Here is a 72,089-nt window from a genome sequence, read left to right on the forward strand (position 1 = left end):
AAATCAATGTCCCGCCCCACTTCCCATAATTTCTAAGCATACATTTTAACCCCCTACCTCCCCAGAACAAAATGGGTGACACCCCCAACCCACACGCCCTTGAAATCACCATCACCCCTAGACATAAATTATGAATGGTCCCTTACCAGGAATCTGAGACTCTGTCATGGAAACCTAAGGTATCGGTATTGATTCTGCTGACATTGAAGACAAAATGAGAATGTTCCGTCATATTAGTTTAACCGACCAAATAAGCTTCATCAGCATCCATTGTACTTTCCAGAGTTGTCAATGATTTCCACAAGAACGCCCTCTGTGAGCACCACAAGTCACGATTTGTACAGTTGATTTAAACGTAGTTTTATTTAATAAATGAATAGGGATTGGTGAACAATTTGTTATAGCTTATATCAACCCCGCTTCCACACAACATGTAACATAAATTGCAAGTGAGAACACGATATACATTATCATACAAGTTAACACTGCGTGTAGTTAACAACTGCATGTTACACAGAATTGCACAAATATGCTGAAAATAAATTGGTGTGATATGTATTTGTAATTTTATCTGAATCTATCAGGTGAACACATGTATGAGTAATTGGTCAGCTACAATTTAGTGCACCTGATGAGTTTAAGGAATAAGGAACATATGGAGACTTGTAAGTTGCCAACACAAGGACGGAGTTCCAGCAGTCAATTTCAGATAATGTATTAAGTCATAATGAAAGGAATCTATTACAGTTTACTGAAACTGTACACACTACACAATGGCAGTTGCCGGATTTCCAAATTATTAATATTTGTAAAGAAATTCCTGTGTATGGCTTTTTGATAAATTCGGACCCAGCTATCCTTGTGAAAGAAAACACTGGGCAATATATCGCTATGTGGTAGTAATAACTAGTAGTGCGATATCTTGGTGAATCGAGGCACAATTTCACGTTGTCACAACGTTGTCACAACGTTATGCTTTCGTCCTTACAACGTTATTCTGTGGACTCCATTTACGTTGTCACAATGTTATGCTTTCGTCCGTACAACGTTATTCTGTGGACTCCCATTTACGTTGTCACAACGTTATGCTTTCATTGTCACAACGTTATTCTGTGGACTCCATTTACGTTGTCACAAAGTTATGCTTAAAAAAGTTTTGTCCGTACAACGTTATTCTGTGGACTCCCATTTACGTTGTCACAATGTTATGCTTTCGTCCGTACAACGTTATTCTGTGGACTCCCATTTACGTTGTAACAACGTTATGCTTTCATTGTCACAACGTTATTCTGTGGACTCCATTTACGTTGTCACAACGTTATACTTTCGTCAGTACAACGTTATTCTGTGGACTCCATTTACGTTGTCACAACGTTATACTTTCGTCAGTACAACCTTATTCTGTGGACTCCCATTTACGTTGTCACAACGTTATGCTTTCGTCGGTACAACGTTATTCTGTGGACTCCATTTACGTTGTCACAACGTTATGCTTTTTACGCTGTAACAACGTTGTCACAACGTTATTCTGTGGACTCCATTTACGTTGTCACAACGTTATGTTTTCATTGTTACAACGTTATTCTGTGGACTCCATTTACGTTGTCACAACGTTATGCTTTCGTCCGTACAACGTTATTCTGTGGACTCCATTTACGTTGTCACAACGTTATGTTTTCGTTGTTACAACGTTATTCTGTGGACTCCATTTACGTTGTCACAACGTTATGCTTTCGTCCGTACAACGTTATTCTGTGGACTCCATTTACGTTGTCACAACGTTATGCTTTCGTTGTCACAACGTTATTCTGTGGACTCCATTTACGTTGTCACAACGTTATGCTTTCATTGTCACAACGTTATTCTGTGGACTCCATTTACGTTGTCACAACGTTATGCTTTCGTCCGTACAACGTTATTCTGTGGACTCCATTTACGTTGTCACAACGTTATGCTTTTGTTGTCACAACGTTATTCTGTGGACTCCATTTACGTTGTCACAACGTTATGTTTTCGTTGTTACAACGTTATTCTGTGGACTCCATTTACGTTGTCACAACGTTATGCTTTCGTCCGTACAACGTTATTCTGTGGACTCCCATTTACGTTGTCACAACGTTATGCTTTCGTTGTCACAACGTTATTCTGTGGACTCCCATTTACGTTGTAACAACGTTATGCTTTCGTTGTCACAACGTTATTCTGTGGACTCCATTTACGTTGTCACAACGTTATGCTTTCGTCCTTACAACGTTATTCTGTGGACTCCATTTACGTTGTCACAACGTTATGCTTTCGTCCGTACAACGTTATTCTGTGGACTCCCATTTACGTTGTCACAACGTTATGTTTTCGTTGTTACAACGTTATTCTGTGGACTCCCATTAACGTTGTCACAACGTTATGCTTTCGTTGTTACAACGTTATTCTGTGGACTCCCATTTACGTTGTCACAACGTTATGCTTTCGTTGTTACAACGTTATTCTGTGGACTCCCATTTACGTTGTCACAACGTTGTGACACGCCGTTGCACAGTGGCGTGATATTAAAGTTGTCACTAATAATGGAAATTACGTTTTTGTGACATCAGTATATTCATTGGATGGTAAGCATGTAATATAACAGGTAAATAATGCACTACTAAGTATTGAAGTTAAAACAACTTAAACATATATATATCAAATTATCTTTATCATTGCATTGTTAACGCGTCTTGACAATTGATTATTGTATTGTAGTCATGGGCAGATGGCCTGCACTATTTCCGTAATAAAGAATTAAAGAATAAATAATGCACTGCGGTCTTGTTTTCTGCAGAAATTACGATGTCACTTTTGTTCTTACGATTTTCGGGAAAGACACAGTTTACGTTGCATCAACGTTAACGTTTCAGAAAATATGAAACATTTTGTTGTAACATGTTGTATGACCATAGTTTAGCTTATATTCCGCTCGTAATAACCTTGTCATGACTGGTTGTCTGCACATGTATCAACCTCTTGCTTACTTCGCAAAACAGAACTTTTCAAGCACAATTCGTATAATTTGTTTACGGGATTATGCTTATTTGAGGCATGTTCAAAGCGCATTGGAAACCATTCTCATCTTGTTTGTACTTTGTTTCTTTGGTGCACGTAGTTTGATACTGTTTTGACCTTTCATATTAACGATCTGGAATTGATGAAGCTTATAAAGTTGCTTATTGTCCCTATGGTTAAACATTTGCATGAAAATGAATCTCTATAAAGAGGATATAGGTTTCATGGCTCATGTTATGAACTTTGTGAAGAGATCATTATTGATGTAAAACATACTAACATCATGTACGTGCGGTAATTTACGTGACAATAGTAATGACTCCAAGGCCAACCATTGTTGAAGACAGTGGAATCTGTTAAATCCGGACACTGTGTAAACCGGTTTTCTCCATAATCCGCACTACTCTTTACTGGGTCCCGGCAAATTTGCTTTTTATCATTAAAGCTTGCTTTATAATCCGGACTCTCTCAATTACGGAGTACGGACTAAAATATCATATTCAACTCTTAATACGAATCCTGTGTGGAATATGTGGAGGAACTGAATTCCGGCAACACGTGTCGATCGTAAGTGACGACGAAATAGATATTTGGTGGGTTATATCCATCCATCCATCCATCCATCCATCATCTACAGTCCAATAACACCGTTCTGTTGAACTTGTAGGGTAACTAACTAATGAGGATAGGTGCAATAGATAGGGGATGCAATGGAAAGGGGAAATGCTACGGGTACGGATCCTATTCGAAATGATTTGAAACTTAAATCGTTTTAGCGAATTATAGACTCTTTGACTGTGTGTTAAACAAAATATTATGGTAAATAGGCATAACTTAATAGTTCATAGCTTCTAGAATTCGGGCCAATATTCAATTACACAAGTCCTCTGAAACCGGTGTTAGGACTGCATCATACTTGGCTCCTTGTCCCTCTCCAACGATACATGGCCAGTCTCCAAATGTACAGTAAATTGTCATACTACTTACATTTTGCGACCCCTACCACAATCTTTACCATTTTTAGCAACCAGTACCTAAATTGATGAATTAAAGTTTGCAAACACAAGCACATTATTTGGAATTGTATTACTAAGCATGGGGTAGGTACTGAAATACATGTATGTATAAAAATACACGGAAAAATTGCTGGAGTTCTGTCTAATCTGATGACTAAAGGAAGGCTGAGGGGTATCAGGTTTAAAATGAGAGCAGTTATTTTCTCAAGCATTGCATGATCGTAATCGCGGACCCATGGTGCCTCCAGGTTACATTCACCGGGTACAGACAACAACTGTTTCCAGAAACTTTCATTGGCATCCATGGGAGGTGCTTTATCATGCTCACCATCACCCTTTGTTGCTTTCATTATTTCTAAAGGGTTTATTTGTTTTTTTTTTAAATATGCTCTTCTTTTCCCATATTTTCAGTCCAAACCTTTAATTTTGCCTTCAGGGATTGGCAATTTGGAGAAGTACCTTTTCTTTCCTTGTATTATATTGTAATTTTCTCCAAATTGATTGATGTCTTTTAGACATTGGGTTCCCAGACCATCATATTTTACGGCACAGCTCTATCACGGACATGTTTCTCCTAGTTTCATTAAGTTTTACAATGAACCTGTCTTTTGATATTATCATCACATGTTTTTTCTTTGAAAACAGTGTGAGAATAGAAACAACAATTAACTTCATTCCACAGCATGTGGAACAAAATATTAACAGGATTTTCAGAGATATTCGCAACTGGTGGAGAAATTTCGGGGCCGATTGGCTCTATGCCAGAAGAGTTTGTTTCGGAAAGACGAAAGAGGTTCGTGAACGCGGACGTCCAATTCGAAGTTTTTGGTTTCCTGCCACTTGGGCATTCTGCTCTTGCAAAGGTTCCCGACGGGCTCCAGTTGTGGCTTCAACTGGCTCACGGCGCATGTGGATTTTAAGGCGTTGGTCTCGGAGATCTTACTCCGTCAGGTCGCTTTTGCACACTTAAGTAGTGCGTTTTGGAGATGGTTGGACCAAGATATTTACTCAAGTCTTTAATAAGTTGCTGGTCCACTCAACCTGAGATGTACTCGCAAGGGCAAGTGCTGACTTCAGAATCTATTCCAATCAGAAGGGGAATATTCCAGGGGGACTCCTTTAGTCCTTTTCTTTTTTGTTTGTCTTTACATCCTTTGAATTTTCTGCTCAATAAAGAGGAGGGTTACCATCCCGGACCTCCTCATCACAGATCCCCAACACCGCTTTCTAACCCCCTTTACATGGGTGACATCGAACTAGTTGCCTAAAGGAGACGCCAATTTGAAAGAGCAGGTTCTCCTTGTCGAGTCCTTTCTAAATGATATTGGCATGACATTTGGACTCGACAAATGTAATACTCTTCATTTGAAACGTGGCAAGGTAATTAATGATGAATAATTATTGAGGTATTGAGCACTTTGTGGAAGATCAGGCCTACACCTACCTTGGAATGCAAGTTCGAGACATGTATAAATCTCGCTTAATGAAAATCTCAGAGCTAAATGCTCGAAAGAAGGCCAAAGTCATTTACTATTCTTTTGGAGTAGTTGATTGGACAAAACAAGATATCCAGTGTCTTGACCGCCTGACCAGAAGGATCATGGCTGATAACAGAGCCCACAACCCTCGTTCCTCTCGTTCACATATGCCAATCAATTCGGGACGTCGGTGTTTGATTAATGTGGAGACTCTTCATGATAGAATTCTATTGTGTACATGTACTTTTGCACATATTTATATTTATCGGATGTTCCTCTAGTGACGCATGTAAAGGCTCATGATGAAAGCAAGGAATGCCACAGCTTTTTTAAGCGTGCCAAGGTTGTTGGACATAATCTCAAATTTGAGGCTGATGGCGATGTACTGCTGGACAATACAGTGATGGGAGTAAACCAGGTGAAGTCCTTCACCAAATCCGTCCAGAGTCGGATATTTGTGGAGAAGCTTTTATGATAAACCATTGCAGTGTGTGGAACAGAATATCAATTCAACGACTCCTTTGCCTAGGTGAAGTCGACTGGTCTTAAATGTGAAACTGAGGGCTTTCGTTTAGCTGCCCAGGACCAGTCACTTCCCACTCGCTAATGGCTAAAATGTGAAATTAATGATATGGGTAAAATTGGAATTGACTTGGATTTTTTCCGCAGTATAATTCACACTTTAATCCTTGTCACAAGATTATCATTTCACATGTTCACTTTTGTCACGTGCACAGTCACAATGACCCAATGTGCTAAACTTCTTTAGTTTAGAGAAAGATCGGCGAAAATCTTCAATTGTAAACAAAACAAAGCAAGTAGGGGTCGTCTCAAAAGTTAAACCAGGAGGAAAACAAAATCTCGACAACCTTGAAAAGGAAGTCATACCTCGAATGGTTTTCAAGCTCTATGACCAGAAAATACCAGCAACACATCGTTGATTCAGGCAGAATAGGCAACTCCTTCAACATTTCTAAAACAACACTTGTCATTGCTCTTCACGAAATGGGGTTCAGATACAAAGGTCGGGGGGATGACAGGGGCGCATTCAGGGGAAAATATTCTATACTCACTATGAGATCTTGTTATCTCCGCAGTATTGGGGAGTATTGCTCTCTGGGGTTCCAGGTCGTCCACCTGGATGAGACATTAGTAAATAAGAAAAACATTCCACTGACTACATGTTGTTGTCCACGGGCGTCTCCAGCAGAGCGCCCACAGTCCCATCTGGTAAGGGGAGAAGACTCATGGTACTCCATGCCAGTACGCGTGAACTGGGGGCCATTGATGGATGTGTGCTTGTGTTTGAAGCCAAGTCTACGACTGGTGATTATCACCAGGAAATGAATGGTGAGGTGTTTCCTGGACTGGATGGAACATCAACTCCCACCTTGTCTGGATAAACCGAGCCTCATTGTAATGAACAACGCCAGCTTAGCCCTACATCAAGGTCATGTTGTCCTGAGAACGCCGGTCCTCCGTTGTGAACTCAACCCCATTGAGTTGATCTGGGCCAATTGCAAGGGGTTTGTGGCTAGGCATAACACGTCTTTCAAACTCTCTGACGTGAAGGAGCTGGCTCATGCTTCGTACGGGAGGATAACTCCAGAGGTTTGGCTGAAAGCTGAGGATTACGTCATTGCCATTGAGAGAGAGTACCGACGTCGTGACGGCACTGATATTGGTCATGTTCAACCAATCGTCATCTCTCTGGCCGACTCCGAATCAGAATCCAGTGGCTCCGACATTGATGAAACCTGATTCAGCCTCATTTAGTGATGAATCGTACTTGAATCATCATGCTATATTCACTTGCTCCACACCTTCAAATAATTGAAACATATTATAAGACAACGAAGCCTCCCGTGATGTGTTTTACGTTCAAATGGTATCACCAAAGTATATAAGATACTTTAAATTTCTATGACAATCTATCGATTCACATTTTACTTCATATGTTTCCTAAATTGCGTTGTGACATCTTTATTCGCATTGAGGTTATTGTCCAGACGGACGGACGGGCGGACATCACTTCTCACTCCTGAAGCCACCCTCCACTTTGTGGCGGAAATAATCAGACACATATACGGGAATGTATGCCAAATACACATGAAAATACTCAATATTACATTGAAATAGTTGGGCGATGGGATAGCCTAGTGGTTAAAGCATTCGCCCGTCACGCCGAAAATCCGGGTTCGATTCCCCACATGGGTACAATGTGTGAAGCCCCTATCTGGTGTCCCCGCCGTGATATTGCTGAAATATTGCTAAAAGCGGCGTAAATCAACAGTCACATTGAAATAGCAGAATATTTACAAGTACGTTTTTCGTAAGATCATAATAATATTAAGTCCGTTAGATGTCTCAATATAAACGAGTTACATTTCTTTCAGTTAGAAATTAATATATTTTTGTTTTCAACGGTTTTTCTTTTACTAATAGATTTAATACAAGCTATTTTGTTGATATAAACTTCAATTATTGATGTCAGCCATGCAATTAATTATACATGTTTTCTGATCTAAATTATTTCAAATGTAAATTTCAAATACATGTTATCGCCAAGAAATGAAAATTGAAGACCACTGAAACCCAAACCAACAATTAAAGGAACGATTTGAGACGAGCCTTAAATGACAATGCACGTGCAAGTGAATCTTCCAATCTCAACAGTGCGGCATGCAGTTGTTGTCATTCATCTCTGATTGTGACGTCAGTTATAATCTGTTTATTAAAATCAGCTAAACATGCAAATTTAATACTTATTTACCTGTAAAACAACCTTTTCGAAGATGGTGGGATAAAGATAATAAAAGAAATCATATTTGTTTGAATTGCGCATTTCCATTAAGAGATAAAAAAAATGAAAGCCAAAAACCATTTTATTTCTATTTCCGTGAGTACTTTAGAAGCTGCAGTTGTGTGTAGTGAAATCTATTTGGGTCAGTTCAAGCTTCTACAGGAAATTCATGCAGTTCTCTCTCACTCACACACACACACACACACACACACACACACACACACACACACACACACACACACACACACACACACACACACACACATCTCTTGCAGTCTCTCTCTCACACACACACACACACACATAAATAAATAATGAAACAGTTGGGGATCTGAATATTTTATTGATCTTATTCGATGAGTTTCAACAGATATGTTTTCCTGTGTCATCTGTGGATTTCCTGGTCGGTCCCTTGTGAAAGCTGGGAACACCTTCAGATTTCATGGGTATTTCCTTCTACAGACAGATGCGTTATCCGAATCTAGCATCGTCCCGGTAATTGCTCCAGGGCAGTGGCCATCAGGCGACCCAAGAGAATGGAGTCGTCTGTTGAGCAATCGGGCGTCTCCGCCACACGTTCTCTGACGCAAGTAGATAAACTAATAAAGAGACAAGTTTGTTAGCAAATTTCCAGATGATATGATCTCTCGGTAACTGAACATATACCAAGGGTGCTATAACCATCGGTCTATGAAGAATTAACCAAGCTAAAGACTCTATCATAGCACCCTATCAGCTTGTATTTACAACTTAACCCTTCCTGTTCGTTGGCTTCATCACATGTGCTATTTGCTGTAACAGTTTTTCTTAGTCCCCACTTGGCCTCACCCAGTTATGTGCCACTTATTATTCAATAGCATTGTGTTGTTCATGTTAATCTGCTGTATATAAATACATCCATTAGTCACTTTTACCGTGATAACGGTGTAAGAATCTACACCGAAACATCGCTCTGTGCAAAAAACAAGAAGTTGTCATCCATAAAGTTGTATGTTTCATTACTTCTAGAAATGATTGTAACTATGAGTGCTATGAAACTCTATTATATACTCAAGTCTAGAAAAGACTAATTACGTATACACAAAGAACTTTATTAAGCACCCCCTGTATTTTTGCAATAATAGGTTTTCAACACGTACATAAAACGTCTCGTGGTGACCACGATTTTTTCTGGCCCGTATGATCCTTTGACTCATTAAAAAAAGACAAAATGATTGGAATCCATGTTGAATTTATGATAACGATTGCTCACTTTTTAAAAAACACTGATTTTCATACAAAACCCAGTTGAGTTGAGTTGAGTTGGGTTTTACGTCACATCGTCATTATTCCAGCCATATAGTGACGAGATCAAGTCAGAATTCATACACGTTTTAAATAAGTCCAAAAAAGAGTTGGCCACAGTCGGTTTACTCATGACTATTTGCTCAAAACGAATGGCGATGGAACTCTTGCGATGAAGTGTTCACCAGCAAGCATATACTGCTTGACTGTGGGGACTTTTCCACTGGAAGGGATTCACATTATGAAGCGATAAATCTGAAAGATCTGTTTTACCGCGACACCGGACATCTCATTGTTAGCCACCTGAGGGAAGTCGGCCTGTACCATAAATTGTAACTATATTGCAATGTGAATGACGGATTGCTTGTTTTTGAATTTAGTGCTACGACACTTTCTGTTTCTAAATAATAATGTAACGAATATATATGTTTTAAAAAGCAAAGTACAAGTATGGCCCTGGAATGTTTAATGTTGTATCTATTGGTGAATGTGAACATTCAAAATGTCATTTTGCGTGTCTTACACGATTCAAGGTTAATAACAAGTGAATGAGTGAGTTTAGTTTTATGCCGCTTTTAGCAATATTCCAGCAATATCACGGCGGGGGGACACCACAAACGGGCTTCACACATTGTACCCATGTGGGGAATCGAACTCGGGTCTTTAGCGTGGCGAGCGAACGCTTTAACCGCTAGGCTACCCCACCGCCCCAATAACGAGAGTAACCTCCATGTGACTTTATGAACCCCAGCACTCTCCTCCGCATACGCCATGTTAGCCTCCTAATCATCTGATGGTCCAGTCTACGCAACTCCTCGTGTACAGCAGCTTCCAATTGGGTCAGGTTTGTACAAGAGGATCCCTTTGTTGCACACAACGACCAAACATGTCCCAGATATGCTCCAAAGGGTTAAGATCGGGGCTCATTCAATCGTGAGATATGTCAGGGGGTGCTTAACTAAGTTCTTTGTGTATTATATTGATTAGGTGGCTGTCTAATAAACTCATTGTTTATTTACTCAGGTCTTTGTGTGTGGATTGGTAGCGGTACCCCTTGTCAAGCGAGCTTATTCCCTAATATACTCGGGTTTCAATAATACTATGAGATATTATAAGCTACTTGCCACATATCATCCGGATAATTCCGGCACATTGATAACGACGACTGAAGCATCGAGTTGTTTAAGCACTTTTCTCCCGCTACAAATGCTGAAACAGATATGAAGGAAGATTGGTCGAACACATTTACAGACGAAATGTTAATCATCAACATAATCAATATAATAACCACAATAATAACCGATGAGAATATATGTGGACGATATCATCTGTAGAAATCCCTTCATAATCAAACTCAAAGCAACCGTCCCTAGATCACATTCGGTTTTTAAAATTCTTCATATTTTTGCGATTGCAACAACGATGTGATTGTAATTATAACCAATCACTATCCCAGTAGTAAATATTGCTAGCGACTTGTCACTTCCCATTACTCCAAAGAGAGAAGAGTTAACATAACTGTTGCGAACACAATTTCACATGGCACTCATTTAAAGTGATTTCCACAACCACTGCTACATTATCTCCCCTGACACCCACTTAAAATAGAGCTACATAACCATTGGTTTATGATATCCACTGACACCCACTTCAATAGATCTACAAAACCATTGGTTTATGATAACCTATGGCACCAACTTAAAAAGAGCTACATAACCATTGTTTTATGATGTCATATGGCACCAACTATAAAAGAGCTACATAACCATTGGTTTATGATCTTCTCCGAAACCAATTAAAAAGAGCTACATAACAATTGGTTTATGATATCCACTGACACCCACTTCAATAGATCTACAAAACCATTGGTTTATGATAACCTATGGTACCAACTTAAAAAGAGCTACATAACCATTGTTCATGATGTCATATGGCACCAACTATAAAAGAGCTACATAACCATTGAGCTCCGAAACCAATTAAAAAGAGCTACATAACATTTGGTTTATGATATCCTATGACACCCACTTAGAAAGAGCAACATAACTCTTGATTTATGATTTATCCTATGACACCCACTTTAGATTAACGACAGAACCATTGGCATATGATCTCTTATGACACCCAAGTAAAGAGGTTTACAAAAAACAATCTCCAATGGCAGTTGCGTAAAGAAAATGTATAGAACCACACAATCTCCCATTACACCAACGTGAAAAGAATCTAGTTATCCAGCGTATACACAATGTCCCTGTTCATAGCATCATGGGTATCTTGTTTGTTAAATAGATATTCGTAATATCTTTATAAGTTTTATAATGTTTATCTAATTTCATGCAGCATACCTTGACTGTTCTGGCAAATGAAATTCCACTGACTGTAAAAGAGTCTCAGGGTCATGTATGATTCCATCTCATTACACTGTCTGGTAACATCAGTACAGTTCCGGAATCCCTCCAGGATCCTGGACCTTACAGAAACAATAACGATGACACGAGTGAGTGAACGGGCGGGCGGTTGAATGGGTGAGTGAGTGGTATTTACCGGTTAGGTTAGCGAGTGAAAGATGCGCAGATAAGTAAGCGAGTAAAAGATTACATAAGCCCGTTTAACGCCGAAAGTGACACATTTACCTAATACTATACATTACCCCATTTAACATGAAAGGTATTCACATTTACCTATATGTGACAGGATGAAATGTTTGTATATATTTAGTGTTTTATTCGTTAGTTTTAACTGAATTAAATATTCAGTTTAGTGTATTTTAAACATTATATACTTCACTCTTCAGCTTCTCTTAACCCCTCTCTCAGCTTACTGCATGAGTTTTCTGCCTCAGCCACAGTCACCTAGAGCACTGCCACACAATAGCCTGCCCAAGCGCGCCACTTACTGTCCCTTTGTCATAAACCTTGTTAGTTTACTGTCCCCTGTTTTAAGGTTTGAAGTTTATTATCAGTTAAGAACGTTTCAACTGGTCACAAGGCATTTGTGGATTTTAAAGCTCACACGTTTTGACTTATTTCGACATTTATAGGAGCTCTTGAGATCATTTCTGAAGGTTAGTCTATTTCCATACTTTTTGTAGTTTGTACATACTCATTGGATGTATACGCATATTGTGTTTATGCGTTGATAATTTGGCTGCTTTGTCATATTGTAAATATTGAGAAAGTTTGTGATAACTAGTTGTGTTGCAGAATGTAATGCATTATAAGTCTAATTAATTACAAACGGTAAATAATTCAATAATTCAGTAAGCTATTTATCAGTGTTAAACTTAATCTTTAAGTACTATACAGCTGTCGTATGGATGTGTAAATGTATGAATGTATGAATGTGTAAATGTATGAATGTATAATGTGTGAATGTAAGAATGAAGCAGGGATTTGCCATTATATATATTTTAAATGTTTCTCATTAATCAACAATAACTAAATAACTAAACGTATTTGTTGTATTGTTATTGCTGTCATTTGATTAGTCTGCACAGTGTGTATATATGTTTCATTTATTCGTGAAGATGAAGGTGTATTGCTCGTGAAGCTGTCGGTGTGTACTGACTATACCCAGGTCCACACACTTGGTGGGTTTATTATATTTTATATATGCATTGTGTAATGTTGTTGTCAGTACACACCGACAGCTTCACGAGCAATACACCTACATCTGCACGAATAAATGAAACATATATACACACTGTGCAGACTAATCAAATGACAGCAATAACAATACAACATTACATGATAAGAAATGCTAATTTCCCTATATGATATGATATGTATATGCCTATCTATGTATGAATTAAAGTATAAATGGAATGTGTCATCAATGAAATATTGAGGCAATGTATATGGAATAAATTAGCAATAATGATATTTTGTAAATGGTTATATTTAAAGATATTGATGATTGATATTATCTATCAGCATATATTTATGTTTGTCTAAAGATTGTTTTAATTGTTTCAGGGTTTTTTACATGGACTATCAGAAATAAAGGGCCATAATGCGAACACCACCATGTCTGTTCTAATGATTGAAACAGTTCCGGTTTCATATACATTACCCAATTTAACATGAAAGGTATTCACATTTACCTTTACATTACCCCATTTAACATGAAAGGTATTCACATTTACCTTTACATTACCCCATTTAACATGAAAGGTTTTCACATTTACTTGTACATTACCCCATTTAACATGAAAGGTATTCACATTTACCTGTACATTACCCCATTTAACATGAAAGGTATTCACATTTACCTTTACATTACCCCATTTAACATGAAAGGTATTCACATTTACCTATATGTGACAGGATGAAATGTTTGTATATATTTAGTGTTTTTATTCGTTAGTTTTAACTGAATTAAATATTCAGTTTAGTGTATTTTAAACATTATATACTTCACTCTTCAGCTTCTCTTAACCCCTCTCTCAGCTTACGACATGAGTTTTCTGCCTCAGCCACAGTCACCTAGAGCACTGCCCAAGCGCGCCACTTACTGTCCCTTTGTCATAAACCTTGTTAGCTTTACTGTCCCCTGTTTTAAGGTTTGAAGTTTATTATCAGTTAAGAACGTTTCAACTGGTCACAAGGCATTTGTGGATTTTAAAGCTCACACGTTTTGACTTATTTGGTCATTTATAGGAGCTCTTGAGATCATTTCTGAAGGTTAGACTATTTCCATACTTTTTGTAGTTTGTACATACTCTTTGGATGTATACGCATATTGTGTTTATGCGTTGATAATTTGGCTGCTTTGTCATATTGTAAATATTGAGAAAGTTTGTGATAACTAGTTGTGTTGCAGAATGTAATGCATTATAAGTCTAATTATTTACAAACGGTAAATAATTCAATAATTCAGTAAGCTATTTATCAGTGTTAAACTTAATCTTTAAGTACTATACAGCTGTCGTATGGATGTGTAAATGTATAATGTGTAAATGTATGAATGTATAATGTGTAAATGTATGAATGTATGAATGTATAATGTGTGAATGTAAGAATGAAGCAGGGATTTACCATTATATATATATTAAATGTTTCTCATTAATCAACAATAACTAAACGTATTTGTTGTATTGTTATTGCTGTCATTTGATTAGTCTGCACAGTGTGTATATATGTTTCATTTATTCGTGAAGATGAAGGTGTATTGCTCGTGAAGCTGTCGGTGTGTACTGACTATACCCAGGTCCACACACTTGGTGGGTTTAATTATATTTTATATATGCATTGTGTAATGTTGTTGTCAGTACACACCGACAGCTTCACGAGCAATACACCTACATCTGCACGAATAAATGAAACATATATACACACTGTGCAGACTAATCAAATGACAGCAATCTACAACATTACATGATAAGAAATGCTAATTTCCCTATATGATATGATATGTATATGCCTATCTATGTATGAATTAAAGTATAAATGGAATGTGTCATCAATGAAATATTGAGGCAATGTATATGGAATAAATTAGCAATAATGATATTTTGTAAATGGTTATATTTAAAGATATTGATGATTGATATTATCTATCAGCATATATTTATGTTTTGTCTAAAGATTGTTTTAATTGTTTCAGGGTTTTTTACATGAACTATCAGAAATAAAGGGCCATAATGCGAACACCACCATGTCTGTTCTAATGATTGAAACAGTTCCGGTTTCATATACATTACCCAATTTAACATGAAAGGTATTCACATTTACCTGTACATTACCCCATTTAACATGAAAGGTTTTCACATTTACCTGTACATTACCCCATTTAACATGAAAGGTATTCACATTTACCTATTTAACATGACATTACCCCATTTAACATGAAAGGTATTCACATTTACCTGTACATTACCCCATTTAACATGAAAGGTATTTTTACCTGTACATTACCCCATTTAACATGAAAGGTATTCCATTTACCTGTACATTACCCCATTTAACATGAAAGGTATTCACATTTACCTGTACATTACCCCATTTAACATGAAAGGTTTCACATTACATTACCCCATTTACATTTTTCACCCCATTTAACATGAAAGGTATTCACATTTACCTGTACATTACCCCATTTAACATGAAAGGTTTTCACATTTACCCCCATTTAACATGTACACATTTACCCCCATTTAACATGAAAGGTATTCACATTTACCTATACATTACCCCATTTAACATGAAAGGTTTTCACATTTACCTGTACATTACCCCATTTAACATGAAAGGTATTCACATTTACCTGTACATTACCCCATTTAACATGAAAGGTATTCACATTTACCTATACATTACCCCATTTAAAATGAAAGGTATTCACATTTACCTGTACACAGCCCATTTAATGTTGTGTATTTACCTGTACACTACTCCACGCAATAGAGATCTGTAAACTTTCTCATGTAATTTAGAAAGTAACGCATTTACCTGTACACTGCCTCATGTAATATAGAAAAAAACGCGCATTTGCCTGTCCCCTACCCCATGTAATATACCGCTAGGTGGGTACCGCATTTACCATTATTCCACAACACAGAGGGACACACATTTAACCTATTGCATTAATCTATATATCATAGAACGTAACGTCGTATACCACGACCCTATATCACATGGAAGGTGAATTTTTACCAATATTTAGTATATATACTCCATGTCTATACATGCGTAAGGGGCGATGGAATAGTCTAGCGGTCAACGCGTCCGCTCTTCATGCCGATGACTCGATTCTAATTTGCCTATAGCCGTGTACACACAGGTTACATGGCGGTGGCAAACAACGAATTTATCTAACCGTTTCTCCGACTGATGGAAGGTCCAGGTTTATTGTCCTTTCATAACTATTGAGTATGTTTGTTCACGTCCGCGAAACAACCTACCACAGGTGCTCAGATTGGAGAGCATTGATACCACTGTATTCACTCGCACACACACACACACACACACACACACACACACACACACACACACACACACACACACACACACACACACACACACACACACACGCACACACACACACATTCACACAGACACACACACACACATTCACGCACACACACATATGACATCTTCTAAACATGGAGGTATGGTAGTAATACGTTTTGCTCGTTTATCTAAATCGGTTTCGTCTGTATGGCTAACGAACTGTTGCAGATGAAATATCTAGATAGGAGAGACTCACTGGCATAACTGTGTTTACATGTGTGTGAGAGTACGTTCCGGTGCGTTATCTGTTGACGGGGTGTGTGAAAAAAAATGTCCTTTCAGTCACCAATCAGAAAGTAGCTGCATATTGCAGTGTCAGATCAGGTACCTGATATCTCCATACTAGAAGTCACACAAGTAGGTGCCTACTTACTCGCAGGGTAAAGCAATCCTCCCATCCACAACGATGTTCTGTGGGCCCTCCATGGTGTGTATATAGCGGAAGTAATGAATGCAGGGGGTCAGCGACTCTATACATTGATCCTCAGGGATCTGCCGGCGTTGTGTCTCATGGTCATAATAGGGAAACAGAGCTAGAGACAGTAAGATAACAGTTTAGTTGAACACTTTTTTAAAATAATAATGCTTTAAGTGATTTCCTTTCGCGGATTTACTTTGCTTACCCATGGAAGGATTCCGAGATCGTGGATTCGAACTGCAGATTGATTCTAATTTATGTTGTATTTTCCTTAGAGCTACTACAGTACTACACTTATACAATCCGTTATTATGTTCACCTGATGTAAGATTTATACTTTTCAAAGCTTTACAATGAGTAAGTCTTCGAGATCATGACTGTCCGAAAGGAAAGGAACAGTTCCGCCTTAACCGATCACCCCTAGGTTGCCCAGCGTAAGAGGAATAAATGAGTATCTAATTAAAACCTATATACACCCTATTGTGATCATTTAGTAGATAGATTAGGAAAACGATGAACTTACTATTTGAAAATCTGAAAATACTCAACAATTCACTCACCAAATGAAAAACATATGGCTGGCAGACACAGCAGGAAGACTGCTCGTTCAAACATCGTCAGCGACTTGTTCCCAGTGAATAACTAGTGTGGCTCTAACATAATACATATATAGAGGGTATTACTGGCAGTAATTGCCTCAACACACGAAGTATTTTAGGGAGTAGCCCGGAGAGATTCGTCTAAACGTAATCGCTTCGTTAGGTCATGATCCGCAATTACGTTTCCGAAGGTCAACACTACCAGTAAGTGGGCATTTCAATCCTTTACCATTGGGCAACATCCACAGGTGTTATGCTGGTTAAGGAGGAAACACAGTGACTGCGATTTTGGGAAGTGAACCCGCGATCATAGGCTTCTCTCCAGGCCAAGAATAAAGACGAATCGCAACTAACGGATCGTGGCAGCGAACCGCATGAATCAGTTGGGTGGGGTGGGATCGAGAATTGGGGACGGGAAAATTAAGTGTACGTGTAGAGAGGGGACATCTAGACAAGGGATGTGTGAATTTGTGTTGACCGTAGACAGGAGATATGTGTGTGGGTGTATGTTAGAGAGGGGAGGTTTGTACAGGTGTGTACGGGTGGAGAGTAGATGTCTGTGCACAGGGAGACAGGAGATATGTGTGAGCGTGTAAGCGGGATATGTGTGAAACAGGATGTGTGTATGTGCATGTTGACATGAAACGTGTGTGTGTTCTTGGAGAAAAGGATGTGTGTGTGCTTGTTAACAGCATGTGTATCGTCGACCTGTCTCATTTACCAATTATATCAAGACAGTTTGTCAGTCATTATTTGGAACAAATCTACATGGCCAAACAAAGAACATTAAACTCAGAATACCAAATATGATGCGCCTGTTGATATGGACGTTAAAGCTCCTCTGAGTGCAGCGGTTGACAATGCCATTTGTCATGCCTGGAAACCTCGAACGTCATCTCGTATCCCCCCCAAAAAAACCCCAAACAAACAAACAAAACAAAGTAAAACCAAAACCAAACCAAACCAAAACAAAACAAAACAAGCCCTTTATGTTCTTTCAAAACATTGTATTCGCGAAAACGATATTTACGCAGGGACATACATAATTGTTATAAAGCACCGGAAGTCGCTGTGCAGCGTTACCTCCCTTGAGAGTACTCTGAGTCATAGTCTGTCAGCACATGGTCCTTCACATGGGCTTAACCAAAGTGGTAAACGTCTTACAGCATCATCACCTTAGGCGTCTCTTCTTCTGAATCAACCCGTGAAGATCCAGGTAGAATTGGTCTTCAGCAACCAATGCTTGTCGTAAGAGGCGGCGAACGGGATCGGTTGGTCAGGTTCGCTGACTTAGCTGACACATGTCAACGTATCCCAATTGCGTAGATCGATGTTCATGCTGTTGATCACATGATTGTCTGGTCAAGACTCGATTATTTACAGACTGCCGCCATATAGCTGGAATATTGCTGAGTGCAGTGTTAAAAGAACAACCAACCAACATCTTCTGAATCATCAATATCACTGGAAATAACGTATATACTGTGTTGTTTTGGAAAGTGGTAACAAAATGATAAAGTTAAGTGGTATAGGTACAAATAAAACGAGTTTTGTTAGGGACGGACTTGGGATTCGAACTCACACTGTTACACACTATCAGCGATTTGACCCACGTAGCCATCGATCCTTACATAAATATGTATTCTAGATCACTTTGTTTGTGTACCCCTCCGATAACTGTAACCCAACACGGCTCCCATTACAGGAAGTTATCAGCACACAATGCATTCAGAATGTGGACGAAGCACATGTAATCAGTAATTGTATGATTACCCCCATTACCTTATTTTATAGTCCTGACATCCGGAATCAATTTAGCTAGAAATCAAGCTATATTTTATCCATTAATAAAGTAAGAGTAGGAAAGTCATCCTGTTTTCCACATGCAAATAATTATGATCTATCAGGTCAAATAGATCTACATTGCTTTTATGGTTCACAAATGACTAAACTCGGCTTGCTGAAAAAATGTAAATAGATAATTTTATACAAATAGTGGAGACGCAAATACTCGCTGTATGTTCCTACAAAAACCTTAACTGCTTTTGCGTCAGTCACGACAAAAAGGAAATTACAACATAGAAATAACATTTGATCTTTAGATATATTTATATACTCAAAATGTCATTCTAAAGGTATTATTCAATTACATTTTATATACGGTTCTCGTGTTTGAATTTAAAATGATAATCATCTTTTCTTGCATACCCGACATTAAACTCATGATTAGCATTTGGTATTTTGCTCTACCTTTTCGAAGGAGTCAAATACTAGTATGATATGGGGTTCGCCGGCGATTTTTTCGCACCAGGTGGCGTGCGTGTACTAGTGGTTATAGGCGGGAACCGGAAGTTGATTACTTCATAGCGCTACGCTGTTTTGACATCACTGACACTGTACATATCAGTACATTTTTCCGTCGAAATGCCGCGGTATTGTTCTTTACCTGGTTGTACCAACTCCGGAGGACACAGATACCCATCTGATTCTGATTTACGACTGAAGTGGCGAGTGGCCATATGGCGAGTCGACCCAAAGACGAAGAAACTTTGGCAACCCGGAAAAACTGACGTTGTGTGTCAGTCACACTATACAGCACATGACTACACGGTGACGTTATTAGGTATAGATCAAGAATTTCAATTTCATCATGCTTGATTAATTTGAGAAAGAGTCGAAACAGATAAATGCATATACATTGTATTCACTTATTGACACTATTACATGTGTATTTAGCAAAGTAATTTACAGTCATATATCAATCAAATATTAATTGCAACATATTTTATTAAAAATTGTTCAATTTATCTCTCAATAATCGCCTGTGGAAAATGATAACCATCTTCTCTTGCATACCCGACATTAAACTCATGATTAGAATTTGTTGTTTTGCTCTACCTTTTCGAATTAGTCAAATATCTTAAAGTTTCATGACTTATATTTGAAATTGTCAAGGAGTAGGGTCGGATGTTATTGTGTTATTTTCATTGAATGAGTAGATCAGTAAGTGAGCCTTTCTGCAGTTGTTGATCACACACGTGACAAAGCCATCAGCTTAGTACCTTAACAAAATTATAAATTCTCACATATGTACGATAATTAATAAGTACATATGGGTAATTTCTGTTGCATTATCTTGCACTGACGGGCACAACTAATCGAACTGTCTGACTTGCCTCAATTGTCTGTGCAGAGTTGGGCCCCTTCTTCATTCAGAAACCTATCACTGAGGCAAGTCAAGGATTCACTGTACAAGCACAAGCATATATGGTCAAAATAGCGAACAAGATTTCAAAACCATTTAGCTATAACCGAAACTATGTTCAAAATGGCGTGAAACCCAACTTTCCAACAAACTCTCTTGCTAACTTAAGAGACAATCTGAAATTCCGATGACATGTTGAGTAATATGACTGACCAATTCACTCACAATGTAGTTCTGTACGTACCCGTGTTAACCCCAGCATTTGAATTTTGGAGTCAAATGTCATAGTGTGTGCAGTTGTTCGTAGTTTGATGAATTCTCTGGGTATTTCCTTATCAATGCAACTTCCCTGGCTAGCGTATATTATATATTTTTTGATTTGATTAATTAAGTTACACTTCACAACTCATGACAACCTTTCCAAATAATATAAAGCAAGAGAATGTGTTGTACATATAGCACACCCTGTGTCTTAATATACATCACTGCAGGACTTTTAATATTGTACTTCAGAATTCACGACGTATTAACGGGCTAGGAAGAAGTGTGTTTTACCACAAGGAATATTGTTTCACATGTCAATGTTGTTTTGGACACTTTTCATGTGCTGCTCGGACCGCACTTGCTGTAGGTGAAACGTTGATTGACCGCGGTGAGTGGTGTTGTGTTTAAACCATACTTATCTTATGTCCTTTCTCAGCTTATCATGTTAGATTATAAGTGAGTGAGTGAGTTTAGTTTTACGCCGCACTCAGCAATATGCCAGCTATATGACGGCGGTCTGTAAATAATCGAGTCTGGACCAGGCACTCCAGTGATCAACAGCATGAGCATCGATCTGCGCAATTGGGAACCGATGACATGTGTCAACCAAGTCAGCGAGCCTCACCATCCGATCCCGTTAGTCACCTTTTGTGGCAAGCATGGGTTGCGGAATAAACGTATTTACGTTAAGAAAAATATATACTAACCAAAATGTTTCATCTATCCAGATTCATTTTTTTCATTGCTCATTCTAAATCTTTTGAAATATGTCAATGGTGTTTTCTGGACTAGACTGTGAAAAGGGGAAGTAACAGAAATTTGAGTTGAGGGTACATTTGAGTTGAGAATATGTTAGTCCGAATAATATGGCTTTGACTATTATAATTGTATTAATATCCACAGCTTTGTCTGGTTCAATCAGAACAACATCCACTCACTCACTCATACACGAGATTCGATGTGCAGAATGCTTCGATCCAAATTCCAAAATCGAGGGTCGTAGTCCTAATCCAGCTCAGTAACCAAAACGAGAACGTGCACCAGTTCGAGCTTTCCCCGACGTTAAGGTGATTGCAAGCGGTTAACTGTTTTGGACCAATGCAGCTTACACGTGATGTTTCTTGTGCAATTTGCGACCAAGATGTCAAAAGATGCATGAATTCTGACTTCAAACATAGATTTGACACCTGCAAGAATGTAATCTTACCTTTATTAAACAGTGTTATTCAACACCAACAGGAACACGCGGGGTATTCAGTAGCAGGGCGTATTGACAGAGACGCCACCAGAAGCTACAATAGTGTGTAGTCTAATGTATCTATTGCTGTTGGGTTTCTAGATGTTGTTAGTTTTCTGTTTTTCTTTCTAACAAAACCCCAATATCAGAATATTTGTAACCATAATGAAAGGCAGATCGTGACCTGAACAGTCTCATGTGATGATTCCACGGACGTTCAACGGTGTTTATCTTTTTAGTGCAGGTAACATCTGAGGACTATGTAGTCGATCCCTTGTAAATGTTGGTAACGTCTTGAGATTTGATGGCCGTTCCTCCATACAGAGAGTTGCGTGAACCGAATCTAGCATCCATATACTTGCTCAAAGACAGCGGCTGCCATGCCACTCAAGACGATGGAGTCCTGTGTAGAGCAATCCGGCACCATTGCCGCACCTTCTCTGATGCAGGTAGGCGGACGACTGAAAAAATGTGTTCAACTGAGATATATTAAGTATTATAAGTTGTGAGCGTATTCCTTCATGTCACTTCAGTTTAGTTTTAAGCCATTCTTAAGAACGGGACAATTGCGATTGATTAGGCAGTTTGCGAGGGTTAGAGAGAATTTTTTATCATATAACATAAATTGTCGTCTGTTGAATCAGTTGATTTTGGCAAGTATATGTCTGACATTAAGGCACAGGCTTACGCATGCTTACTTTCCCTCCAAATGTGACACTGATCAGTGCCGAATGGGCATTAATTGAATAAGCACTCCTTGAATCCAGTGGCACGTTTTATATACTCAAAGGCAAACGTTATTGTGACATGGGATTTTTATGTATATCAACAATATGAACTCTAACAGAACAAAAGATGCGTGAAGTAGTAAGTCTATACACTCATGGGAATCCTTGGGGAAAGGAGAAACTGAAAGAAGTAGTGATCAAGTCCTTGCTAAATTTCCAAAAATTTCCAAGCCTTGGGAATATCATCTTTACAATTTTGGATTTTTTTTGAAATATGATATTTCTTAATTGGAATTTTTTGGAAATCACCATTTTTTAATTTTTTTTAGTGGTAATCTTATGAATGAATATTTGGAATTGGACCAGAGAAAGAGCATATGAAAATGGTAGACGAAACGTAACCCAGCAGTTTTTGTGTAAATTGAACGAAATGTGCAAGAAGCACGACATATTCGTGCAAATATGGCCAGTAACGTTCACTTGAAAAGGACAGATGATCCTTGCAAGACGTTCACTCCGGCCAATTTTGAAGCCAGAACAACAACGTCTCCAGTGGAGCAGACAACACTAGTGATGGGGAGCACATGTGTGGGAAATAGTTCGCTTCAGCGATAAGTCACGTTTCCTTCTTCACTGCGCTGACAACAGGACACGTGTCTTGAGTGAATGAGTTATAATCTGCCACATTTGATAATCAACAATCATTTTTTGAAAACTGTGTGACAATCAGCTTGATGGTGACCATACTCTCTGGCAATGTTGATATTCACGTTTTTGTGTATTCCTCTCAGATTGAAACTAAAGTGTTACCGAATTTTAAGTTCAATTTTGTTTACGTAAGACTAAAATGAACCTCATGGCGCTCCAGGATAAACGTTGTAGCAAAAGCTAAGTTGCGGTTGCTGTGATGGTCAAAATTAGTGTGGCAATACACTTTGTGGAGGGTTCATCACATGGTCATGGGGGTAGCAGCGGATGATTGAATATCAGTCAGCTGGCAACTGGAGGTCAAAATGGAAAGTTCACAGACCATACACTTGTGAAGAAGTGAAGAAATTTGAAAGAACTGGCTAAATATCTGATGCGAATTGTTTCTCATTGCCATTCAGATCCTCTAGAGCCAATGACAGCCCAGTGTCGGTTTAAAAAAATAATAAACCTTCAAATAAACTCACGCTCCGCGATCTGCGGTCACGCTAACCATCCTGTGTGGTTTGGGTGCGTCTGGGGGAGACATACTATGATGAAAGCACACTGTCTCTGACGAATAGTGTTTGGACATAATAACATGGTAACACCCATATCATCTTATGTATCAACGTATCCAGGTGATTAATATTTGATATTATCTTACCTTCATGTGAAATACTTTAATTTCATTGTCAATGACGTTTTAACAAGTTTCTGTGTCACCCCTCCCTGGAGGGTGACAACTGGAAAAAATATTACCCGCTGCAAAGGTAACTGCCAAACTCTCCGCTGAGAGGTGAGGTGAAATTGGGTTTAACGTCGTACTTGAGAATATTTCGCTCATATGACGACGTGGATGCGTGTGTATGTGTATGTGCGGCTGCCTGTACTAGCCGAGACTGAAGCTGGTTTTATAGTGCTAGCCCACTGAGATACCATGCCGCAGTGAAGCATGAATACCCCACTCAGACACATTATTCTGACTCCGAGCCGACCAGTCCTTGTTGTACCCATTAATGCCGAGCGCCAGGCAGGGACCAACAAGTACCATATTTTAACGTCTTTTGGTATGACGCGATCGGGGATCGAACCCGCGACCTTCCGCTCTCCGGGCGGACGCTCTAACCACTACACCACGGAGGCGGTCTCTCCGCTGAGAAGCTGAATCGTATGACGTCATAATATGACGCATGCAGTGTACGGAGTTAGAAAATCGTTCGATTAGCTGTTAGCATTAAGTCGTTTGCACACTCAACTTAAACATAATTAACCATTTTTATAGCAGTGTTTAGCTTGTCAGAATATGTTTCACTGGTTTACAATACCAGAGGAGAGGCAGACGCCATTTTTTTTACATGTCATATAGTCGGTAGCGATCTTTGAAATAAAATGAAGTGATATTTTGTACATTTAACATGAGGGTAAGCTAAATACGTTGTATGCTTCTCCCTCGGGTAATACGGTCTGATGTACGCCTCTTTGTAGCAGTGTCATCCCTTGCCTACCGGTGCTACAACTTATAATATAGACTATTTACCACAGAATATTCGAAGAAAGGCACGTAAAATACGTCGACTGAAGCCTCGAGTTGTTCCAGCATTGTTCCCCTGCTACAAATGCTGAAACAGACATGATGGTAGATTGGCGACTGGTACGTTTACAGGCGAAATGTTAATCATATTGACACATCCCATCACATCACATCAACATAATCAGTATAGTATCCATAATAATAACCTATAAGAATACCGATGTTGACGTTGCCATCTGTTGAGATCCCTTCATAATCAAAATCAAAGCAAGCTTCCCTTGATCAAATTCGTTTTCTAAAAAATCTTTAATATATTTATGATGGCATAAACAATGTAATTTCACTGCCTAATCAATAGTAGTGCATGTTACCAGCGGTCTGTCGCTGTCCTTTACTTCAAAGACGAGAGAGTTTACATAACTATCGGGGACATAATTTCACATGCAAAGAAAGTGAGATACATAACCATTGGTACACAATCTCCCCTGACACTGAGATACATAACCACTGGTGCTCAATCTCCCCTGACACTGAGATACATAACCACTGGTGCTCAATCTCCCCTGACACTGAGATACATAACCATTAGTGCTCAATCTCCCCTGACACTGAGATACATAACCACTGGTGCTCAATCTCCCCTGACACTGAGATACATAACCACTGGTGCTCAATCTCCCCTGACACCCACCAAAATGTGAGATACATAACCATTGGTACACAATCTCCCCTGACACTGAGATACATAACCATTAGTGCTCAATCTCCCCTGACACTGAGATACATAGCCATTGGTGCTCAATCTCCCCTGACACTGAGATACATAACCATTAGTGCTCAATCTCCCCTGACACCCACCAAAATGTGAGATACATAGCCATTGGTGCTCAATCTCCCCTGACACTGAGATACATAACCATTAGTGCTCAATCTCCCCTGACACCCACAAAATGTGAGATACATAGCCATTGGTGCTCAATCTCCCCTGACACTGAGATACATAACCATTAGTGCTCAATCTCCCCTGACACCCACCAAAATGTGAGATACATAACCATTAGTGCTCAATCTCCCCTGACACTGAGATACATAACCATTGGTACACAATCTCCCCTGACACCCACCAAAATGTGAGATACATAAGCATTTGTGCTCAATCTCCCCTGACACTGAGATACATAACCATTGGGGCTCAATCTCCCCTGACACTGAGATACATAACCATTAGTGCTCAATCTCCCCTGACACCCACCATAATGTGAGATACATAGCCATTGGTGCTCAATCTCCCCTGACACTGAGATACATAACCATTAGTGCTCAATCTCCCCTGACACCAACCAAAATGTGAGATACATAGCCATTGGTGCTCAATCTCCCCTGACACTGAGATACATAACCATTAGTGCTCAATCTCCCCTGACACCCACCAAAATGTGAGATACATAACCATTGGTGCTCAATCTCCCCTGACACTGAGATACATAACCATTAGTGCTCAATCTCCCCTGACACTGAGATACATAACCATTAGTGCTCAATCTCCCCTGACACCCACCAAAACGTGAGATACTTAACAATTGGTGCTCAATCACACCTGACACCCAAGTAAAGAGTTTTACCAAAAGAAAAACTGTTCACTGTCCCCAATGGCAAATACATCAAAAGAACGTATATGACTATACAAGGTACCCATGACACTAACGTGAAGAGAATCCACTGAACCACCGGATACACAATATCCCTGTTCATAGCACCATTGGGTATCTTGTTTGTTGAATAGATATTAGTTCCATTGTAAGTTTTATGAACCTTCAAATTTCATGCAGCATACCTGGGCCGTTTTGGCAAATGAACTCCCACGATATCTGAAACCATCGTGCCATCGTGTAGAAGCCGAAGTCACTACACTGACTGGTAGCATCAAGGCAGTTCCAGCTTTCCTCCAGGATGTTTGACCTTACACAAACAATTACGATGACGTGAGTGGGTGAGTGCGTAAGTGTGTGAGGTTTTGGGTGAGTGAGTTGGATCAGAGAGCGAGCGAGTAGGTTGGGGGGTGGGTGAAGAAGAGAACGGGAGGGCCGGAGGGCGGTTAAGTTAGTATAGACCACCCCGTGTAATACGTAAGGTAACGAATTTAAAGTATACTTTGCCCGCATTTTATTACTCCACATTGATCCACAAATCGGAGGCGAGCACATCCAACCTATTCTGTTACTCTATATACCTTAGAACGTAACGTAATCTATCTATCTATCTATCTATCTATCTATCTATCTATCTATTTATTTAAAAAGATAGATTACAGATGTTTGTTAACTGTGATACTTAACTTACTGTTTTACTGTCCTTTGATGACAGACATTTAGTCGTCATTAACTTGGTCTCATCGCGATGTGGCTGCAATATTGACGATGCGATGTAAACTTTTAACTCACTCACTCACTCACTAGATATTTCTGCTTGTCACAGGGGCGGTGGAGTAGCCTAGTGGTTAAAGCGTTGGCTCGTCACGCCGAAGACCCGGGTTCGAATCCCCACATGGGTACAATGTGTGAAGCCCATTTCTGGTGTCCCCCGCCGTGATGTTGCTGGAATATTGCTAAAAGCGGCGTAAAACCATACTCAGTCAGTCAGTCTGCTTGTCACAACTTTGTACACACAAGATCTTTCCCCGTTCAACATTTTATACGACGAAAGATCTTGAGTTTCTATATCATCTGGACTTTTATGCATGTATCTTTTATGCATGTATTGCTTATAAGTATCTGCTATCATTATTATAAGTCACACAACTAGGAGCCTACTTACTCGCACGGTACAGCCAGCCTCCCATCAACAACGATGCTTTGTGGATCCCTCACGGACAACATAGGTTGGATGGCATCAAAGCAAGGACTGAACAGCGTAAGGCAGTGTTCCTCACGTCCTAGACCACTGGACGCGTTCACTATGTTCTGCTCAGGATTCTGCCGACGCTGTGTCTCATGGCCAGCATTGGGAAACAGAGCTGGAGGCAGTAATAGCAGTTTAGTTAAAAAAAAATTAATAATATTGTTAAGGTGTTAGGTCAACTGTACGTCACTCATCCATGAAATGATTCGGTGATCATGGGTACTAAAGAATACATACTGACTCGGACTTGGATGTTGTGTTCTCGTGAATTCAATTACAGCGCTTCACCTACCTGCAATACTCGTTATTTGAGAAAATGTTCACCTGGTGTAAGAGAATACTTTAAAAAGCTTTGAATCCATCATCGAGAATGTGATTGTCTGAAAGGAAGGGGATGGTTCTGCAATAAATTGATGGCACCCTTGTCTCCCTACCAGAGGAGTTATGAATGAGCAATACTATCTAAAATCTATTGGTAGCAGGTTGTGATCGTTTAGCACATACATTTAGATAACAATGGGCTTACGAATCTGAATATTCTCAACAAAGCACTCAACAAATGAAAAACATATTGCTGGCAAATACAGCAGAAAGACCGCTCGTTCAAACATCGTCAACGACTTGTTCCCAGTGAATAACTGGTGAAGCTCAAACATGAAACATATACGGTGGATATTACTGGGAGTAATTGCTTCAATTCACAAAGTATATTAGGTTTGTGACCTGGAGTTAGTCTACTGAACGTCACGGTGTCGTTAGATCATTATTCTCAAGTTGCGGTTTCAAAGGTCAACATTTGGACATTTTCACATTTACAGACAGACAGACAGAAAGTTTATTTAGGCCATGGGCCCCAAACCCCATTGAATACAGTATTCAGATAACTTATACAGTCCACCCTGCAAACCTTTAATATTGTTGCTAAATATAACCATGTCGTCTGCAAAAAGGAGTAATAACAAGCGTACGTGAAAAACCAAGACACCATGATCTAAGGCTGGTGACAAAGCTTCTACAACATCATTAACAAAAAACGAAAATAGAATCGGCGATAAATTTTTGCCTTGACGAACTCCAAAAAAGGAAGCAAAGAATTCTGAATAAGCATCATCTGATTGTCTCACACAAGATTTAACATCACTGTACATTTTCTTAAGTAGTGTCAAAAATGTAGAACTTATCCCCAAATGATATAACTTATAGCACAATGCATTCCTATTCACATAATCGAACGCTTTACGGTAGTCAACAAAAGTACAATATAATTTTAAACCCTTTTCAAGAGCTATATTTATAAGTCCATGAAGAACAAAGAGACAATTAATAGTACTATAACCCTCTCTAAATTCAGCTTGTTCCTCTACGAGTATACTGTACTTATCACACCAACTTGAAATTCTAACACACAATACCTGTAAATAACTTACTGATGTGTGTACGTGTCGATTGGGGATGTGAGTACCTGTAGATTGGGAATGTGAGTACCTGTAGATTGGGGATGTGAGTACGTGTAGATTGGGGATGTCTGTACCTGTAGATTGGGAATGTGAGTACCTGTAGATTGGGGATGTCTGTACCTGTAGATTGGGGATGTGTGTACGTGTAGATTGGGGATGTGAGTACCTGTAGATTGGGGATGTGAGTACCTGTAGTTTGGGGATGTGAGTACCTGTAGATTGGGAATGTGTGTACGTGTAGATTGGGGATGTCTGTACCTGTAGATTGGGAATGTGTGTACGTGTAGATTGGGGATGTGTGTACGTGTAGATTGGGGATGTCTGTACCTGTAGATTGGGGATGTGTGTACGTGTAGATTGGGGATGTGAGTACCTGTAGATTGGGGATGTCTGTACCTGTAGATTGGGAATGTGTGTACGTGTAGATTGGGGATGTGTGTACCTGTAGATTGGGAATGTGTGTACGTGTAGATTGGGGATGTCTGTACCTGTAGATTGGGAATGTGAGTACCTGTACATTGGGAATGTCTGTACCTGTAGATTGGGAATGTGAGTACCTGTAGATTGGGGATGTGTGTACGTGTAGATTGGGGATGTCTGTACGTGTAGATTGGGGATGTGTGTACGTGTAGATTGGGGATGTCTGTACCTGTAGATTGGGAATGTGTGTACGTGTAGATTGGGGATGTCTGTACCTGTAGATTGGGCATGTGAGTACCTGTAGATTGGGGATGTGAGTACCTGTAGATTGGGAATGTGAGTACCTGTAGATTGGGAATGTGTGTACGTGTAGATTGGGGATGTCTGTACCTGTAGATTGGGCATGTGAGTACCTGTAGATTGGGGATGTGAGTACCTGTAGATTGGGAATGTGAGTACCTGTAGATTGGGGATGTGAGTACGTGTAGATTGGGGATGTGAGTACGTGTAGATTGGGGATGTGAGACCGTGTAGATTGGGGATGTCTGTACCTGTAGATTGGGGATGTGTGTACGTGTAGATTGGGGATGTCTGTACCTGTAGATTGGCAATGTGTGTACGTGTAGATTGGGGATGTCTGTACCTGTAGATTGGGGAAGTCTGTACCTGTAGATTGGGAATGTGAGTACCTGTAGATTGGGGATGTGAGTACCTGTAGATTGGGAATGTGTGTACGTGTAGATTGGGGATATGAGTACGTGTAGATTGGGGATGTGAGTACCTGTAGATTTTGGATGTTAGTACGTGTAGATTGGGGATGCGTGTACTTGTAGATTGGGGATGTGTATACATGTAGATTGGGGATGTGTATACATGTAGATTGGGAATGTGTGTACATGTAGATTGGGGATGCGTGTACATGTAGATTGGGGATGCGTGTACATGTAGATTGGGGATGTGTATACATGTAGATTGGGGTTGTGTATACCAGATATAATCTGTAATTGTATGATTATCCCCATTACCTTATTTACAACATTTATTATCCTGACATCCGGAATCATTTTAGCTAGAAATCAAGCTATATTGTATCCATTAATAAAGTAAACGTACGAAACATTGCCTTCATGGTTCACAAATTAGTGAAATCGGCTTGTTTGAAAACAATTCAATAGATATAGCTGTAACACAGAGACCGATTACATGTTCCTCCAGCATTACCCCATTATCTGGTTACACGTACAGCAATTATCTCAACTGCCTTTACATCAGTCACGGCAGAAGTGAAATTACAACATAAAATTAACATTTGAACTTGACACGAGGTGCATATATATTATATTCCCAAATTCGTGCCATCGTACGTGGAAAATGTCATTATTAAGGTATTATTCAATTAATATTTGAAACAAGATTCTGATATTTGAATTTGCGATGAAGTGAGTAATCCGTTCCTACATACACGATATTAAACTGACTAGCATTCGTTATTTTGCTCTGCCTTTTTGAAAAAGTCAATCATGATGAATTCTAATAATCGTCAAAGGTTAGGGTCGAACGTTATTTGTGTTTTCTTCTTTGAATGAGTAGATCAGTAAGTGAGCCTTTGCCCAGTTGTTGATCAAATACTTCACAAAAACATCAGCTTAGCACCTGTAACCCGCCCACTATAGATGGAACGCATTTTACTGTACAATATTCCATGTAATATAGAAAGTAAAACATTTACCTGTTCAATGCTTTATGCATGATAGAAAATAATACATTCACCTGAACAATACCTCATGTAAACAAATATAGAAAAAACCGTATTTACCTGTACACTGCCTTATGTTACATAGAAAGTAATTAACCTGAACAATACCCATGTAAAAATGAAGGTAACGCATTTACCTGTACGTGGCCTCACCTGTTCACTAACCCATCTATATAATATAGATGATAACGCATTTAAATGTACACTCAACCACGTAATATAGAAAGTAACGTGTACGTACCTACCCGTACACGGCCTCGTGTGATATAGAAGGTATTGCATTTACTTGTAAACTTTTTTATGCAATTTAGAAATTAACGCGTTTACCTGTCCACTACCCAATGTAATTACAGATTGACTCTAATTTGGAGCTTGTTTTTAGTGAGTGAAGTAATGAATTCATTGAGTTGAATCACTGGTACAATACGTTGGCATTATTTTCACCTGATGAAAGTACAATACGTCTGCATAGTTCAGCATTTAACTGATCACGCCATGGGTTGCCCTACTATAAGAGTTATAAATGGATGTCTAAAATCTACATACAACAGTTGGCGATCATTTAGTACAAAGATTAAGAAAACAATGAACTTACAAATCTCAAAATACTTAACAATGCACTCGTCAAATGAAAACCATATTGCTGGCTAGAAAAAGAATATAACTTACTCTCATAGCTCCCTACCCTCCATGGAGTGTCTCACGTGTCTAGATCTCCAACATACGACACTACTGATACCAGAAGAGTATACTTTAGCAGAAATATCTTTAATGATATATCATGGGAGACTTGACCATAAGTCATCGCCCTATGGCACCATGTAGATCAGTCCTCAATAGTCTGTGCCTTCTATTCCAGGGCAATTTAAGTAAAGTGGTTCGGTACAAATTAGCCGCTTTTTTCTTGGTGGTGGTGTGTGTGTGTGTGTGTGTGTGTGTGTGTGTGTGTGTGTGTGTGTGTGTGTGTGTGTGTGTGTGTGTGTGTGTGTGTGTGTGTGTGTGTGTGTGTGTGTGTGTGTGTGTGTGTGTGTGTGTTGGTGTAGGGGCGCCTTCGGGATTCGACCTCGCACTCTTACACTCAGTCTGCGACCTAATCCACTCACCCATCAAAGTTCACACAAAAATGGAAATCTAGATCACTTAGTTTGTGTACCCCTCCTATTATCGTAACCTAACACGGCTCCGCGGACCGAAATACACAATGCCTTTTAGTAAGTGGTCACATACAACAAGTGTTACTTAAGGGATTCTCATATTCACAACTGAGAGAGGTTTATTACAAAATGTGTTAAAAAGCCTTATACTGCATATTCTTTAGCAAATCTTTTCAGGAATACTAATGAAGACACTGTAAAATCTGTTGTCTTGTATCTGTTTTATGTTAAAAGGATTATTATAAACATATTTGGTTTCCCTTTACAGCCTATGGTATCAGTTTAGGCAGATATTGGAGACCTAATAATCTCTGGTATTACACATGTGATATGAATTTACCAGCTCAATGAAGATAAACAACCGGATCACAAACCACGTCCTGGAAACAAAAGTCACCGTTCCTGATGTGTCATTAATAATGAGTTTATGATTACCTCCATTAAGTTTATTTACAAGATTTATAATCCCGACAACAGGAAATCAAGTTACATTCGATACCTGAATATGATAATTACATAAAAGTAGGACTGTTATCCTCTCTTTCATAAATTATTTAATTATGCTGTGTTCAGGTCAAGTGGAGACATGTTTGATCCACAAACTGCTGAAATCTGCTCAGTTAAAATGAATGTCGGCACAGTTTAACGCAGAGACTCATTACCTAAAGTGCCTGACATTGTCCCATTATCTCGGTAAGTGACTACAATAATCTGAGATTTACTTTTAAGATAACTTTTATTGACATATTACTTTTTACAGACGGTGCCACAAGAGGGCGCCACTTGTCAAACAAATGCCGGGGTGACTTGCTATTTTTATTACATAACTAGATTTGGGACAGATTTTTCCACAAAATGACACCAGATTTAGCAATTTCTTGACATTTTGATAATTTGTATCTAACCTCCTTAATGACGCCAACCGTGAAGGTCCGGGTTAGAATATTGGCCTTCAGTAACCCATGCTTGTCGTAAGAGGCGACTAACGGGATCGGGTGGTCAGGCTCGCTGACTTGGTTGACACATGTCATCGGTTCCCAATTGCGCAGAGCGATGCTCATACTGTTGATCACTGGATTGTCTGGTCCAGACTCGATTATTTACAGACCGCCGCCATATAGTTGGAATATTGCTGAGTGCGGCGTAAAATTAAACTCACTCACTCACTCATTAATGACGCCGAGTATATATTCTAGTAATAATGTGAAGAGAAGGTTGCTCATTTGTTTCTACATAAATTCTGTTGTTTGTTGATTTTACTTGTATTTGTCAGATATAGTTTGTCAGTTAATCAAGCACACTCACTTACAAGGTGAACATGTGAGCCATAGCTTTTGAGATATTGTGTGAAGCACATGCTTTGTCTAGTAATAGGCTATGATCGCCTGTTTAGACCAAAATTTTCAAAGTTGCCCTTGGGTTCAGGTTGCGCTTAATTAACGTGTATATAAGTCATTTGCCTATTGTGATAGATCTATATCGTATGTCAGTCTCAAATAAATCTCTCCATTCGTTTTCTTATAATCTACTTTAAATTATTTCTGTAAGTTAATAATTTGTCAGTACACTTAATATTATCTGAATGACTAAAAACTATAAAGTGGTAATCACTGAACTGGCGTTACAGGTTTTACCGGCACATAAGTGTCACTTATCAAGATACGCCAAGGCTTGGTACAATGTACCATTGATTATCAAATACTGCTTTCATATGATTCATGTTTCAAAAGTTGAAACAGATTAATTATATTTACCCTTGAGTTTAATAACACGATAGTCATATCTCCGCAATATAGTCATGATGACAGCGCCGACAATAATACAGCGTGTACAATAACTGATATTATTTTACAAAATGATACAAAATGGGTACATAACCAAAATCTTCATCTCTCAGGTAAGAATGATACCTTGTGAGTCTGAATTATGATATTTAAACATCAAAACATAACGTGTCTTGTTAAACAAATAGCTTGAACTAGACTCCCCAGTATCTTTTCAATGTGTTCGCATTGCACTAATAATGACTATGCAAATTTACACATATGTAAATATACATTTACATGACCTCCAGATCTGCTCCTTGTGTAAATATACCCACATGTGTTACAAGATGCGTTCGCATGACACGTGTACACGTGTGTGTGTTCTTACATGGTGTATAACGTATACAGTTGCATACGAATGGAGTATAAGTAGCATTCACTATTTTGCTTTTAATTACTACTTGTTCAAATAGTTACCTACGAATCTATTTTTTGTAATACTTATATTTCCAATCTTGAGGTTAAAGCGTTGGCTCGTCAAGCCGAAGACCCGGGTTCGAATCCCCACATGGGTACATTGTGTGAAGCCCATTTGTGGTGTCCCCCGCCGTGATGTTGCTGGAATATTGCTAAAAGCGGCGTAAAACCAAACCAAACCAAACTCAGTCAGTCCAATCGTGAAGGACGAGGGTCAGATGTTGTGAGTGTTATCTTCGTTAAATTAGTGTACGGCCATCGCCACTGGATTTCACCAAAGCACTAAATGTCCAGGGGCGGTGGGGTAGCCCAGTGGTTAAAGCGTTCGCTCGTCACGCCGAAGGCCCGAGTTCGATTCCCCACATGGGCACATTGTGTGAAGCCGTGATATTGCTGGAATATTGCTAAAAGTGGCGTAAAACCCAACTCACTCACTCACTAAATGTCCAAGACCAGCATCATGTAGGGCTTTCCTCAACACGTCACAGATGCAAGGGCAAGAGTTGGCATGAACAACAAACAAGTTAGTATCATTTGTTCAAATCGAGAATTGCATAGGAAACTACATACAACCCACACAACATTTGTGTTGGGAATATCGCCAACTATAGGTGAAACTTGGATCATATTCAATGCCACCGACCAATGAAGCTGACACGTAACATGATTTCTTTGCCCTTTTTTCCGGCTAAGAGGGTACAAGATACATGAACCTCAACTTAAAAACTGGATGTGACACACACAGGAATGTACAAATGCAATTCAAACAGAATGAGTAAACACAAACAAGAACAAGCAGGGTACACTGACTGACTGACTGACTGAGTTTGGTTTTACGCCGCTTTTAGCAATATTCCAGCAACATCACGGCGGGGGACACCACAAATGGGCTTCACACATTGTACCCATGTAGGGATTCGAACCCGGGTCTTTGGCGTGACGAGCCAACGCTTTAACCACTAGGCTACCCCACCGCCCCAGCAGGGTACACAGTAGCAGGGCCTATTGACAGAAATGTTAGAAGGTGCAGTTGTGTGTAGTGCAACCTGTTTATTTCTGTAAAGCTTTTCGGGAATGTCATGCATTTCTAGTTTTGTCTAAAATGTTTTGTAAATAGCGCTACGTTGTTAGTGTTTCGGTTTTATTTCTAAAATGTCCAGAATTCATTAGAAAATGAATTCGTCAGAATAATTTTGTAACAATAACGAAAATCTGATCCTGAACAGTCAAATGCCTTTATTCTACAGAGTTCCAGTGTAGATGATCTCTCTCTTGTGAGTGCAGTTACTCTGATGATTTCATGTTAAGTCCCTTGTGAACGCTGGCGATTCCATGGCCATTTCCTTGCACAGGGAGATGCGTGAACTGAATCTAGCATGTTTCTTGCATTGGCGCTGTCATGATAGCTGACAGGCGCCGCAAGAGGTTGGCGTCGTCTGAAGAGCATTCGGGTATCTTCAACACACTTGCTTGGACGCAGGTAGGTATGCTGGTAAACATATAAGTTAAACAAGTATAATGGCAAATAGTGTATCATACAGACCCCGACACAAATATATCCAGAGAACAGAGAGACAGAGAGAGACAGCGGGAGAGAGTTAGAGAGTGAGAGAGAGAGAGATGGATGGATGAAAATGGACTTTCATGGTGTTCGAGATTATGTCAGTCCTATAGCAACGTGCAATCTCGTGTGTGTGCGTTTGTATCTGTGTGTATATGCGTGTGCGTGTGCGTGTGCGTGTATGTGTTCCTGTATGTGTGTTTGTGTATGTGTTCCGGTGTATGTGTGTGTGCGTGCGTGCGTACGTGCGCGTGTTCTCAATCTTTCTGAATTATGTCGGTTCTCAGTTCCCCTGATAAACCATGTCGCAGTGCAAAATGGATGCTCAACAATAACGGTAATTCCGAAACTTTTGAACGTCTTAAACTATGACGCGACCAGATGATCTTTCCCTTCCGCCAGCTCTAGTATAGAACTCTCTGTGTATGGCGGATCAATATATGCAGATGAATAGTGCGAGACAATATTAAATATTTACCATACGTTAATCGATGGGTCACATCCAAAGACCGCTGAGGGAAGCTGCGAGCTGCCCAAGCAGTCCCTCCCAGCTAAAAATGCTGAAACAGATGATAACGGAGATGGTTGAACACAATTACGAACGAAACGATTGCGAGCTTTCATCATATTCACGTATTTCTTCAACATACTTAGTATAGAAAACGTTATAAATGGTGATGATGGTGATGATGGTGATGATGAAGATGACGTACAATCGGTACAGCTTCTCCAGTTACAGACATGTAAAGACAAACATCAGTACATATAGACAACGTTAAGGCATTCTGTACAACCATCAGTACACAATCTCCCCTTAAGCTACGTTAAGGCATTCTGTACAACCACCAGCACACAATCTCCCATTATACTGCGTTACGACATTATGTACAACCACCAGCACACAATCTCCCATTATACTGCGTTACGACATTATGTACAACCACCAGCACACAATCTCCCATTATACTGCGTTACGACATTATGTACAACCACCAACACACAATCTCCCATTATACTACGTTAAGGCAGCCTGTTCAAACATCAACAGACAATCTCCCATTATACTACGTTAAGGCAGTCTGTACAACCACCAGCAAACAATCTCCCATTATACTACGTTAAGGCAGCCTGTACAAACATCAACAGACAATCTCCCATTATACTACGTTAAGGCAGTATGTACAACCATCAGCAAACAATCTCACATTATTCTACGTTAAGGCATTCTGTACAACCATCAGTACTCAATCTCCAAGTATACTTCGTTAAGGCATTCTGTACTACCATCAGTATACAATCTCCCATTATACTACGTTAAGGCAACCTGTACAAACATCAACAGACAATCTCCCATTATACTACATTAAGGCAGTCTGTACAACCACCAGCATACAATCTCCCATTATACTACGTTAAATCAGTCTGTACAACCATCAGCATACAATTCCCCATTATACTACGTTAAGGCAGTCTGTACAAATATCAGTACACAAATCTCCCATTATACTACGTTAAGACATTCTGTACAACCACCAGCACACAATCTCCCATTATACTACATTAAGGCAACCTGTACAACCATCAACAGACAATCTCCCATTATACTACATTAAGGCAGTCTGTACAACCACCAGCATACAATCTCCCATTATACTACGTTCAATCAGTCTGTACAACCATCAGCATACAATTCCCCATTATACTACGTTAAGGCAGTCTGTACAAATATCAGTACACAAATCTCCCATTATACTACGTTAAGACATTCTGTACAACCACCAGCACACAATCTCCCATTATACTACTAAGGCAGTCTGTACACGGAACAATCCACAATCACCAATTACACTACGTTTAGGCATTCTGTACAACCATTAGTACACAATTCGCCACTGTAGTTCGTTAAGACATTCTGTACAACAATCAGTGCACAATGTCCCATTAAGGGAGTGTAAACATCCACAACCGTCGTGTTCACGATCCCCAATGACACTTCCATACAGATTTGACATACTGATCATTACAAAATTCCCAATGATCCATGTGGAGAGAGCCAAAGTTACCCTTAATGACACAGAAGAAGCTGCATAACGGCTGCCTTCATTATGCTTCTGTTTGTGCTGATAAACAACTGTTCTCCTTTGTTAAATATAATTGATACTATTCTAAGTTGTTCACTGGTCACGATGGGGGTATGGGTTGATGTCTCAGGGCTCAGGGAACATGAACAAACATAGAGGGTGCATCAACCCATGGGCCCCGAGGGACCAGTGAACAACGTATTTATCTTACCGAACACCCCAATGTTAAGTTTCAACTGTTTGAAGCACGGGAATTGGATCATATTAAGGAGTACCGGAGTTAGACAACAGCCCTAACACTATTAACACGAAGTACCAAACCAATTTCCAGCGGGTAACATAGAAAATGTTACTCGCTTGTAAGCGGGGTACATTGATTGGCTCAGCCAATCAGAAAACGACATTTATGTGTGAGGTAAGATAATGTAATTTGTGTGATGTTGATTTAATTTCATGCTCAGAGAACATAAATAGCATACCTGGGCTGTTCTGGCAAATGAAATCCCACGTCCTCTGAGAGGTTATTATGGGCAAGAAGAAGTCGTGGTTTCTACACTGACTGGCAGCGTTGATACAGTTCCAGTTCTCGTCCAGGTTTGACCTTACAAAAGCACCATGAGCAAGTGAGTGAGTGAGTGGGTATGTAGGTATTATTGAGACCCCATTGCATGTTACTATAAATAGTATCACTCAGTGCCAGAAGGTAACGCATTTATCGCCAAATGCAATTTTGAAGGTAGCTTATTTACCTGTACAAGCAAAGCATTTGTAGTACAACACTGTGCAAGTAAAGACAAGAAGCTGACGCATTTTCCCACCCAGAGGGTAACTCATTTAAGCTGTTCTATTTACATGTTATACCATAGAACGTGGCGTATTTACCACATACCACTACTGCGTATTACATAGAAGGAGAAGCATTTTCCTGAATACCACTATTCAGTATTCAGACCACATGTGTAATGGAATAGCTAAATGGCTAACATGGTTAATAGGGTTCGATTCCAGTGTCCGCTGCCATTAAATATTACTGCATGTTGCTAGAAGTTGAATAAAATAATACTCGCTCACCTGTGTACTACAGGCATTGTATAATAATAATAATAATAATAATAATAATAATGCCAGGAACACCCGAACCCTCTCTGCTGCATACAATTTTTAATCTGTAAATAATAATGTGTCCATTTATATAGCGCCAAACTCCACACTAGGTATGCTCATAGCGCTAACAATCAAGGCACAGCACATTATTACCCCGGATAACCCAAGCTGCCTGTTAGTCATATGACATTTTCCACCGGGTACCCATTTTCCTGCTGGGTGAACAGAGACAATTTTGAACAAACTCACTTGCCTAAGGTGAGACCACATGTGTCACATGTGCATCGTTGTGGGGCAGGACTCAAGTCCTTGAAACTCTCAAGAGTCAAGCTGCCAAACACGGTCACCCACCCAAGGACTCTCCGAGCTCGACGCTGCTTAACTTCACCGATTTGTGACCTGAGCTTTGAGCACAGGACCACGCGCCGGGTATACAGGCAATATCAGCTATGGCGACGTTTCGATATAGATTTTTATAGATAGCTTGAAAACGGTATAAGGATCTATACCAAAACGTCACCATTGTAAAATAAAGAAGTTGACCATCCATAAAGTTTTGTCATTTTTATACCACCAACTTCTAGAATGCTACTCCAAACAAAATTTCAGCTATCCTGCATAAAAACTTCAGCAAAATACAAAACTGAAAGGTTTCCTTGTTGAAGATGAACTAGTGGTAGACTAGTGGTAGACTCGTTTCCAGGTATGTAGGCTACATCGTGAACGTAGGCTACATGTTCAAACAGGATACATCACACCAGTTGGGCATACATTTTGCTCATGAAATCTGAAATGCTTCCAGGGTATGGCAAATGAACCGTTCCACGGACAGTTATAATACCCAGGGTTGTCGCAATTGCTTTACTAATGGGTAATGTTCGTTGATGTTCGAAAACAACCTTTAATAGGTGCTCGGATGAATTATCTGCTATTTTCATAAAGTTCTATGAAGCCACACAACTAAGAGGTTACTTACCCGCACGGAACAGCGAGCCTTCCATCCACTACGATCTGTTGTGGACCCTGCAAGGCAAGATAATGGCGGAGGTTATGCATGCAGGGACCGAGTCGCTCCATGCAAGGATCCTCTTCTGCTTGGAGGACACTGGAGGACACGTTCACCATGTTCTCATCAGGATTCTGACGACGCTGTGTCTTGTGGCCAGCATTGGGAAACAGAGCTAGAGGCAATAAAATAGCAAATTAGTTTAACCCGTTTTAAATAGTATTACGGTTTTATGAAATTTTCGCAGATTTACACCCCTTACCGACTAAAGTGCTTTTAAAGTTCTACACGGATACAACACATGTTACTTGTGTGCATAACGTTCACCTGATGAAAGAAAACATATATACTGGTCAAAACTTTGAAGTGAACCTGTCATTGAGAATGCAAGTGGGAATAGTTCTGCAATAAACTATAACGCCCTGGGTCGCCCCACCATAAGAGTTATAAATCTACATACAGTAGTTTGTGTTCATTTAGTATAGAACGTATCAAAGGACTCACCAAGTGAAAAACATATTGCTGGCAAATACAGAAGGAAGATCACTCGCCCAAACATTGTCAGCGACTTGTTCCCAGTGAATAACTGGTGTGGCCCTAACATGAAACATATATAGCGGATATTACTGGCAGTAATTGCCTCAACCCAGGAAGTTTATTAGGGCCAGTTTACTGAACGTCAAGGTACATTTTCGAAGGTCAACACTTCCGTGCCAGTAAGTGGGCATTTTAACCGTTTAACATCCAAAAGCATGGGTATTGTGCTGGTAAAAGAGGAAATACAGCAAGGTAATTGTGGGAAGTAAACCCATGGTTTGTGTGTGTACTTGTGGACAGCAGATGTTTATGTTCTTATAGACAGAAGTGTGTGTGTGTGTGTGTGTGTGTGTGTGTGTGTGTGTGTGTGTGTGTGTGTGTGTGTGTGTGTGTGTGTGTGTGTGTGTGTGTGTGTGTGTGTGTGTGTGTGTGTGTACATGTTAACAGGAGATGTGTGGGTGCGTCTGGGCATGAGATGTGTGTGTATAAATCAAACCTAGTTAACGCACGTGTAATGCAGTATTCAGTCGAGGGCAACAAGTGCAACAATAGAAATATACGGAGAGGCGAATTCTATTTTTATGGTGATATATATATATAATCTTTTTCTAGAACGCATTCAAAATATGAGCTTTTATTATGTACCTCAGGCTCTGTGTCTCATGCACGTATCGTGATATGTCCAAACGAGTTAGTTTTCGCCATGACAGACATGAAGGACAAATTACATATAAGCAGGACATGCTCCTCACTAGCATACGTATCGTCGACCCGTCACATTAACCAATATGTCAAGTCAATTTGTCATTCATTATTCTGAGGACCAAATTTCAAATTTGACCCGCCTCTTGATGTGGGCGTTGAGGCTCCTGTCAGTGTAGTGGTTGACAATTTAACTCTATATGTGTCTGGGAACCTCAAACATCGTCTCGTATTTAGCCTGGTAGATTTTACTCCCAAAGAATGTAGTTTGTGTTGGTTATTGTTTTTGGTTTTTTTGTGAAATGAAAAAGACCACCTCTTTGGGTTTTTTTGTTCAGCACATGGTCTTTACATATTATATGTATATGCCACTTGTATTAATCGAACGACTGACTGACAGACTGAGTTTGGTTTTACGCCGCTTTTAGCAATATTCCAGCAATATCACGGCGGGGGACACCAGAAATGGGCTTCACACATTGTACCCATGTGGGGATTCGAAGCCGGGTCTTCGGCGTGACGAGCCAACGCTTTAACCATTAGGCTACCCCACCGCCCCCATTAATCGAAGGAAGTCGTTGTACAGCTGTACACCCCTCAAGCATAACCTAAACCTATGATCACCGGGTTGTGATCATGTTTCTCAGCTTTTGAATTGCTGTGTAACGATGTACTCTTGGGAACAACAAAAACATTTTGAAAAAAGAGCGTTAAAAATACAATTATGAGTACCAAATTTCAAATATGTGGACGTTGATGTGGACGTTGAGGCTCCTGTCAGTGTAGTGGTTAACTGTTCCACTTTTCATGTGTCTGGGAATCTCTCGTATTTAGCCTCGTAGATTTTACTCTCAAAGAATGTAGCTCGATTAGATTAGAATCTTAATTTTTTTTTAGTGAAATGAAAAAGAACACCTCTTTGTTTTTTGTTCAGAACATGGTATTTACTTTATATATTTATGTGCCGCTGGCATTCATCTCCGGACGTCGCTGTGCAGCTTTGCACCCCTCAAGCATAACCTTAACCTATAATCATCGGGTTGTGATCATGTTTCTCTGCTTTTCAGCACATAGTCGTTCAAGTGGGCTTCACCAGAGTGACACACGTCGCACAGCATCACCACTATCTTCTTCATCAGTGTCACATTTCCTGTATATTTGAAGGGGCGGTGGGGTAGCCTAGTGGTTAAAGCGTTGGCTCGTCACGCCGAAGACCCGGGTTCGAATCCCCACATGGGTACAATGTGTGAAACCCATTGCTGGTGTCCCCCGCCGTGATATTGCTGGAATATTGCTAAAAGCGGCGTTAAACCAAACTCAGTCAGTCAGTCAGTATATTTGAAATAACGTATACACAATGCCTCTTTGGATAGATGGGGCGGTGGGGTAGCCTAGTGGTTAAAGCATTCGCTCGTCACGCCGAAGGCCCGGGTTCGATTCCGGAGGTAAATGCACGTGCAGTTCATGATAGTTACCTGTGCACTGCACAGTGATAGACCGTTTGGATCATTCACATTGACTACTTCTAGCTGTCATCATGAAAGCTTATTCAGATGATGCTAAACGTTTAATTAGAAATGTGATGAACCTTTTTAAAAAAGAGCAAACGTAGCAAACCGATTTATAAGGTGTCGGATTACATGAAACGTACATAGCTGACCTACATTGACGAACGTTGACCTTTATGACCCAACACTGCCGCTGTTACAGGTCATTGGCTCCCTCCCTCTGCAAGCTGTCTGCGTTCTGCTGTTTATTTTGTTGACAGTTACAGCGACAGATTCTTTAATACAAATGCATAAAATCGGTGATTTACAATGTGATTATGTTGTCTGACAAAACATCCACTTGCACAGTTTGAGATCGATTGGGTCATTGGATGAAGATATCTTTACAAAAAACCGGGTCCACATGGATTTCATGCCAAACTATACATGAGATTCATGCAGTTCTAATGTTGTTTACAGTGTTTGTTTAATTCCCGTTTTGCTATCGGTTCTTCGAGTTTTGTTCTAGCCAAAACCCCAGATTCATTTAAAAAAATTGGAAAAATAATTACTTACGGTTTTTGGTAATTTCGCTTCGCAGATTTACGTCCCTTACCAATGAAAGGGGTTCCAATTACAGATTGACTCTAATTTGGAGCTTGTTTTCAGTGAGTGAAGTAACGAATTCAGTGAGTTGAATCACTGGTACAATACGTTGGCATTATTTTCACCTGATGAAAGTACAATACGTCTGCATAGTTCAGCATTTAACTGATCACGCCATGGGTTGCCCTACTATAAGAGTTATAAATGGATGTCTAAAATCTACATACAACAGTTGGCGATCATTTAGTACAAAGATTAAGAAAACAATGAACTTACAAATCTCAAAATACTTAACAATGCACTCACCAAATGAAGAAAACATATTGCTGGCTGACTTAGCAGAAAGGAATAATTCACTCTCATAACTCCCCACCCTTCATGGAGTTTATCCAAGGACGATGCCCGGCGTTTCTAGATCTCCAACAGAGGACACTACTGATACCAGAATGGTATAATCAAGCAGAAATATCTTGTAATAATTTATCCTGCGAGACTTGACCATGAGTTGCCTATTACTGGCATAGGACTTCAGGTAGATCATTAATACATAAGCTGTCCTTTCAGCAAAGTGATTAATTAGGTACAAATTAAGCGCTTTTTCGGGAGGGACGCACTCGGTATTCGACCTCGCACTCTAACCCACTCACCCACCAAAGCTCCCATAACAAAGGAAATCTAGATCACTTAGTTTGTTGTATCCCTCCTGCACGTGTAACCTAATAAGGCTCCATTACCGATACTAATGTATACACAATACCTATTAGAAAGGCATATGTAACAAATGCTATTTAAGGGATCCTACGTTACTAATACAGGTTTACATTTTGGTTTCTGTCTACAGCCGATGGTATCTGTCTCGGCACATATTGGAGACCTAATATCCTCTCGTATTGGCCATTTGAAATCAATTTACTAGCTGAAGAGAAACCACCAGATCACAAACTACACCCTGGCAACAAAAGTCAACAAATGTCATTAATAATGAGTTTATGAGTACCTCCATTTACTGTATTTACAAGATTTATTATCCCGACATCCAGACTCAGTTTTTGCCAGAAAGCACGTTCAATTCGATACTTGAATATAGTAATTGCATAAAAGCTTGAATGTCATCCTCTTTTTCAAAATTAATTTATCATGATGTGTCTAGGTCAAGTGGAGACACGGTGGTTGTATAATTCACAGTTGCTGAAATCTGCTCAGCTAAAATGAATGTAGGCACAGTTTAACGCAGAGACTCAAGTGTCAAACATTATCCAATTATTATCTGGATGAACACCTACAATAATTTAAAATGCTTTTGCGTATAAAGATATTGCAGAACAAATTTTTAAAAAATGGTTCTGGTGTTGTCAATTTACAATGAACACTTATCAATTCCTGCATACTCAATCTTAAACTAAGAAGCATTCAGTATTTGGCTCTACCCTTTTGTAATGGTTACATTCTAATTTCACATCGTCAAGGGAGAGGGTCAGGTGTTATCTTCGTTAAATAAGTACGTCAGCATATCCATTTGATTTATCAAAAGTGGTAAATGTAAAAGTTGCCTGTTTGAAATCGCAGCTTTAAATGAGACGGGTTTTACATTTGCTGAAGGGGTCAAGCTACAGGCCTTTTGAATCCTTAACACAATATATTTGGGATTACACTTTCTTAGTAAAGTACAGATTCTAAATATAACATATGTTACATCTGACCACTGTCTAAAATGGCATTGTGTACTTTAAAATCTGTTCAAACTGAGCGGCAGGCTGCTGTCAGCTTTAAAGTGCGTCAGAGTGCTATTGGTAAACTGTGGCAGAGATTTCAAGCCAATGGGTCCGTGGAATATGCACGTCAACCAGGTTGCCCCAGAATCACAACATTCCGAGATGACAGGCACATGGTAAACACTCGGTTACGTTGCAGATTCCTTAACGCAGCAGATCTTGAGACAGAACAATGTTAACAATGTAAGGATATCCAGGAGCACCGTTCGTCGACGTTTAAGGGCAGCCCCACTCCGCTGTAGGCGACCTGTAGTTCGTCCACCACTAACACCACGTCACAGGCAGGCGCGTTTGAGATGGAATAGACATCATGGCCGCTGGAATCAACGTCAATGGTCTCGTGTGCTCTTCACAGATGAAAGCAGATTCAGTTTGTCCTTCCATGAGGGTCGATATAGGATTTATCGTCGCAATGGAGAACGAATCACAGATGCATAACCGATTTGGCGGGGGTCGGTCATGGCGGCTCATTCCCACTTACCCAACTTGCTGGGGGATTAAAAGAGATTAACAGTTACGGGTCAGTGATTGTGCAGGGTGAATTTGTTACCCCTGCTTTGGATGTGATTTAAGTTCACCCAGCACTCCAATCATGGCCAAACAGAGTAATCTCATGACCACCGGTGAACATAGATAAACTATGTGAAAAATATATATTCATATCGTTTGTTATAAATTGAATTTTAATTGAGTGAACTATGCCAATGACAAGTATTATAAAGTATGGAGATTTTCTTGTTTCTCCATTGCACTATGGCAAACGTTCAAGTAAACATTTCATTCCCAATGGACGCGGCGGTCAGTACTTTGTCTACAGGTGCGGTAAGCTCTGTATCAAGAACTGGAGGGTGATCATGGCCGTGAAATGTGGAACCATTTCAGAACGGTTCTACAGAAAAGAAACGGTGCCAGATCTCCACCTAGGAAGAGAAGATACATGTATGTTGAACTGAACCATGCCTTGGAAATGTACAAGAGAGAACTAACATCTGGTGCCAGAACTGTCATGTCATACATTGACTCAGTATCACATTTAACTGGATATAAGTGTGAAAGGTGTGCTGCGAAATATTGATGTAATATGTGATATGATGTAGATCTTGCATTAAGTTGTTTAACTGGATAACTTGTATATATGATTAATAAATATAGACAAACATTCAGTCAAAAGTAGTAGTATTTTATCCCATTTGGTCCCGGATACTATTTCACAGGGAATAAAATAAGGGATTAAAGGGGATTATCACACCCCAGAGATTTCTTCTACTGAAACAATAGGTGTTGGGTAAGTGGGAAGACACCGTCATGGTTTGGGCAGGGATAACTCCTACTGGACGTACTCCACTGCACGAGGTCGACGGTAATCTTACCGAACAGCGTTATCGGGACGCGATTCTGGCTCCTATAGCAGTACCATTCCTGCAAGCTGTGCATGGCTTTTGTGGTCGACCCTATTTACTGCACGACGACAACGCTAGGCCTTATATGGCCAGGATTGTCAGGGAATTCCTTAGGAAGAAGGGTGTACAGCGGATGGAGTGGTCAGCATGCTCAGTAAGCTTTCTTTATGAACTTGATAAGGAGCATGATAACAAGGTTCACCTGTGTTTTGGTCGCGCGAGGAGGGTACACAGGATATTGAATGACCGAGTGCTTCATGTTTGTCATTTTCATTTTGAGGGGCTGGTCTATACAACTGATGTTTGCTAGTGCTGTTTGAACTTTCTGTCTGTATGTCACGATGTGTTCCGTTTAGCAACACATTAAACTGATACTATTAGTTCTATTATTTCTGTTTCCTGTTCCGGCTAAGAGGGTAGAAGATGTATGAACCCCAACTCAAAAACTAGATTTGACACACATTAATTTAGAAATGCCTCTATTAAACAGAGTGCGTCTACACCAACAGAGGCAAGGAAGGTACACAGGACCAGGACTTATTGACATAAACGTTATTAGAACCTGTTGTTGTGTAATCTATTTATTTCTGTTATATCAAGCATTTCTAGTTTTGTGTATAATGTTTGTTTTTCTGTTATATGTCTAAAACTTCATCAGAAAAGGAATTCGTCAGAATGTTTGCAACAAAAATAAAACTCCGATCCTGAACATTCTAATGGCTTTATTCCACAGAGTTCCAATGGGGATGATCGTTTTCTTGTAAGTGCAGGTAGCATCTAAAGATTTCATGGTCGGTCACTTTGTGAACGTTGGAACACATGGAGAATTCCATGGCCATTTCCTTACACAGAGAGATGCGTGAACTGAGTCTAGCATGATGAATCTTGCATTGACGCTCTCATAATAGCTGCCAGGCGCCGCAAGAGGTTGGCGTCGTCTGCGGAGCAATCAGGTATCTTCGCCACCCCTTGTTGGACGCAGGTAGGTATGCTGACAAACATACAGGTTAAAGAAATGTAATAGCAAATAGAGCGTCATACAGACCAATATATCCAAGAATTCCCAAGCAAGTCTAGAATATGTAGCAGTCTTATTCTGAAAATGAAGAAAGTTTCTGGGCTCCTTTTCACCATATTGGCATTCTAGAAGTTGAGGAGATGACGAATGGGTACAATTTTATGGATATACAAGTGGAGAACGATATTAGAATTTATGTCGAAACGTTGCCTGTGCAGAATAAAGAAGTTGTATATCCATAAAATTGTCCTTATTCTTCACTATAGGTTATATTTCTAATTTATTAACCGTATGTTTCAGCAAAACATGTTCTTTTCAGAGATAAGATGTTAGCCTAGTTAGTAAAAATCCATATTACATGTTAGAGAGAGAGAGAGAAAGAGAGAGAAAGCGAGAAAGAGACAGAGAGAGCGAGAGAGAGCGAAAGAGACAGAGAGAGAGCGAGAGAGAGAGGGAGTGAGAGAGGGAGAGGGAGAGAGAGATTTGCTAAACTATTGGCAGATGGACAGAGTCTGCTAACCACGCTTCACGGTTCCGCATCGCTTGCAATTGATTTTTCAATTGAGACATACCGAATATTTTAACTTCATATAAGCTTGATTAGTGTTGAAAAACATCTATCTTAATGAAGGCTTTCATCGTCCCATATATATTTTGTAAGCATAAATATATCGTCAACGCCAGAGAATAATCTTGTCGACTTTTCGACATAAAGTTCCAATGGGCGTAAGGGACAAAACAGCGATGAAAATTGCATGCATTCATGTGTGAATAAAATATTTGAACTACTCTCTCTTGGAAAACATGACTTTGTTCGTACCCTAATGAACGCCATACGCACTGTCATACTTCTTGTCCAAAACTTCGTGAGTCTTGTAAACTATTTTTAAATGACCGAAAGAGCTGTATTATTCTAAAACTATTAACTTCCTCGTTGAAAGTATCTGTTTCAAGCTAACCTAACTTGGTTATTTGTATGTTTTAGTGAAGATAAAGAAGCTGTTATACTACCACATCTTTTGTAACCTTTTCAACCTTGTCAACCAAATTAATCATTTTGACCTTATATATAGGTGTCCTATCACCTTCAGTCGTTGATGTGTATACAATGAGATGTGTAAAATGAGATGAAATGGGGTTTTATGAGGCTTCGAGATTGCTTCACTTCTATAGCGACGCACAAACACGTGTGTGTGTGCGTGCGTGTGTGTGCGTGCATCTGCGATCGTATCTGCGTGTGTGCGTATGCGTGTTCATGTTTGATTGTTCTATTCTGAATTATGTCGGTTCTCAAACCCGCTGATAAACCCTGACGCAGTATAAAATGGATTCTCAACAATAACGGAAATTCCGTGTTGACCAGTTCCTATTTTATCCGAAAATGGCGATCACCAGGCGGAGCAAAACCTACAACTTTTGAACGTCTTTTTGTAGGACAATACCAGGTGATCTTCCCCTTCCGGCGTCTCTGGCATAGAACATTATGTGTATGACGTATCAATATATGCAGGTGTATAGTGTGAAGCAATGTGAAGTATTTACCATATGTCATCCAAAGAAGGGTTGCACCCATAGACCGCTGAGGGAAGCTCCGAGCTGCCCAAGCAGTCCCTCCCCGCTAGAAATGCTGAAACAGTTGAAGGCGGAGATGGTTGAAAACAATTACGAAAGAAACGATTGCGAGCTTCTTTCGTATTCACGTATCTATTCAACATACTTAGTGAAGAAAATATTATAAATGATGATGATGATGATTATGATGATGAAGATGACGTACAATCGGTACATCATTTCCGATTACACACATGAAGACATTCTATCAAACTATCATTGCACAATATGTACAACCATCAGTACACAATCTCCCATTATGCTACGTGAAGGCATTCTGTACAACAATCAGTACACAATCTCCACTTAAGCTAGGTTAAAGCATTCTGTACAACCATCAGTACACCATCCCCCATTACACTACGTTTAGACATTCTGTCCATCAGCATTACTCCCATTACGTTTAGACATTCTGTACAACCATCAGCATACAATCACCAATTACAACCATCAGTACACAATCTCTCATTATACTACGTTAAGACATTCTGTACAACCATCAGCACACAATCTCCCATTATACTACGTTAAGACATTCTGTACAACCATCAGCATACAATCACCAATTACACTACGTTAAGGCAACCACAACCATCGATCCTCACTGACACTTCTGTACAGATTTGACATACTCATCATTACAAAATACCCAATGATCCAAGTAGAGAGAGACAAACTTGCCCTTACTGACACAGAAGAAGCTGCATAACGACCGCCTGCACCATGTTCCTGTTTGTGCTTATAAACAACCGGTCCCCTTTCTTAAATATAATTGGTACTATTGTAATTTGTGTGATGTGTATTTAATTTAATGCTTAGAGAATAAAAATAGCATACCTTGGCTGTTCTGGCAAATGAAATCCCACGTCCTCTGAGACGTTAGTAAAGCCGTGTAGAAGTCGTAATCACTACATTGACGGGCAGAGTTGAGACAGGTCCGGCTTTCCTCCAGGAGGTTTGACCTTACAAGAACCACCATGACCGAGTGAGTGAGTGGGTATTTGGGTTTTAGTGAGAACCCATTGTTTGATACCATTAAATAGTATCAGAAGGTAAATTTATTTATTTGTACACTACCAAATGTAATATTGAAGGTAATTCATTTACCTGTACAGGTAAGGCATTTGTAGTACAACACTGTCCCAATACAAATAAGAAGCTCCAACACAAAGGGTAACTCATTTAATCTATTCTATTTACCTGTTGAACCACAGAACATGACGTATTTACCCGTATACCGCTACTGCATATTACATTGAATGTGAAACATTTACCTGAATACCACTATGCAGCATTCAGACGCCATGTCCGTACATGTGTAAGAAGCAATGGAATAGCTAATTGGTTAACATGGTTAATAGGGTTCGATTCCAATATCCGCTGTCATTTAATATTACTGCAATATTTTAAAAGTTGAATAAAATAATACTCGCTCAACTATGTACTACAGGCATTGCATACCGGCAATATCAGCTATGCTGCATAAAAACGTATTACTAAGGACGTATTACTAGTGGTAGACTCGTCTCGAGGTATGTAGGCTACATCGTGTACATAGGCTTCATTTAGAAAAAATGGGATACATCACACCAGTTAACAACGAATTTGTCTTACGGGCATACGTTTTGCTTATGAAACCTGAATTTTTCAACGGTATGGCACATGAAGCGTTCAACGGACAGTTATAATACACAGGGTTGGTGCAATTGCTTTACTAATGGGTTTGTTCGTTGATGTTCGCAAAACAACCTTTAATATGAGCTCGGATGAAATATCTGCTATTTTCATAACTATGGAGCCACACAACTAAGAGGTTACTTACTCGCACGGTACAGCGAGCCTCCCATCCACAACAATCTGTTGTATACTCTGCAAGGCAAGATAATGGCGGAGCTTATGCATGCAGGGACTGAACAACTCCAAGCAAGGATCGTCTTCTCCTTGACTGGAGGACACGTTCACCATGTTCTCTTCGGGATTTTGACGACGTTGTGTCTCGTGTCATTTGGAAACAGAGCTAATAACAACAAGATAGTAATTTAGTTCAGCCCTGTTTAAAGAATACGGTTTTATGAAATTTCGCTCCTCAGATTTATGACCCTTTCCCATGGAAGGAATCGGCAATCTTGGAGATTGACTGACTAAAGTGCTACTATAGTCCTACACGTATAGAATACCTGTTACTTGACGTGTACATAATGTTCCTCTGTAAAATACTTTTCAAAACACGTCATTAAGAATACAACTGTCTGAATGGGAGGGAATAGTACTGCAATAAACTGATGGCGCCTCATGTCGCCCTAAAATAAGAGTCATAAAGAAGTAGCTAAAATCTATAGGCAGTAGTTTCTGGTCATATACTATATAGACTGAGAAACCAATAAACGTAACAATGGACTCACCAAGTGAAAAACATATTGCTGGCAAATACAAAAGGAAGGCCACTCGTGCAAACATCGTCAACGACTTGTTCCCAGTGAATAACTGGCGTGGCTCTAACTTGAAACATATATAGCGGATATTAATCTCAGTAACTGCTGTAATCCTCTAAATATATCAGTGAGTGACCAGGAGAGTCGTAAGGTCATGGTCTGCAATTACGCTTTCGACGGTCAACACTTCTGTCGCAGCTAGTGGACATTTGTACATTTAGTATTTGGGAAACATCCACACTCATGGTCATTGTACTAGTAAAGTGTGGGAAGGCAGGAGATGTGTGTAGGTGTAGACATATATGTGTATGTACTCGTTGACAGGAGATATGCGTGTTACGAGTGAGTGATTGTGGATTTACGTGGCTTTCAACAAAGTTCCAGCGATATCCCGCAAGAGGAGTTATATTTTTCATACATCCACTCTGGATACTGAAGTTTACATTTATGCAAGTCAATTGTCTGTTAGTCCACCGTTTCTCTAGATGCACTGCTGAATACGGCGTCCCATGCTGTCAATCAAATTGTCGATGTAGTCCTGGGGTAGGTCCACCCATGTTTGACTGGTGAGGTTAGACCACTCAACGACACTCTTCGTTTCCAAATTTTCTAATTTGTCCTTCATAATCTACCACACATTTTCAATTCAGTTCAGGTCTGGTGATGCCGCTGGAAATTTCTGTAAGGTCACGTGACTCGTTTCAAACCAGTTACAGGTGTGTCTTGACTTATGTACAGGTGCATTGTCTTGTAAAAGTTTGAAAGGTATTCCACTCTGTCCTATATGGGATTCCACTATGCCTTCTTGTATAAGTTGACAGTACTTGCTTGAATCCATCCGAGTTACCCCGAGTTTGCCTATACCACCCCAAACCATGACACTGGGTGAGAACTTAGGAACCATTTTGCAGCTACGTCCACCTCTTGACCACCTCTTTCTTGTGATCCTATAAAACTGAAACTTTAATTCGTCCGTAAAAATCACATTTGAAAAGTCTGTACCCTGCATATCCCTGCACCACTCGAGCCTTTTCTCCATATGTGCTGTTGTCATCAATGGAACTTCCTTCGACACTCGCTTGACATATCCAGATTGCTTTAAAGATCTTCTGATTGTCCATTCTGATACCTTAGGGGTTCCTTGACTTGACGCCTTCACGGCAAGCTGTTTTGCAGACCAGTTTCAGTACGCCGCCGCGAGACGCGCGATACGTCGTCTGTCATTTGCCCAAAGAGTAGCACGACGTCCCGATCCAGCCTGTCGCTCTGTCCCTAACCCTGCGTCAAATTTCTTCAAATTTCGGTAAACAGAGGCCCGATGCAGTCCCGTCAGTTTCACAAGTCTAGTTACGGATGTAATGCCTGCTTCATAATGTGCCAAGAGTCGATTTCTGTTGTTTTGTAACGTCATAGCAAAGCTTCGGTATCGTCTGCTAGCAACGAGGTCACGTGATCAAGCCATCCCTGAACCCAAGGGAGATAATTCCATACCAACGAGGCAAGCTACTGGCGGCTAGAAACAATGTATTTTGGCTTTTTTGATAGTAGGATCGAGTCTACAGAATAAAGTTTTTTGTCGCATTTTTTCTGCTCGTTACTATGTGTGTGTACAGGGGATGTGAGTAAACAGGAGATACGTATGTGTTCATGAAGACAGGAGATACACTACTGCCTAAAAGTTCATTCCCCTTGAACGCGTTGAGAACGCGTGTAACACGCATGTGACACGAGTGTGCAACGCGTTTGAGTCCAGTGTCACACGGGTATGCAACGGGTGTGCAACGCGTTTGAGTCCAGTGTCACACGGGTGTGCAACGCGTGTGTAACGAGACACACACACGTGTACTACCCGTGTAACACAGGACCAAGTTTCAGTTGAATTTGGCGAAAAGCGTTAGGGTTGCAAACATAGAATTGTATGATATTTTAATTCGGAAATTTGCCAGAGTGCATCACCACCTGTACTCCTTATGACCATAGCTGTTTGTACAGTACTCGCTCTTGAAAGATGATTGGTGTATGACGTGCAATGTACATGTATACGATTTTTATTTTCAAACAAAAAATCCTGACGAGAAACAAACAATTACAACAGTGTGATGGACGATGATTGTCAAAATTAATGGTCTGCAATGACTTATCGACGTTCTTGAAAACTGTCAAAATCAAGAATGTCATCCCATGCACGTGTATGCGATGACTGAGTTGTGCACGTGCATCTCATGCATTGTGTTTAGGAGTAGTGATAAAGAGAAAAGGTGATGCGTTCATAAAATGTCTGTCTTTGAAAAGTTTGTTAAGGCTTATACTTCCTGTACAAATTGAAAGTTCAGGTTCCCCTACTTATTTTAAGAAACAATATTTGTATAACCCATTTAAAATATGAGCCTTTAATTAATTGTTTGCCACGAAGGCAGGACACAGGCTTTGTGCCTCATAGACATATCGTAACATGCCATGGTCATTTGAGTTAAGTGGCTATTTTTCTGCCAGAGATGATTGCACCTAAAGGTCAAACTACCCATTCACAGGGAGTGGTCTCAACAGCACATGTATCATCAACCTGCCAAGTTGTCATGCATTATTTTGAAATCATCTGTAAGGAAAAACTGAGAATCTACAACTTCATTGTGTGCCTCGATATCAGGTCGCAGGATGTGTGTCTCAGGCGCATAGCGAGTCATGTTCATGTCAGTTAAGTGACTTTCAACCGTTGCTCTTTGAATTAACCGAATTTTATTTTGTGCGCTTTGAGCATGCTTAAGCATGGATATCTGCGCGGTACAGATATGCTATTATTATCGTTATTATTACTACTTATATTTAGCCATAAAAGATATAATTGCATCTGGAGGCCACACTGCACATTCACAAGAGATGTTCCCTTACAAGCATATGTATCGTTGACCTGTCACATTTACCAATTATGTGAAGACAGTTTGTCATTCATTATTCTGGAATGATCTACAAGACCAAAGTAAGAACGTTAAAGTAAAATTATGAGGTCCAAATTTCATATATGACGCGCCTCTTGATATGGCTCCTGTCAATGTAGTGGTTGACAACTTGCTCTAGTCCTAATGGTTAAAGCGTTTGTCACTGCCGAACCTCGAACATCATCTCAATGTAGACTTTTCTGTCCCCGCCGAATGTTGCTGGAATAGATCAAACTTGCTCTAGTCTAGTAACACGCTTCTTTATCATTTTGTTTGTGAAATAAAAAAGACCACCTCTTTGTGTCTTGTTCAGAACATGTTATTTACCCTTTATAACTATATGTGCCACTGGCATTAATCGCCGGAAACAGCATTGCTTTCCTTAAAGTGATGCTGATCCTGAGCAATTCCTCGGAACTGGTTGTTGCTTTTGTTATTGTATAAAAATTACAAATATGAAAATTAAAACAGACTAAACTTGCAGCAATAATATCGGAATATTACCTTGTTCGAAGAATGAATTATCAATATTCCTATAAAGGAATGACATGCCATTCATCTGCAGCTGACAAAGGAACCTGTTCCATGGCATGTGTGATAGTCCTTTAACTGTAATATGCAAAAAATAAAATCATATAACGTTATAACTAGTGATAGTTTCTCAGCTGTTCACGTGACTGTTTCCGGTTTTTCACTGGTCCTGACAACTAATTGCATGATGTCAACAATTCCTTAAGAAATGAATGAACAATCAATCAAATGGCGGTTAATCTTTTAAGGAGGTAGGTGTATGCTGTGTAGGTTAGTAAATCTACATTCATAAACACTACTTTTGACAAATCCACTGTGCAAGATAAAAGTAATTAATTATAAGCGTGTTATCGGTTAATCCTTTGATCGATGACTCAGCTGATAATTTCTCTTGATGCACTTCCATGTGGATAAATAACATGTAATACATTTGCCACATCAGACCTTTATTTATAATGTTGAATACATGTATTTATTACAGACACGAGAAATTACAAATGGGAACCTTCTTCTGGTAATCTGAGTTGTGTTACCACTAGTTATACCTGTTACAACTTCATTAACTCATCACCAAGTGATGATTTATACCACCAAACGTGGGTTACAACAAGGAAGTAGTAATCACTGTATTGCATGCAATTTTCATTGCCTAAAGAAGTTAGGGGTCGACACTGTTTTGAGGATACGAACGGTATTTCATTGTCGCATAAGAAATATATATAAGCATATGCATTACCTGTGTACTAAAGTTAGAAACTGTATATACCTATTAACCTCAGTATATTTTCAGATTTGTCTAGTAGTGGTAAAGCGGGTTGTTTAGTTTACGGATTCAAACGAATCAGATGAGTGTTTTAATATCATGTATTATAGACATAAGAGCATTACATGACATGATTAAATATCAAGGTAAAAAACACAGAAATAGGATCATATTGGATTAGTCATCCTACTATCCACGCATTAGAAAGTCCGCATTAAAAGCCTGCACTGCTGGGATACTTTATTACAATCAGACAAAACTACCTGGGATATTTTCAAATAACGGCATCTGATGGGTACCCATCGTTCTTACTGTCCCATTGTTGAGGTTGAAGAAATTCTGGCAAGGTTTACATTAGCCCAGCCCTCGTGTCCGTCACGGTCGAGAGGGCAGGGACTGACTACCTTGCAGCGAGGATTCGAAATTAGATTGTTAGGCCGAAACATTGATCGCTCTGGATCAGTGACTACTGTATGATCAAACCATGTTTCTCATGTTTCTCAGCTTGTCAGCACATAGTGGGCTTCACCAGAGTGACACACGTCGCACAGCATCATCGCTATCTTCTTCATCAGTGTCACATTTCCTGTATATTTGAAATAACGTATACACTATGCCTTTTTGAAAGTGATTAAGTAAAGTAGTGAGGTACAAATTAGGTGCATTTTGGGACTCATTCGAGATTCGAACTCGCACTTTTACACAGTCACTGATTTAACTAACTCATCCATCGAGGCTCACCAACAACAAACACGTTTCCCAGGATTGAAAATGACGAATACACAATGTCGTTTTGAAAGTGGTCATATGTGACAAATGTTATTTGTTGGATTACAGGTTTTCAGTAAAAGCCAAATCGTGGTTTCCGTTTACATCCTAATATATCTATATCAGCATATATTGGAGACCTAATATTCTCTGGTATCTCCCTTTTGAAATAGATTTACTCGCTGAATGAAGAGAAACCCTCAGATCATCAACTACATAAACGACGTACTGGCTGTGATGAGTAATAATGACTTTATTAAACACAATTAGTAAATACCAACAGGAACAAGCAGGGTACAATAACAACGCCTATTGAAAGAAACGTAGTTGAAGGCTTCAAGTTTGTGTAATGCAATCAATTAATTTCAGAAAGAAATGTCTACAGGAGATGTTATGTTGTCAGTTGTTCGGGTTATTTCTAGTTAAATAGAAAAGTAATTATAATGAAAGTTGGATCCATGACCTAAAAAGTCCAATGCGTTTATTCCACGGATTTTGTTTTCGTTTTCTTGAGTGCAGGTAACATCTAAGGACTATGGTCGGTGTTGGAAATTTTTCGTTAAACCTTGCGGCGATTTGATGGCCATTGCTTGAACTGAATCTAGCAAGGATCTACTCTTTCAGCCAGTTGACCCAAGAGGTTGGCTTCTTCTGTTGAGCAGTCAGGTATCTCCGCCACCAGCGTTTCTATGCAGGTCGGCAGACTAACAAAGAAACATGTCAGTCAGGAAAACTCTGGATTACTGAGAGACTGAGAGATGGAACTTCTGAAGTTGTCAGACTGAAGTGACAATTTGTTATGTAGTATTGCATTTTACAAATACACGTATAAGTATGAGATAAAAATATAATAGCTACCATATGATATACTGGACATACGGACCGGTGCACTCACGGATTGTTGGCGTGAGGTGCGAGCTTCTCCAGCAGACCTCCCCCGATACAAATGCTGAAATGGTTGAAAACAATTACCGACGAAATATTGGCGAGCGTTTATCGTTTTCACATACATCATATAGTAAACATGATAACCGGTAAGAATATTTGTTGAGAATATCGTCTATATAATCAAACCGAAAACTAACCTATCTCTGTGTCAGTACATACATTCATAACTTTTCATGACAGTTATAATAGTGTTGACACTGTTATTTTACTGACAAGTCAAGCTCCTAAAAGTGCCTAAAGTAGTGTCGTTTCTCATTACTCGAAAGAACGGAGAGTTTATATAACTATCACCAACACAAATTCACATGACACCAAGTAAAGGTATTTACTATATTCTGGTATATAATCTCCCATGACACCAAAGAAAAGATCTCCACTTTTAAACCTCTAATATATAAACTCACATGACACCAAAGTAAAGATCTCTACTTTTTAACCGATAATATATGATCTCCCTTGACAACCAAGAGATTTACATGAACGCTGTACACGATCTCCTATGACACCTAAAGAGATTTACTTAACCCTCTCTAAACAAGCTCCCATGAAACCCGTATAGAAACGTATCTAGAGAATCATCACACACGCAATTCTCTGTTCATATTATTAACCAACGGATTTCTTTTGTTAAATAGAACTGGAAGCATGTACGTTACTGTATCTGTTAGGGGTGACTATCGAGGCGGAAACAGCTATTGCGATATTGTAACATACTATTGCGATAGCGATAGCCTATTGCGATCAACTATTGCAACATACTATTGCAATAGTTGTTTTTTTCTCCTTGACTTGTCTCATTTGAAGTCATTTCCCAAATAAATGTATAGTTTGAATAAAATAAAAACAAGTTGAAGTAGTTTCAGCCTCAATGAAGCTACAAGTCTGCACCCAAATATTCTTTATTTTGCGCTATGCATTTATCAACGGAAGTTAATTACTAAACTATCGATAGTCACACATACTATCGATGTACCGATAGTTTTTCGGTTCTACAATTCTAATTCTCGGTTAATTGCTATCGGAGACTCAACAATTGCAATGCATCGATAGTTCAATGCATCGTTACAGCCTTAGTATCTGTACCTTGGCTATTCTGGCAAATGAAATCCCACAACGTCTGGGACGTCTGCATCTCCCGTAGAAATCCTGGTTCCTACATTGACTGGCAGCGTCAATACAGTTCTGGCTTCCCTCCAGGAGGTTTGACCTGACACAAACATTCACCAGTACACGAGTGAGTATGTGAGTAAGTGGGTGAGTGGGTGGAGTTTGGATGGAACGTGAGGTAGTGATAGATTCCATTACACCATAAAACGCATTTCCCTGTCCACTACCAGATGTAATATTGAAATTAGTACCTGACATCTCGATAACTATAAATCACACAACTAATAGCTTACTTACTCGCACGGTACAGCAAGTCTCCCATCAACAACGATGTCTTTTGGACCATGCACGGAAAACATATGGCGGAGGTTATGAATGCAGGGGCTGAACAGCTCCATGCAAGAATCCTCTTCTCCTTGACTGGAGGACACGTTCACCATATTCTCCCCAGGATTCTGACGACGCTGTGTCTCGTGGCCAGCATTGGGAAACAGAGCTAGAGACAGATAGTAATTTAGCTAAACCCGATTTAGATATGACTTCTTTGATCGGCATTCTATAAGTTGGGTAGCTTCAAGTAGTTTTCGGGTTTTAAAATCAGGCTGGTTCCTTTCGATGGCTTTGGTGGTGTTCCAACTGATGTTGTGGTTTGGGTTGGCTTTAAGGTGATGTTTCAAGACTCAAACAGCAAGCCAACATTGATGTCATCTTCCAAAGAATCAACACTATACAGAACCTCCTGCAGGCCACAGGCAGACCCGCCCCGGCAAAGAAGCCAGATCTCGCAGGTGTCGTCTACCAGGTAAAATGCGACTGCGGCGAATCCTATATTGGTGAAACATCAAGACCAGTCACCACTAGGATCAAAGAACACCAGGCCTCAGTAAGAAACAAAGACTCTAAATCCGCCTTAACGACCACCTTAAAGCCAACCCAAACCACAACATCAGTTGGAACACCACCAAAGTCATCGAAAGGAACCAGCCTGATTTCAAAACCCGAAAACTACTTGAAGCTGTCCACATAAAACAGATTTGCCCAGCCATCAACAGAGATGAAGGATATTTCATCCCCAAGGCCTATCATCACTTGCTCAATTAATTTCATGTAATCCTACTCAACCATTGTACATTATCCATTGTGTAACACTGTACATTATCCATTGTGTAAACATCACTTCACCACTGGCTTCCCAACAGTCCCTTTATCACTTATGTAAACAACCTATGTACACCATTCCCTACTGGCTGCCCATCAACATCCTTAATCTCTTATGTATACAACTATGTACATGTTCTTTACTGGCTTCCCATCAACCTACTTAATCCTGCATTATCAACCTCTTCTATTGTATAGGGGCGGTGGGGTAGCCTAATGGTTAAAGCGTTGGCTCGTCGTCACGCCGAAGACCCGGGTTCGAATCCCGACATGGGCACAATGTGTGAAGCCCATTTCTGGTGTCCCCCGCCGTGATGTTGCTGGAATATTGCTAAAATCGGCGTAAAACCAAACTCAGTCAGTCAGTCTTCTATTGTATAAACAACTCATTTTCTCCTCATCCTCATCTATTGTACAAACATGTCATGTATATATATCACCCAAATTACCTCCCATGTACCACTTACTTGACAACGACATTAGAATCTATGTCGAAACGTCGCTTATATAGAATAAAGAAGCTGTATATCCATAAAATTAGTCCTCATTCTCCGATTTAGATACCCGTTCTATGAAATTTCGCTTCGCAGATTTACGCCCCTTGCCCTGGTGGGCTCGAAGTCACTCTGACTAAAGTGCTACTAATTACCTACCTGTTACACTACTTGTTACCTGTGCATAATGCTACCTGATGAAAGTAAGATACTTTTCAAAACATTGCAGTGAACCTGTCATTGCGAATGCAACTGGGAATAGTTCTGCAATAAACTGAAGGCGCCCCAGGACGCCCTACCATAAGATATGTAGATATGAATCTATAGACAGTAGTTTCAGATCATATGGTGTATATATAATACGAAAATAATGAAAGTAACAAAGGACTCACCAAATGAAAAACATATTGCTGGCAAATACAGAAGAAAGATCACTGGCCCAAACATCATCGGCGACTTGTTCCCAGTGAAAAACTAGTGTGGCGCTAACACGAAACATATATAGCGGATATTACTGGCAGTAACTGCCTCAACCGACGAAGTATGTTAGGGAGCAGCCAATCTACATGCTCGTTTTCTTGTTACGTTTTCGAAGGTCAACACTTCCTTGCCAGTAAGTGGGCATTTTAACCGCTACCGTTGGGAAACATCCACAGGCATGGGTATTGTGTCTGTGTCTACGTGCTGACAGGAAATATGCATGTTTACGTGTAGACATATTATGTGTGAATACTGTGTGTGAGGGCATTGTGGGAGAGCTGGCTAAGTCGCCAAGCTAGTGATCCAGCGAGGTTGAGGTGTCGGGATCGAGCCCACCTGTGACCGGGTGTAAAAACTCTGGAGTCAACTTTGCGCGCAGACTCTTTCAGTGTTGTCACAACCCCTAGTGTACAGTACACAACCATGTGCACTTAAATGAACCCACGAATCCGTTGGTAAATGACCAGATGGTGGTCACATAAATACTGCAAACACCTAGTTGCGGGTACAGCAACGTGCAGTAAACCTGGAGAAAATACTGTGACTACGTGTCCCAGTCCACCCAGCTGTGAATGGGTACCTCGTAAGGATGGGAAAGCCACATTAACTCGGTGCGCCTAGTGACTGCAAGACTTGTATACTCCCCAGGGAGTTGCGATTGATTGATAATACATTGTGCCGTTTGAGACTGACATCCAATGATCGAGGGAAAAGCAAAGCGCCTTTGAGCAGGTGATCTAGATATTGGCGCTATATAAATAGATATAAATAAAAAAATAATCAAAGAATACGTGTAGACAAGAGTCGGTATGTGTACTGCAGGCAGGAGATGTGTGTGTAAAGATCAAACCTAGTTAACGCACGTGTAACGTAGTATTCAGTCCAGACAGGAGATATGTGTTCGTGTTGGAGATGTATGGGCACGCATTGCCATGGAATTGATTTGTCAAAATCAAACCTGGTTCACTCACGTGTAATGTATTGTCAATAGAAAAATACGGACAGTCGGATTCTATCTCTGTGATGATGTTTTCTATTTAATATTTTTTGTAGAACACATTCAAAATATAAGCCTTCATTGTGTGCCAGGCTATGTGTCACGCGTTAAGTGACTTAGGTTTCGCCATGACAGATATGATTGCGTCTGAAGGACAAACTGCATATACACAGGATATGTTCCTAACTAGCATACGTATCGTCGACCTGTCACATTTACCAATTACGTGAAGTCAGTTTGTCATTCATTATTCTGGAATGGGTGGGTGAGTGAGTGAGTAAAGTAAATACTTTATAATTTTATTTTATACAATCTGTCGCCAAAGGAAGGTAAAACAACTAGTATATCACAATAAGAGTTTTAAAACTAGCATGTAACTTAAAATTATATACTATTTAAGACATTACAACATAAAAATGGGCTATAGATCGAGAGCAATTGAAGGTAAATAACCATACTTGCGACCATGGGGACTTACACTACCTTTGTTACCTGTATGGACCCTAGCTATATTTACACCATCCCTTCAGCCGTTGGCAATTGTAGGGAAATTTCGACATGATTTAAATTTACAATAAAGGCTGCATTTGAAAAATCTAGTAAGTTCAAATAAACTTGGAATGTTTCGGGATTTATGTACCCTCTCCGGAACACTGTTGCCACTAACCGTCTTGCGAATTTAAACTGTAATGCGAATTTAAACTACCAATTATAAAAATACACCTATCTAAAAAAAACATATCTATCAAAACTTATCAATTAATTCAATTTCTTTTAAAAACTCAATGATTGAAGGAGCATGTACATTATTAAAAAGATCCTTCATCGTTTTTACAATGAAATACTTGATCCTCCGTTTTGCATCCCTTGTGATGGAAAAATCCACACAGTCAAGCAGGACATGCTTAACTGTGCTTCTTTCATCACAAGGGATGCAAAACGGAGGATCCTCACCTTTGGTTCGTTGGTTGGTTTTATAGTTTTAGGGCGACGTGGGCCAATAAGAGGTCTATTTGCGCCCAACACATTGACTTGATTTAATAAACAATCATAGGTAATTTCATCGCCAAAAGGAATCGTTTAGTTAAGATAAAAGAAACGACAACACTATTAATTTGGATAGATGTATACGTATGTCGAATAACCTCTGCTTTGTGTTACGGATTAAAAACACGAAGTAATCACTTCCATTTCTGAAACATGAAATACCCATTCATTAAAAAAGCAGTAGGTTCAGATGACAGAGTTTTAAAATGATTTAAAACCAAAGAACATAATCTGTCTAAGCCATTCGAGAGCCTGTCTAGATTACATCATATTTTCCAGATGACGAGACAAAATCTAAAACTGCCCGTTGCACAGACCCATACATGATATTGGGGCCCAAAACTGTTTCTAATGAAAATACATCATCAACCTCAAGTACAGCACTTCTGAGATTATGTCTTATGTTGTTATGCCAAGGGCATGTAATTAGATAATGTTCGATGTTTTCAGGCGTCTCCAAATTGCAATGGTCACATTTAGAAGAGACCGTCTTATCTATAATACTCCTGTAAGCATTTAGTCCACAGTGTCCAAGTCTCAGACGTGAAAGAATAACCTCATCACGCCTTTTACGACGACGAATTCACCTTTGAACAGGTATTATCATTATCTCCCTTGAGTAGTGAAATCGTTTGCATATCGCTCCCATGAAAACCCAATGCCATGGAAAATGAAGACAAATATAGCAACATGGGGATCTCAATTGACATGTGGAGGGCAAAAATCGGAAATTTTGTGCCACCAAGAGGGGTAAGACAGATCACAAAGATACAACCATACAACCCATCATGCAAATGGACGCCGGCCAGACGTAGGATACAGACTTCTGTTGTGTGGGACTTCAATGCTTTTTATATACAGTGTGGGGTCAGCTCGTGCATAGTGGATGCAAACTAAATCATCTACATTTACCCCGCCAGTTACAGTATGCCCACGCAGTGAGATCTGTGATTGTTTCTACACTACTGTGACGTCAGTGTTTACATATCGAAAACAAGAAACACCGAGGATAAGTTCACTCCCAAGAACAATGACTGTGCACTCGATGATTTACAGAGCTGGAGACATGGAACTCAACTCAGGAACTTCCGGTAAGGAGCTTGATGATCTTAAATCTGCCATAATAAAAAAATTAAAGACTCAGAAGAACGGCTGTCTCATGACATGCAGTCTGTTAAAGAGGACATACAATCTATCAGGTCAGAGATCTGTGATTTAAAAAGTGAACTTGAGACTAATATAGAGTAACAACATGTGATCAGAATGTATGTTGACGAACTTACATGTTTCCATGTAGTATCGTATGCTTTTTCTAGATCGAAGTTTATTAATTAGGGCATGTTTAACAAAAGATTCTTACCAAACGATCGATGGTACCTCTGTTTTTTACGGAAACCACATTGTATATCTGTTGATAAGTTATTGGTTTTCAAGTACCAAACAAGTCGAATATTTATCTTCCGTTCAGTGGTCTTGCAAACTCAGCTAGTTAGTGAAATTGGTCTATAGTTAGAAGGATCAGTATGATCACGTCCAGGTTTAGGAATGGGAACAATCATAGCAAATTTTCCAGAAGTCCAAATGTCATCAAAATATATGTAAGAGTGTTCTGGAATGATCTACAAGACCAAACTAAGAACGTTAAAAGTAAAGCATCCTTTGCTAATGTTACTTTTGATTGGAGTAGGATTTTTATGACTTACCTATATGATTTGAAAAATGTCAAACTACTTGATTTCCAATACTAGATTTTACATGGTATTATAAAAACTAAAAAAAAGAACTATTTAAAATGAAACTTATTGACAATTTAGTTAGCTTTTTTGTTTTGAGCTGAATGAGAGTATTTCTCATGTTTATGAGACACAAACAGTCTGGAATGAATTTGAAGTATTGATGAACAATCATATAGAGAACACAGTTATGATAACAAAATACCTTGTTTGGTTTGGAACATTATACATTGATAGACTATTGAATCATATTATCTTATCAGCCAAAAGATATATCCATCTATGTGGGATTAAACAACACGCTCCAAAACTGTAAAGGTTTTTGGTTATTTTGAGAGAGTTTTTCAACGTTGAATTATTGCAATTAAAATAATAGCCTTCATAATCATGACAATAAAGGGCTTTCTATATTTCCAACTCAACAAAAAACCTAGACTCACTATTGGTATGTATTTTTGAATTCTCTGTGTCAAACTCTGAAAATGTTAATTGCTGTGTAACGATGTAGTTTTGGGAACAATAAGAACATTTTGAAAAAAAGAACGTTAAAAATACAATTATGAGGACCAAATTTCAAATTTGACGCGCCTCTTGATGTGGACGTTGAGGTTCCTGTCAGTGTAGTGGTTGACAATTCCACTTTTGATGTGTCTGGAAACCTCGAACATCATCTCGTATTTAGCCTCGTAGATTTTACTCTCAAAGAATGTAGCTCGATTAGATTTGAATTTTAATTATTTTTTTATGAAATGAAAAAGACCACCTCTTTGCTTTTTGTTCAGAACATGGTATTTACTTTCCGGAGGAGCTTTGCGCACCTAAAACATAACCTAAACCTATGATCTTCGGGTTCTGATAATGTTTCTAAGCTTGTCAGCTCATAGTCGTTGACGTGGGCTTTACCAAAGTGATACACGTCGCACAGCATCATCACTTTGGCTTCTCGTCTTCATCAACCTCACATTTTCTATATATTTGAAATAACGTATACACAATGCCTTTTTGAAAAGTGAGTAAGAGAGTTTAGTTTTACGCCGCAATATTCCAGCTATATGGTGGCGGTCTGTAAATAATCGAGTCAGCACCAGACAACCCAGTAATCAACATCATGAGCATCGATCTGCGCAATTGGGAACCGATGACATGTGTCAACCAAGTCAGCGAGCCTGACAACCCGATCCTGGTAGTCGCCTCTTACAACAAGCATAGTCGCCTTTTGTGGCAAGCATAGGTTGCTGAAGACCTATTCTAATGAATTTACCAGCTGAATGTAGAGAAACCCTCAGATGACAAACTACATCCTGGCAACAAAAATTCGTTGTACTAGATGTAAAGAGCAATAATGACTTTTTATTTCCCCCATTTATCATAATTATCTTAAAGATAGATTATACCGACATTCAGAATCAGTCTTTTCAGGGACTGCTTCTTCATAAACTCACCTTACAAGCAAAGACAGCTAATGTCTTGGAACAGTGGCGCTAACACGTGATATGTATATGTTGTGCCATTTGCGGCTAAGAGGGCAGGCGATACTTATCTTTGAATTCTGACTTTAAAAAGATGTGACGCGAACCAGACTGCCTTTATTAAACATAAATTTAGTAAATAGCAACAGGTACAAGCAAGATACAATAGCAGTACCTTTTGAAAGAAATGTAGGTATGCAGATTCATAAAATTTCATGCAGGTCTAACGTTGTCAACAGTGGTCTGTAATCCCCGCTATGTTTCTAACACCCCACCCCAAACCAAATTCATAAACATAATAATTTAGAAAAATTATTAAAATGAAAGTCGGTGCATGATATGAAAAGTCAAAAGGGTTTATTCCACGGACTTTTTTATTTTCGTTTTCAAGTGAGTGCACATCTCACATCAGGCAACATCTAAGGACTGTATGGTCGGTCCATTGTGAATGTTAGTGACACCTTGGAATTTGTTAGCCATTCTTCTATACAGAGAGTTTCGTGAACTGAATCTAGCAAGAAACTTCGCTTTCATCCAAGACTGTGACAGCCAGGCGACCCAAGAGCTTGGCTTCTTCTGCTGAGCAATCAGGTACCTCTGCCACACGTTTTCTGATGCAAGTCGGCACACTAATAAAGAGACAAAACGTTCTGGATTACGGTAACTGAAAGAGAAGCAAGAAAGAAAAAGAAAGAAAGAAAAAGTGAGAAAGTGTGTGTATCAGGGAGAGAGAGAGAGAGAGAGAGAGAGAGAGAGAGAGAGAGAGAGAGAGAGAGAGCAAGAGAGACACAGAGAGAGAGAGAGAGAGGGAGAGGGAGAGAGAGATTTGCTAAACTATTGGCAGATGGACAGAGTCTGCTAACCACGCAGCACTGTTCCGCGTCGCTTGCAATTGATTTTTCAGTTGAGGCATACCGAATATTTTAACTTCATATAAGCTTGATTAGTGTTGAAAAAACGGCGGAGGACATCAGGATACATATTGTACCTATGAGAGGCATGGAACACGGGTCTTCGACGTGACGAGCGAACGCTCTAACCACTAGGCTATCCCACCACCCATATGTTTCGAAACACATAGAGTGAGAACACAATAACAAGATAATACCGATATCAACATATACACGTAAAAGTATGAGATAAAATATAGTTACCACTGGATATACGGATGAAGGCACCCACGGATCGTTGTCGTGAGGTTCGAGCTTCTCCAGCAGTCTTCCCCCGATACAAATGCTGAAATGGTTGAATACAATTACCGACGAAATGTTGGCGAGTGTTTATCGTATTCACACACATCAAATAGTAAACATGATAACCGGTGAGAATATTTGTTGAGAATATCATCTGCTGAGATCCCTACATAATCAACCCGCAAGCAAACCTACCCGTGTTTAAGTACATACATTCATAGTTTTCATGACAATTATAGTAGCGTTGACACTGTGATTTTACCGACCAGTCAAGCTCCTAAAAGTGCATAAAAACAGCAATAAGCCGTTTCTCGAAAGAGGGGAAAGTTTATATAACCATCACAAACACAATCACACGACACAGAGAAGAGCGATCTACATAACCATTGCCACATAATCTTCCTGGACATCCAAGTAAAGAGATCTACATACTATCCTCTGATGTATACCCTCCACTGACACCCAAGTAAAGAGATCTACATATTACCCTTATGTATACTCTCCAATGACACCCAAATAAAGAGATCTACATATTACCCTCTTATGTATACCCTCCACTGACACCCAAGTAAAGAGATCTACATATTACCCTCTTATGTATACTCTCCAATGACACCAAGTAAAGAGATCTACATATTACCCTCTTATGTATACTCTCCAATGGCACCAAGTAAAGAGATCTACATATTACCCTCTGATGTATACTCTCCAATGACACCAAGTAAAGAGATCTACATACTACCCTCTGATGTATACTCTCCAATGACACCAAGTAAAGAGATCTACATATTACCCTCTTATGTATACTCTCCAATGACGCCCACGTGTATAGAGAGCTCAGTAGCCAGTCTTAAACATGCCGCGACTGAATCTGTAGCAACGTGCACACGCTCTGGGACTCCTTGAAGCCGGTATTTCACAAAATGTTGTTGCTAGGCGCCTTAATGTCAACCAGTCCACCATTAGCCGTCTTGTCAGTCGTCACCAGAAGACAGGGACCGTTGCCGACCGCCCTCGACCAGGGCGACTTCCGGTTACAAAGGCCAGATAAGATCGACAGATGCGACTGGCGCACCTTCGAGTTCGCTTCAGAACGGCAACAGCAAGAGCAGCAGCAACGATTGGTAGCCATGGAAGAAGGATCCACCCATTGACAGTCATTCGACGCCTGAGACAGGCCGGACTGAACTGTCGACGTCCATACCGTGGCCCTGTGCTTCAGCCCCGTCACCGCCAAGCCCGACGTCAATTCGCACGGCAGTATGCGCAACAACAACCACTTTTCTTCCGTAGGCTTGTCTTTTCAGACGAGTCACGGTATTTGTGGATGGAAGAGATCCTGTTTCCAGACGTCGTGGGGATCGTTATGCAGGCCCATGTGTCAGACAGAGATATAGAATTGGTGGTGATAGCGTAATGGTTTGGGGGACCATCTACGCATGTTTCAGGAGTGATCTGACTGCACAGCGTTATGTGGATGAAGTCCTGAGGCCCGTAGTGGTTGCTTTGCTGCGCCGTCACCAACGCCCTCGACGTCCACTACCATTCCAACATGACAACGCCCGTCCTCATGCCGCCAGGGTGACACAAGCATTCATTCAGCAAGCTGGACTTAATGTGATGGACTGGCCAGCGTATTCACCAGATCTCAACCCTACTGAGCATGTGTGGGATGAACTGGGGAGACGTGTTTATCGACGTCAGCCACCGCAAGCCAACGTCGCAGCTCTCACACTGGCCTTGCAGCAAGAATGGAGGAACATTCCCATGGCCTTCATTGCTCGCCTCTGTGACTCATTGCCCCATCGTCTCAATGCCTGCGTCAGGGCGAATGGAGGACAAACAAGATACTGACAGTGTTTAAAGGGGTGACCTTGTTTGACCTTATCTGTTCCACTCGCATTTGCTGATATCCAACTTTTTCAAAACCATAATCATTGCTAATTACCCATGTCATAAACTGAAAATGATTTTACATCTAAACCTTTGTTTTTGTCACTTTATTCCACATCAAAATCAGTTATGCGTTTTCATTGCGGGTCAGTATAATTTTATATCTCGCATGACACCCAAGTAATAGGTCTATGTGACCATTGGCACATAATTTTCCATGACACCCAAGTAAAGAGATCGACGTATATACTAGTACCTCTAATGCATTATCGTGCATGACACCCAAGTAACGAGACCTACAAGACCACTGGCACGTAATCTTCCATGACACCCAAGAGATCTACATGAACACTGAACACGATCAATATGACACCTAAAGAGATTTACATAACCCTCTACACACAAGCTCCCATAAAACCCGTATAGAAAAGTATCTCGAGAATCAGCAAATACACAATCACTCTGTTCATATTATTTTTGTTAAATAGAACTGCTACTATGTACTATATGTGCACCATACCTTGACTGTTCTGGCAAATGAATTCCCATGGCATCTGAGCGCTTTGCATGTCCCTGTATAAGTCGTGGTTCCTACACTCACTGGCAGAGCCAATACAGTTCCGGCTTTCCTCAAGGAGGTTTGACCTTACACAAAAATTCACCAATGCATGAGTACGTGCGTGGGCGTGGGTGCGTGGGTGCGTGGGTGCGAGGGTGCGTGGGTGGTTGTGTGCGTAGATGGGTGGGTGTGTGGGTGCGTGGTTGGGTGCGTGGATGGGCATTGGGTGGAAGGTGAAGGAGTGATAGATTCCATTACATCACATATAATGCATTTACCTGTACACTTTCTAATGTAATATAGAAAGTAAAACATTTTCCGTTAAATACCCCATGTAATATCGGAGGTAACGCATTTACCTTTTCACAGACATGTACTTGTAATGCAGAAGGTAATGAATTTACAGTACAGCACTGTCCGTATATATTTCTGCAACACAGACGTTTAGCTCGTTTATCTAAACTGTCTTCATCAGTTTGGCAAAGTGTCACCGACAGTTAGAATGACCAGGGTTTTCGCCCTTGCATCACTATCGGATCTGTTCGTATACGTTCGCAAAACAGCCTCTAATATGAGCTCAGATTGGAGATGACACATTGATATCGCTTTGTTCACATTTTTGAGAGGTTGAGAGTATGTTATATGTTGACAGGGTGTCTGAAAACAATGTTAAAATCAGAAACGAGTCGGTTAATCAAATGCCTGGTAGCTCCATAACTATAGGGTAAGTGAGTGAGTGGGTGAGTGAGTAAAATTTGGATGGAACGTGACCCACTTATAGATTCCATTGCACTATATAACGCATTTCCCTGTACACTACCAGATGTATACTGAAAGTAATACCTGACATCTCCATAACTATAAGTGACACAACTAATAGATTACTTACTCGCACGGTACAGCAAGTCTCCCATCAACAACGACGTCTTGTGGACCATTCACGGCAAAAATATCACGGAGGTTCTGCACGCAGGGACTGAGCCTTCCCATGCAAGGATCCTCTTCTGCTTGGCCATAGGACACGTTCACCATGTTCTCAGGATTCTGACGACGCTGTGTCTTGTGGCCAGCATTGGGAAACAGAGCTGGAGACAATGAGATAGTAATTTAGTTAAAGAACCACTAAACTTTGTTTTTTGTTACTCTTTTAACCATTACATATGAAAGATTTGTGGTTAGTCTTATGCGGAACACCAAATTTATTCTTTAAAAACTTGTGGTTAATTAATACCGAGCGATTAAAAGTTGCCAAAAAGTCGCTTGCTTCCCTCTCGCCCGCCAACGAAACCACAGACAGGTTACGTAACTCTGTCGCCCGAGCACTGCAGTGACGTCATATGAGGAACGATTTTCAGTTAGTGGTATAGAAAATGTGTAGCACGCTAATCATTTTGATGATTTCTCGACATCAACGACGACATGCCGAATCGTTGCTTTGTCGTCAATTGCTCCTAGGGGTCGGGCGA

At 39.9% G+C, this 72,089-nt stretch overlaps 5 protein-coding genes and 1 long non-coding RNA gene across 6 annotated transcripts in view; all 6 read right to left on the reverse strand.

The window, feature by feature from the left end:
* Positions 1-8,659: 8,659 nt before the first annotated feature.
* LOC124274571 lies at positions 8,660-17,741 on the reverse strand. Its single transcript, XM_046709936.1, has 5 exons — positions 17,609-17,741; positions 17,004-17,163; positions 11,966-12,090; positions 10,745-10,829; positions 8,660-8,935 (listed from the first exon to the last, which is right to left on the reverse strand). Exons 1-5 carry the CDS (start codon positions 17,661-17,663, stop codon positions 8,818-8,820), a joined length of 543 nt encoding a protein of 180 aa, XP_046565892.1. The 5' UTR covers positions 17,664-17,741; the 3' UTR covers positions 8,660-8,817.
* Positions 17,742-22,312: 4,571 nt separating this feature from the next.
* Positions 22,313-28,825, reverse strand: LOC124274568. The gene is made up of 5 exons (XM_046709934.1): positions 28,757-28,825; positions 28,117-28,315; positions 27,137-27,261; positions 25,309-25,390; positions 22,313-22,814 (listed from the first exon to the last, which is right to left on the reverse strand). The coding sequence occupies exons 1-5, from the start codon at positions 28,809-28,811 to the stop codon at positions 22,697-22,699; spliced, it is 579 nt and encodes a 192-aa protein (XP_046565890.1). The 5' UTR covers positions 28,812-28,825; the 3' UTR covers positions 22,313-22,696.
* A 7,626-nt stretch (positions 28,826-36,451) lies between these two features.
* LOC124274567 lies at positions 36,452-41,588 on the reverse strand. The gene is made up of 5 exons (XM_046709933.1): positions 41,487-41,588; positions 40,953-41,157; positions 39,352-39,473; positions 37,270-37,351; positions 36,452-36,719 (listed from the first exon to the last, which is right to left on the reverse strand). Exons 1-5 carry the CDS (start codon positions 41,584-41,586, stop codon positions 36,602-36,604), a joined length of 627 nt encoding a protein of 208 aa, XP_046565889.1. The 5' UTR covers positions 41,587-41,588; the 3' UTR covers positions 36,452-36,601.
* A 6,603-nt stretch (positions 41,589-48,191) lies between these two features.
* LOC124274573 lies at positions 48,192-50,131 on the reverse strand. Its single transcript, XR_006897979.1, has 2 exons — positions 50,047-50,131; positions 48,192-48,477 (listed from the first exon to the last, which is right to left on the reverse strand). It is a non-coding gene; the product is annotated as an uncharacterized LOC124274573 (long non-coding RNA).
* A 7,647-nt stretch (positions 50,132-57,778) lies between these two features.
* LOC124274572 lies at positions 57,779-61,782 on the reverse strand. The gene is made up of 5 exons (XM_046709937.1): positions 61,645-61,782; positions 59,898-60,096; positions 59,577-59,700; positions 58,404-58,494; positions 57,779-58,249 (listed from the first exon to the last, which is right to left on the reverse strand). Exons 1-5 carry the CDS (start codon positions 61,700-61,702, stop codon positions 58,233-58,235), a joined length of 489 nt encoding a protein of 162 aa, XP_046565893.1. The 5' UTR covers positions 61,703-61,782; the 3' UTR covers positions 57,779-58,232.
* Positions 61,783-67,334: 5,552 nt separating this feature from the next.
* The window catches only part of LOC124274569, a 10,730-nt gene continuing 5,975 nt past the window's right edge, over positions 67,335-72,089 (reverse strand). The window contains exons 2-5 of the mRNA XM_046709935.1: positions 71,513-71,708; positions 70,585-70,709; positions 68,133-68,214; positions 67,335-67,607 (exon numbers count right to left, since the gene is read on the reverse strand). Coding sequence (XP_046565891.1) covers positions 67,490-67,607; positions 68,133-68,214; positions 70,585-70,709; positions 71,513-71,708 — 521 coding nt within the window. The 3' untranslated portion in view covers positions 67,335-67,489. The remainder of the gene's footprint in view (positions 67,608-68,132; positions 68,215-70,584; positions 70,710-71,512; positions 71,709-72,089) is intronic.

Source organism: Haliotis rubra, unplaced genomic scaffold, assembly GCF_003918875.1.
Source record: "Haliotis rubra isolate DU_JTF1 unplaced genomic scaffold, ASM391887v1 Scf192, whole genome shotgun sequence".
Lineage (NCBI taxonomy): Eukaryota > Metazoa > Mollusca > Gastropoda > Lepetellida > Haliotidae > Haliotis > Haliotis rubra.

Excerpts from the sequence above, each read along its gene's own strand:
- LOC124274571 (XM_046709936.1), bottom strand. The coding sequence starts at position 17,663 with ATGTTTGAACGAGCAGTCTTCCTGCTGTGTCTGCCAGCCATATGTTTT. Across the intron at positions 17,164-17,608 it reads AGCCATATGTTTTTCATTTG|CTCTGTTTCCCTATTATGAC; the intron begins GTGAGTGAATTG and ends TACTGTCTCTAG. Across the intron at positions 8,936-10,744 it reads AATTATCCGGATGATATGTG|TTTATCTACTTGCGTCAGAG; the intron begins GCAAGTAGCTTA and ends TCTCTTTATTAG.
- LOC124274568 (XM_046709934.1), bottom strand. The coding sequence starts at position 28,811 with ATGTTTGAACGAGCGGTCTTTCTGCTGTATTTGCCAGCAATATGTTTT. Across the intron at positions 27,262-28,116 it reads AGGCTGGCTGTACCGTGCGA|GTCAAACATCCTGGAGGAAA; the intron begins GTAAGTAGGCTC and ends TGTTTGTGTAAG. Across the intron at positions 25,391-27,136 it reads CATTTGCCAAAACGGCCCAG|CATTTGTAGCAGGGGAACAA; the intron begins GTATGCTGCATG and ends TGTCTGTTTCAG.
- LOC124274572 (XM_046709937.1), bottom strand. The coding sequence starts at position 61,702 with ATGATGTTTGGGCCAGTGATCTTTCTTCTGTATTTGCCAGCAATATGT. Across the intron at positions 59,701-59,897 it reads AGACTTGCTGTACCGTGCGA|GTCAAACCTCCTGGAGGGAA; the intron begins GTAAGTAAGCTA and ends TGTTTGTGTCAG. Across the intron at positions 58,495-59,576 it reads CATTTGCCAGAATAGCCAAG|CATTTGTATCGGGGGAGGTC; the intron begins GTACAGATACTA and ends CAACCATTTCAG.
- LOC124274567 (XM_046709933.1), bottom strand. The coding sequence starts at position 41,586 with ATGTTAGGGCCACACCAGTTATTCACTGGGAACAAGTCGCTGACAATG. Across the intron at positions 41,158-41,486 it reads AGCAATATGTTTTTCACTTG|CTCTGTTTCCCAATGCTGGC; the intron begins GTGAGTCCTTTG and ends TATTGCCTCTAG. Across the intron at positions 37,352-39,351 it reads CATTTGCCAGAACAGCCCAG|CATTTTTAGCTGGGAGGGAC; the intron begins GTATGCTATTTA and ends CATCTGTTTCAG.